Source organism: Neopelma chrysocephalum, unplaced genomic scaffold (genome assembly GCF_003984885.1).
Source record: "Neopelma chrysocephalum unplaced genomic scaffold, ASM398488v2 Primary Assembly neopelma1_24, whole genome shotgun sequence".
In the NCBI taxonomy this organism is placed as follows: Eukaryota; Metazoa; Chordata; class Aves; order Passeriformes; family Pipridae; genus Neopelma; species Neopelma chrysocephalum.
In genome coordinates this window covers 49,415,864-49,487,470 of record NW_020897693.1, presented here as the reverse complement: position 1 = coordinate 49,487,470, position 71,607 = coordinate 49,415,864, and the positions used below count along the sequence as shown (strand labels likewise).

General features: G+C 43.6%; 2 protein-coding genes and 1 pseudogene across 6 annotated transcripts; all 3 read left to right on the top strand.

The window, feature by feature from the left end:
- Positions 1-27,056: 27,056 nt before the first annotated feature.
- Positions 27,057-40,849, top strand: GPR132 (G protein-coupled receptor 132). The gene is made up of 2 exons (XM_027674261.1): positions 27,057-27,176; positions 38,477-40,849. Exon 2 carries the CDS (start codon positions 38,501-38,503, stop codon positions 39,599-39,601), a length of 1,101 nt encoding a protein of 366 aa, XP_027530062.1. The 5' UTR covers positions 27,057-27,176; positions 38,477-38,500; the 3' UTR covers positions 39,602-40,849.
- A 10,489-nt stretch (positions 40,850-51,338) lies between these two features.
- Positions 51,339-54,194, top strand: LOC113974961 (annotated as a pseudogene).
- A 2,616-nt stretch (positions 54,195-56,810) lies between these two features.
- CDCA4 (cell division cycle associated 4) lies at positions 56,811-66,444 on the top strand. 5 transcript variants are annotated; one of them, XM_027674133.1, is made up of 4 exons: positions 56,811-56,967; positions 57,631-57,802; positions 60,445-60,525; positions 62,801-66,444. In XM_027674133.1, exons 3-4 carry the CDS (start codon positions 60,487-60,489, stop codon positions 63,554-63,556), a joined length of 795 nt encoding a protein of 264 aa, XP_027529934.1. In that variant the 5' UTR covers positions 56,811-56,967; positions 57,631-57,802; positions 60,445-60,486; the 3' UTR covers positions 63,557-66,444. The 5 variants fall into 5 exon arrangements, with proteins under 5 accessions (XP_027529934.1, XP_027529935.1, XP_027529936.1 ...); XM_027674134.1 differs by lacking the exon at positions 57,631-57,802; XM_027674135.1 differs by lacking the exon at positions 57,631-57,802 and having other exon boundaries at positions 56,811-56,971.
- Positions 66,445-71,607: the final 5,163 nt, after the last annotated feature.

The following is a 71,607-nucleotide window of genomic DNA, read 5'->3' as shown; positions in this document are numbered from 1 at the left end:
AGTCCTGGAACAGAAATGGTCCTAAGCAACACATGTGTGATTCTTCTTTTAGGATCCTCAGCCCAAACACAAAAAAAGCTGTGTGAGAAAAACCTGTCCTGGGAGGAGACTGAGGCAGAAACAAACTACTCTGCTGCTAACACCACTTTTAAAGATTGAAATTCTCTGATCCAAATTAGGATTTCTTCAAAAACTGAACGATGCCTTCAAACTAAGCAAAAGAGATGTGATAAAACCTTTAAGAGTGTTCCCTGGTAATTCCCATCCCAGCAACATGCTCCATCTCTATTGCTATTAAAATAGTGTCTTGTTCTCTGCCAGTTACTTTAAGTATTAAATTAGACCTTACACACAGTACCTTTTTTTGTAGTTGTCTGTAGAAAATGATTCTCAATTTACTCTCATATGACAGAGATAATCACCATTTTAAGGAGAAGTCTGTTTGTCTGACAGCTGTGGCAAAATCACCGCCTTTCCCCCAGCCCTCCACGACAGACAGGCTCAGAGCAGCTCACATGGTCACCATTTAATCCAGCTTTTCCCTTCTCCCAGCCTGGCCTGGCCTGCCTGGCCCTGCTAGGAGGTAAAATACATCCAGAGAGCCTTTTGTTTGAAAAGCATCAACAAAATGTGGTGGGACTGTAGCTCTTGTATCACCTCAGACACACACAACATGCCTTCCCTGCTATGATGGGCCACCATGTAGGACCTTCAGAGACACCAAGCCCCTCCACCTGTTGCTCACCAAAAATCTTGTGCATAAGCCTCCCAGATCTTGTGACAACCAGGATAATTTCCTCACTGCCCACCTTGGCCCTTTGGTACCTGCCTCTTGCTTCACATCCCCCTCAGCCCAGCGACGAGTTCAGCAAGGGGCATCATCTCCCAGCCAGAGCTGCACAGCTTCCACCTGCCAACAGCAGATCCTGCTCCTTGCCCCCGCTACGTCAGGTGGGCTCTGTATCTTTGGTTTTTCTACACCTAAAACAAAAAAAGGGGGAAAAAATTGTCCATGCTCCAAATGCCAAGCCAGGATCTGGTACACCGTAACATGCTCCATCTCATTTATTTTATAGCACTTTAATGCCTCTCTTAGTTGTCTCACTACAGAGACTCCAGGCAGAGTGGAGCCGTGTTCCTTAGCAACTCACAGTACACATGACAAAATTAACCCAAACAGTTTTGTTTATTAACTCTTAATAAGGACCAAACAAAACAGCAACCTGAGAGTTTCACAACAAAGAATGTTTTCCATTTTGGGTGCATTACTAATATTGCAGATGACAATGTCATCTTGGGTGTTCTGTGGGATTTTTTTTTAGCCCTTTTGTGAAGACCTATTTGAAGCACAAAAGTCTTTCCCTCCCTCCCCAGTGCCTGATATTTCTGTAATGGAAAGACTGTATGTAATAACAGAAAAATTAAAAGACTACTGGAGCTAATGAGCTCTAGCTGATGCCTGCTTGGCACTGCAAAATCCAGGTTTGGAGGATGGAGATGTGAATATTATCCCCAGACTCTCTCTCAGAGTTTGGACAAATTGCAGGGCTGAGGTTTTCAATCTGCTGGGATTTACTCCAGGCTCTGCAGAAAATGTGACCTTATGCTGCTCTGTCTCTGTACCCCAAACCTTAAAATACAGTCCTGTTTCAGAGAGATTTTATGAGAATACATGTATTAATGCATGCAAGGCAGCACAGGCTTAACTTGAGAAGGAATTTAAACAGCTGACTAAATCACACTGATTTCAGCAGCAGTCAGGTGTCTAAAGATCTGGTGTTCAGGTGCTCTGGAGACGTGAGTCAGACCTGTCCCCTAAGAAGACTGTTGAGGATGTCACCTGTGGGATATGTCAGTTTATGTCCATCATAAAAAGGGACTAGATGTATTCCTTTTATGATTCCTGTCATATGGAGTTTTTAAAAAAAACACAATTGCTTTTCAAAAATACAAAATCTTGTTTGGCTTTACCAAAGGACAAGAGCCTGCTGCCTTGTTGTCTCAGGATATTCAGATGAAAGGCTGCTGCCAAGAATTTCAGGCCTAGGAGAGACTTCTACAAGATTATATCCAGATATGAAACCCTTTTCCTGCTGTACTGCTGAGCCCTCCCCGTCCAACACTTCGTGGCAACTGCTGATAATGAAAGTGCAGAGGCTCCCTCCCAAGAACTCACCACACCAGCTGATCCAGGCAGCCCTTTCCGGCTTTTATGGAGAAGAATAAGCGACTTGTGCATTCTTGTGAGAAACTACTGAGACACCAACTACAGCATCAATAGGTTTTCATGGAAGCAGAATGCAGATTCTTATCACACTCCATTTATTTAGCAAGTAGTGACAAATGAATTCCTTGGAAACTTACTCCTGGTAATCCCAGAGCTCCGAGTGCTCGGCATTGAAACAACATAGAGGCAGGGTGGTCAGAGGCACGTACTCCAAGAACCATGCTCTTACTGGTGGCAGCCAGTGGAAGGGGTGGTGGGGAGGTGGGAGAGGGAAGGGGACTGGAAGCGGAGCAGGAGGTGAGGGAAAAGGTCCACTTGCATTCTCAACTCTGCAGTTGGGCTCAGTCTCCTTTGTGGGTTTCTGCACAGCTGCAAGTGAGGAGGTACAGGCTGGAAGGATTCTGCCAATATACCCTCACTCGATGCACTGTGGTGTATGTAAGCAAACAGGCTCTGAGAGCCTGACAAGAGTGTTTATCTTATCCAGGCCATCCTCTGTCCTGCACAAAGATTTTTCCTTTTTGTACATTTTCCAGTATGCTAAACCTCAGTGGATGCAAGCATTTCCCTTAGGAAGTCTTTCACAAGTGGCCAGCTTTCCCTGCCAGGAGTTCTTTGCACAGACTGCATCCAGAGCCCCATGGCGAGGTGTTCTCTGCAGAAAGAGAAAAGGGAGTAGGTTCAACTACACAGGGGATTCCTGCTAAAACTAGTCTGCCGCCTGGCTCACCTCCCCACCCCAAATTTTAGCTAACATCTTCTAAGGCTCCCTGAGCAGAGAGTATTTGCTCTTTCATCAGCACTCAGTGCAAAGCAGGGACAGTCATTTTGGGAAGGCACAGAGGCAGAAAGTCAGGCTATTCCTGCATACTGAGTGTAGGGCAGACACCCTGCTCAGGTTCATTGGCTACATAGTCCATGGGCTCTTCACACTGTACCCAGCCCCTTCTGTTCACCCCCCTATAAACTTATTACTAGTAGCTGTGAGATCCTGGAGCATATCAGGAAAAATTGTTCTATCCAGCCACATGGAATAGGCAAGGGCCTCTCTGTTTTCCCCTGGAATTTGCCATCTTTGTACCACTATGGCCTTGGCACAATCTTGCTGTGATCTTTCCTCCATGGAAAGCCAGGCCAGCTTTACTCCTATATCTCAAGTAAGAACATGTCCCTCCTTCCCCTTGTCTTCTGTCTAAGCTCCACAGCCCCTGTGGTCCCTGACATTTGAGTGAAGATATCTTTGGGACACATTAGAGTCAGGTTTGATGCCTGTCACTAACAAAAAGTTGGCAAAATTGAATGAACCTCAGAATAAAAACTGAAGGGACTTTCAGCTTCTTCTCTCTAGGACTGACATGCCCATGTTGGTAGAACACAGCACTGGCCACAGTTGAAGAGTACACACTGACAGCACATCTACAACTGCATCAAGGGGCTGAGGTTTTGACTCTTTCCTGAGGACAGAAAGAAATATGACCATCTCTGCCTGACCCAGGCTGGGCTGCAGCTTTCTTAGCTCAACTGGATGTTTATCTCAATGGGTAGCTCCTTGTTGTTGAGTGTTGATGCAGTATGACATAGCAGGAGCATCAAATTCTACAGCTTATGAACAAAACTTGGTATTGCTTCTCAACCTCTCCTAGCCTCCACAACAAGAAATGAGACCATTTAGATGTGGAGCCATTCGTTCGTCCATCCGTCCATCCATCCATCCATCCTTAGAGCCTGCTGTTAAATGTGGCTCTGGCAACAGAGAAAGGGAAGGTGTGTGGCTCAGGACCTGAGCCGTGGAGTCTGCTTCTGCTGGCTCCAGTGTGGACAGGCTCTGAAAAAAAGAGAGTTGAACAGGAAATTTATACCGGGTCCCCCTTAAGATGTCCTGTCTATTTTCATGCTCAGCCTCCTCACCATCGCCAGCAGAGGGGAGGAGGAGTAAAGTATTCAGCCACTGTTCCACCCCCAAATTAGCATCTGAGGAAAGAAGAGATGAGCTTTCTCTGAAGAGTTGTTGAAGAAAAGAACAGGATAACCTGAGGAAAGGGGCTTTCCCCAGCATCCAAAATGCCTCACTCTCATCCACTCATCAAGGTTTCTTTTCCTTCTGTATTTAATTTTTTTTCCCCTTTTCTCTGTGCACTTTGTCCAAGAGGAAATCTGGAAGCTGACATTGCCTCAAAATCTCATATTAAGCCTTCCCCATTCCCAGTTTATGCTGCTTTTTCATCCACAGTTCCCTCAGTCACACCCATCTAACTCTGTGCCTTGCAGCAAGAACACTTGGACACACATGAAGGTAGATTTGAACTATTGCCTTTGATAGTTACAGGATCTGCTTGTGCAAACTAGGCTTAATACAAAGGTTCCTAATGAAAGTTTATACCATCCACGTCCCTCCTGGCTTAGGCAGCGGCTCCACATGTCCCAGCTCAGAGCGTCATTTGTAGGTTTGGTTCACACTTTCCTGTTAAACTCATCTTGTAGAGTTTGGGGAATACTCCGATGCTCAAGCCACCCCAAGCACCTTTATACTGTGTTCATCACAAAAGCTGTTCAGGTGAAAATGCCCTACACCAGTGAAAAATGTCCCCTGAGACTGGGTAGATTATTCTCCCCCACCCCTTTCCCTTCTTTTCCTTTCTTTGTCCCAGGGCACTGGTCAGCTCCGGCTCACCACCCTCAGACACGTGCGCACGCAGCCGGGCCAAGAGGGGAAATGAATCACACTGGGAGATCACGATTGCAGGATTCTTATCTTGAAAAAAAACATGCACATCTTCAGGAGCCTGGCAGAGAAAAAGAATCTTGGCCAACTCAAGAACTTCCAAACAAGATTTCCTAGGGGTCAGGAACAAGTCTACTTTCTTATTCATCATGATCTTCTTCATCAAAAAAAAACCCAACAACCCAAACAACCTTTTCAACTGTAAAATAGGCACACTGGGAATAGGGAGATGGGAAAATCCCTACAAGACCAGTAGCTCCAGGCAGGATATCCTCTGTGTTGTGAGCTTCAAGGGTCTTTCAGATTCCCAAAAGCTGGCAAGCTGCAGCCATTGTATCAAATTGGATTACATGGGTAAGAATTCCTGATCTGAATGTCGTGGCTGCTGTGTACAAGCAAATGCTATGTAGACAACACTCTAAAAATCCAACAAGTCCTCTGAGAACTTAGAGCTTCTCAAGGCAAAATTAATTAAGAAGTAATGAACTGAGCTTTTGATACCACAGTGGAAGTGTTGCTGCAGGCGCAAACACTAAGAAAAGGGTGCTTTTGACTGATTTTTAATTAGAGTTTAATAGTGCCCTGAAGTTACATCTCTCATTAAAAAAAAAAAAAGCTTACCTAGTTCTATGTGAGGAACAATTCAAATTAGACTTTAACATATGCAAATAACTGGTTTGAAAGATCTGCATGGGAGTAATAGAGATAGCACAGGTTAAATCCTTGACCCTTTACAGTAGATTTTTCTTTAACTGATCCATCAGTCAGTTTGTTTGCAGTTAAATGGTGGAATTAATAGTTTGAAGGAAGTACTGAAAAGCCATGTGAACTGCAGGCTTCAGCTGAGGTAAATTAGCACAGCCCATTGATTTTAACCGCATTAACTATCTCACTGGAGTGTGCAGATCTTAACTGTACATGATATTTCCAAGTCACGGCCAGTCCCAAGTCCCTTCCTAGACTGAATAGCCTCTCACTCTCCAAAATGTCCCATTAAATACAGCTCAGCACGTCTAAGCCTGAGGAAATCTGCCCATAAAGTCATTCAGATTGCTCAAAAAGCTCCAGCTGGAAAACAGAGTGTATGTCAGGGTAACTCCAGGGGCTCCTGGGTTGCCTTGGCCAAGGTCTGTACCTCTAAGACATTTGCAGGTATGTTGCTGTTACTGATAGCATCAAGAAACCCATCTGAGCAAGAGCCCACAGGGTCTGGCCCAAGATGAGTTGTCGTGAGAGGAGGCCAACAAAATGCTTTCACTCATCCTGAGCAAACAGCTCCTTTCGCTGCACTGTATGTAGGAGAATATTTGTATCATGGAAATCTAAGTTACCCTCTCGGTGTGGAATCCTGGGCTTTTGCTGCACTTCCCTCGATAAATGACCCCCTCAAGATGAACAACATATGCAATACTAAACAGTAAAATGAAATAATGAATGTGATTGCCCCTCAAACAATCCTACCTAGCAGAGATTACCAGTTAGCTGCTTTTCAAATGCCTCTCAAACTCGTCTTGCTCAGAGGTACAATACAGCTGCTTAGATACTTAAAAACAAAGACAAAACTCCATCCTCATCTCACAGCATCTGGTTGTGATGGAGCCTCTCACAATGTTAAAGGGAAGGGAGGGGAGCTGACAAGACACACAAAATCACACCTCCTGCTCAAGACAAAGGGCATTTGGGTACCTAATGTAAGTGCCACGGTTGTTTTTCTCCACTCACTGTACCAAAGCCTCACTGTCCTGGATAATAAGTGATCTGAATCACTTACAGATCTCCTGTAGCCACATAATGCAGCAGTTGACTGTGTGCAGCGCTAACAGCAGGCTGGATACAGCCCATAAACTCTGGTCTGCCATGCTCAGGTGTCTTGTCTGTACAGTTCTCTAATCTTTAGGACTTCATTAAGCATAGGGCGAGCAGTAAAAAGTGGTGCTTGTTGTGGTTTGGGGTTTTTTTCCTTGCTTCTTTTTAATTACACAAGAATTTAAAGGTAGTGTAGAAAGACCATGTCAAGAAACTGTATCTTTCCTCACCAGTCCCATGTTAGTTAAACACTTATTCTACAACTGCTGAAAACCAAGTTTGCACCTTCTCTTTGATGAGACCATGATCTATCAGGAAGGTTTCTGTTTACACACAGGAGGAAACATCCTACTGCCATCCCATCTGTCTTTAGGACACAGCACGGGGACAGGTGTTGATGTAGCTTAAATGTCTAGGCTGTAATCTCTTCGTGTGACCCATGGCAGGTTGCATTCCCAGAGACAGAGGTTATCAAGGGGTGAGGGAATGGGCAGGATGAGAGTTTCAGGTCACAGGCAGGTAATCCAAGGGCAGATAATCCACGCAGCACTGGGCAAGGAGCTGAAGGTTGCTCTTTTTGATGGGATGCTGTGCATTTGGTTTACTGTTGAAGTAGTAGTATGGCAGAGGATCATGGTTCATCTGGCTGTGCAGTTTGTAGAGTCTTTCCCCACTTTGATTCCTGTAATATTAGTAATAATCCCCATCTGTGGTGAACTCCCTACTAATACATTTCTAGAGACAGTTTTTGCTTTTACAGTCATGGGTCTTTTTCACTCTGCATTCAGATTTGGTGCTGAAATAGAGGCACTGACTTTCATTCAGACGAATTCTGTCACCTCAGTGCTTAAATAGACCCATACTAGTGCCAAACTTTGTTTGGTTGGCCATTTCTTTTAATCTTCAAGATCCCAGATCACTCCTCTGACACTTCTCCCGGCAATCCTTGGCTGTTTTTCTCCTTATTCATAGAATCATAGAATATCCTGAGTTGGAAGAAACCCTAAGGATCATCAGTGTAACTCCAACATCACCCAGTCTGACTATTCATGCCAGCCTGCTATTTACCAAGGAAATACAGGACATTGCAGCAAATAGGGTTGAGAGCAGCAGCATCTAAATGCCCCAGGTAAATAAACTATCAAGGTGAGTCCTCTGGTTATAGAGAAGGACGTGGGTATAAATTTGGGCTTGGGATGTTTTTGTGTGCCAAGAACAGCTGGGAAACCTCATAGGTAAATCAGTCTCTTTTGGTGTTTATTGGGACCTCTCATCACTGGTTTGTACTTTCTCCTGAGCTCAGGCACGAGCCTGGGAAGAATGTATGGGGGCTTGAGAGGTAGATAACGATAACAGCTCCTTGGCGATTATCCGCGTCACCCCCAGCGCGATGTGTTTAGAGAGTGCCTGAAGTGGGTGTTGTTTCAAAGGGGCAAAGCAGCTCCTCAAGCAGTTTTATGGCTTTGTAATTTATTTACCAAGGCAAGCTCAGGTCAGTCACACTGTCTATGTCTTTTTTTGATGAGGTGCTGTTTATTTTTCACTCTCATGTTCTGGATGGATTGAGACACAAGGAGGTCAAACGACTTCTCCCTGAAGTCTCCAGGGCTTCCAAAGCTAAGTCATTCCACCTTTTAATGTGTTAAACAAGGAGCTTTGACTTGAAGTCAGGGGAATTGCAAACGTTTAAAGGTGCTTTAAAACCCTCCTAACAAGGAGCCTACATGAGAGCCTTGGTCTTCTGTGTACTATTGAGTTTTAACACCTGTGCAGCTCCACTCACTTCAGCTGAGTGTCACAGCCAGCTGAGATGATCTAAGGATATCCTTTGGGAAAGGTCTGCAAAGAAATACTTTTCATTAGCTCAACTACTAATCTGGATAAATTCAGATACTCCCACAGTTTTTCAGGTCTGAAATAGAAGTTGCTAAACTTAGCCTGGAGTTTTTCTTCTTCAGACCAGGACCAGTCAAGACCTGGACACTTGCCTTTCTGTCTAAATGTATCAGAGGGAAGATACTGACTCTCTTTCCACACCTTGCTTCCACTTTAAAATTGGTGCAATAGACTGGGGAATTGGGAGGTCCTTCGATGGAGGCTTGTTTCAAAAAGAAATACTTTTTTCCTTTCCCCTTTCTTTTTGAAAAATGAGCAAAACCAGTCTGAGACTAAATAAAATCACTTCAGATGCTCTTGCACAACCAGGTCATTAAAGAAAAGCATCAGGTGAAAAACAGTACATCTAAGAGTAAGTAAGTAAGTAAGTAAGGGGCTTAAGTTCACAGGAAATAAGCTAACTGGGTAAGGCACAACAATAAATTATGGCAAACACAGGAGAGGTGACCAGGTGTTTTCATCCACTTGAGATAATCATCACTTCTGGTGGTCCAACATGTGTCCTAGGGAGGTATCATTGAAGATTTACCCTCTGTTTTTTCTCTTTCACCAGAAGCTGCCTTCAGCCAAGGCTGGAGGCAGACACGGGGCTGGATGTAACCTTCTGATCCAGCTCATCCCTCAGTCTCTATGTGAGGTAGTTCAGGTTCTTCCCACAGAGGCATCTCAGCTCTTATATCAGCAGTTTAGGTGCTTGCAGATTTTTCAGGTTGCTCTTGATTTTCTTTCTCCTCTGTTTCAGGGAAATGCCCAAATGAACAGGCCCTGGATGGCCTTGGGAATGGGGGGTCTCAGGCTCTCCTGTTGGAGCTGGTCCAGCTTGTGTTGCTAGTTAGCTGTTCACTGGAGCAGGAACCTGTAACTTGACTTTCCCACATTACATCCATGAGTGTCCTGACTCTGGGGCTGGATAGTCCATCTTTTGCTTCTTCTCTCTGGTCCAACGAATGTTTAATTATTTATAGCACGTGGAACAGCTTCAGCAGGAGACTTTGAGACCATTCTCTGGAGGATCTAACAGTTGGATGCTCACAGCACTTTTTCAGGACGTGAGAGGCTCTGCATAAACCATAGGAAATAGAAGTTCAGTCTGGGTTTCCAACAGCCTGAGAGAAGGCTTAGACCAGTGGCATCTGTTTCCAGTGCAGATTACTGGTACACTGAGAAAGCTTATGGGATATAGTCACTTATAGAGCTTCTTGCACCCTGTAAATTTAGAGGATGAACTTTTCGTCAAATCAGGAGAGAGGATGGATTTCCCATTTGTTTCTGTGGGCTGGGAAGTCATCAAGCAGGATTTAGGCATGATCATTTCAGCCAAGCCAAGATTTAGGCAGGTTTGAATTTATCATGGTGTCAGGAATACAAACACCACAGTTAGGTGGGGCAGATGCCTCATATTAGAGGGGGCAATTAGACACCTACCTATCCTTATGGAATTAATCTGCAATAACTCCACAACATAAAAATGCAGAAATGCTATTTAAGTGATTGGGAATATAAAACAGAGAGAAGGGAAAGATATAAAGCCATACACAATGCAACCTTCCCGCAGCATAGCCTGCGCTTGGGTTGTATATCACGGGGAGAGGTTTTATTAGAGCTCATTAAATTTTAAAGCCTTAATGGCACCTTCTGTGCTGTGCGATTGGTACAAAAAGCAGAGCTTGAGAAGGCATGGGTGCAGCAGGATGGACAGCATCCTCCACTGCAGTGCTTGTGGCTGGGAGATAAGCTCCCGGCTGCAGAGCATCCGCGGGATTAGCGTGACACCGTCTGGCGAGAGCCGGTACGAGCCCCTCAGCTCAAGGCTGAAGCATCCCCGGGGTGGTAGAGGCTCCTTGGAGAAGCAGAGAAGATTTGCGAGGTGAATGAACTGGTCCTGATGCCTTGCAGGAGAGCGTGGGAGTGCGACAGCCAGGAACACAGGCGGGGCTGTAGAAAATAAAGCAACACAGTAGAGCAAAATTAGTGTAACCAAGCTGTAAGCGAGTCAAAAATTCCTGTTCTCCCTTTGTAGTAATTGGTTCTGCTGTCATGAAACCGGCCTGCTGGGTCTACTGCTTTAGTTTTTCTTCTTTCTTTTCCCCCCATTTCCCCACACTTGGCTTTTTTTAAACTTCAAAACTGCAGCAAATAGCTGACACATTTTCTGTTTCCATTCCTCCAACCCCACTTTGCAGACCAGGTGAGATATGTTGCCTTGGGACAGTGCTGCTGGCTGTAGCAGTAGTGGCCAGGACCAGGAGGAGTGAGTGCCAGCAGATCAATAAAGTTACTCTCAGGTGGATGTTCTGTGCATGACTTGAACCTTTGCATTTAGAAACCAACAACTCACCTGCAGGGCTATTTTATTTTATTTTATTTTATTTTATTTTATTTTATTTTATTTTATTTTATTTTTATTTTAGGGACACCAAGGCTGAAATTCTCAAAACATCCCTAAGGGTGTTGCTCATCTGAAACTCAGACCCTTGGATGTCAAAGGCCTAAATGCACTTGGGTCTCTCCCTCTCTGAGCTGTACACCCACAGCAGTAATCTGAAACTGTGTATGTCTGTATCCAGGTCAGGGAGACAGTAAAAGAGCTCATTCGCCTGACTCACTAACTTCCTTGCCAAGACAGCATGAAATTTTCATGACACTGCAAATTAGCTGATCCACAGCCTCCTAAATGTCACTGCTCCAAAGATTTTATACCCAGGAAGAACCCTGAATAATTAATCTGCTTTAGGGATGCAGGATTATTTATTTATTTATTCATTCATTTATGGTGGTGGTGGTGCTGCTGGTGGTTTAGGAAAAATATATTGACTGAGTTGGGGAAAGCAAAGTCTCTACAAAATCTTGGGTGGGATGAGATCACCTACCAGCTCTAAAAGTCTAGGACAAACCATGGGAAGGCAATGCATGGTTGTATTGGCAATCTCAGACATTTTCCCTGTCAAGATGGAGCATTTCCCAAGACCAAGGTCATCCAGCCAGGTACAACCATGTGAGGAGTGGAGCAGATTGATGGCTCAGTGAGAACAGAGTCATGCCCCATGCCAGGCTGGATGGGACTCTGAGCAACCTGGTCTCGTAAGAGGTGTCCCTGCCTATGGAAGGGGGGTTAAACTAGATGATCTTTAAGGTCTCTTCCAACCCAAACTATTCTATGATTCTATGCCTTGAGGATGACATTCTGCAGAACCACAATTTGTAGAGTCAGCCTGGGCCATTCCTGAATTCCTATGGTTTGAGAGGTTCAGACAAAAAAAATCACCTATCAGTTAGAGGCTTCGAAGCCACATGTTACAAGCTGAGTCTTGCTTTAACACTCAGTGGGGCCCAGACTGGGTTGCTTTATTATTCAAACACACTGCATCTTAGTCATGTTCTTTTTTTCAACGTGGAAACAGCTACATTCCTTCTACGAGCAAAGAGGTTGGATGTGCAGCCTGCACAGTCAAGGCATGTCTGAATTTGCCTCTTTTAAACTCTTTGATAACTTTCTTTATCCCTGGGTAACTCGAATAGTTTTACATTGAGTGACTCAAGGAAAAGACAAAATCTTGACTGCATAAGATTTGAAAGGTTCTCTTCAAATCACTGCATTGTGACAGCTTTTCTGTGCCACCTCTGAGTCCTCTGTGTGGAAGTGTGTGAGATCCCTTCAGTCACACAAGGACAATATCTCGACGTGGGTATTTAAGGGTGTTTATTTGAGGATATTTAATAAATAGCCAAGAAAAAAATTAAAAGCAGCTTGATATCAGCAGGAGGGAGCTCTGTCGAGCTGCTCCCAGCCCAGTGTGAGGTTTCCTCCCAGGTGGCTTCCCAGGCACAGTTGTGCTCTTCTGTGTGTGGGAATCCAGGCTCTGTCTTTCAGACGCACGGAAGCAAATACATCTCCATGAGGAGAGAAGGTACCTACATCTGTGAGGGGCTGCAGTGGTTATCCATGAGCAGTAAAGAAATAAAGTAGCAAAGCAGTAAAGAGCTAAAACTTTCACTTTTAATAAGTAAAAAATAGAATTTTTACTTTTAAGTCTTAAAAGTTATCTTTCCTTCCAAAAGCAGGGCTGCATTCAGACCGTCTCTCATGTAGCCTTTTGGACCTGGAGTTGTGACGCTGGTGAGGTGGCCAGGTGGTGACAGCCCTGGCTGTAGCTGTTAGGATTTTGCACCTCTACCTAGCTTTCCAACAATCCAGGACATCCTGCCTGGGGACAGACAAGTAGGCAGACAGACAGGCAACCCAGTTCCCCTCTGACACGTGCTTTCCCAGTGACTTACTCCATTTCCCAGACAGACAGAGAGGACCTAAAAAATTTATTTTGCGTTTTTGATGCTCAAAAAAAACCAACCACAAACCAGTTTTGATCTGTGCAAGGGAGAGTTCTCAGCATGGTGTCAGGAAATTCTCTGAGTCAGTGGGAAGACATTATCGGGCCATCAGCCCCAGGGACAGAGGGAAACCCCACAAAGCTCCAGGCCATCACAAGATGCTCTCCTCTCTCCTGGGGAGAGCTCCTGTGTTCTCTTCCTTAAAGACCTGCAGTAGCTCTCCCAGCCCATTCTAGGATCTGCAGCCAGAAGCAAGGACATTTCCTCCACCTGGGTGAGTCCTGGGTGGACTTGGCCACCCTGCAATGGGGTGGGAGCTGGGAGACAGGAGCTGGGACTGTGCTGCTGGGCACTGCACTGCCCTGTCACGTCCTGCAGCAGCTCCCAAAGTGGGAGGCTGTCTGGCTCATGCTGTTTCTTACTTTCTTGAGTGTACACTCACTTGCAATTACTGTCTCTTACTCTATTCCTTTCCTCCTTCCAGAAAGACACTCCCACTACAACAGCTTGTCTCACAACCACCTTCCCTCAACCCAGATACTGTAGATGATGTTTCATTTTTCATTGCTGTAAGAGGGATGTGATCCACGAGCGGTTTCACTTGGTGATATTCACATGAATATCAACAGATCAGCAAAACTCATCTTGTAACATCTTAAAACTAAAGATTTTCTCATGAGCACTAAGGCCTTTCATGTTTTCATCCAGCTAGAGCTGACATGAAATAATAGACTGATCACAAAAAAAGATTTATATTTGACTGATATTCTGGTGAACCAAAGCAAAGCAGAACAACTATAAGCTGTACATGGCCAGCACAACAGGTATGAGGCAAACAGATTTGCTTTTGCTTGTCTCCTGTCCTTGAGGAAAAGAGGTAACATCAGAAACAGAAAAAAAGTAGTGTCACATGTAGGTTCCCCACACTTTTGGGGGGGGCATATAGGGCTGGTTAGACCAGCAACACTAAACACAGTGCCAAGAAAGAGTGTGTCACGCCACTCCACACGCAGACAGCAGCTTGGCAGAACTGAATGAGAAAAAATGAGAATTTGTGGTCAATTTATACGCATGCTAGAAGGGTTGGTAACAAATGAGAGGAACAGAAAGTTATGTTACTCGTGAAGGAATTTGACACAGCTGATGTCACGGAAGCCTGGTGACATGACTTTCCTGATCACTGAAGTAAAACTGTTGATTAGGAAGGGCAGACTGAGGGCAGTTCTGTATAGCACCACTACGGACTTGGGGGCTGAAAAGTCAGATTTACAAGATGCTCAGCAGAAGAGGAAGAATATCTGCAGAATGATCCATATATCAGAGCATCAAACAACATCAGAAAGTCAAAAATCAGGATGAGTTGTTCCCTAAACCCATTATTAATTAAACCCTCATCCAGTCTGTGGAAAGAAGAGTTCTACATGCACGGAGGATTTCAAGTGGGCAGCATGAGCTAGAGATGTAAGCAGCCAATAAAAAGTAGCATTTTGGTGATACAGGTGAATTCTCTAACCCATGAGGTATGTAGCCATGGTGAGATCATTCTTTACAACATACTATGGTGAACCAAGTGCTGGGTAGAGAGTTTGTTGATCTCTGAATACCAGACATTATGATTGTGACCTGATTATATGTCTGCCCTAAACACTCAGCATTAAAAAGGTAAGTTCTCTAACTCAAAGGAAAATTACTACCCAGATTCACTGGTAGAAAAAATGTGGGTAGAAAAATCTGAATGAAAGGTCAGGCCTTTGATGAGGGTTTATCAGATGGTCAAAAAGTCGGGATTTCCAAGTCAAGAGTGCAAACAGATCATGCAAAAAAAATCTCATCCTGGTTCAGTGACAAAATGAAGGACTCAATGTGAAACAGAAAAGTGATCTATCACAGCTGTGAAAGTGGGAAACAGTTGCCAGTTAATATAAAATAGAAATAACTAAGTGGGAGAAATTAGTAAGTGAAATTAGAACTCTCTGGAAACACCTCAGAACAGAAGAAAGAATCTACTAAGGACAAAAGTAGCTTAACAATAGTGCAGGAATATCAACAGAGAGAGGTAGTAAAATTAATGGTAATGTAAAAAAGGAGAGTACTTAATAGATATTTGTCTGCATTCGAAAAGAAGTCAGACTGTGCAGGTGTAACATGGGGTTGCTGATTGACATTTTTGCTCAGTAATATCAAGAGGCTCATAAACAAGGTCTAATAGGGAAAAATATTTAAAATGAGGACTATGGCTAATCAACATTCCTGAAAGAGATGACATGACCTCTCTCTCACTTCCATTTGAAGAAGGGCTCATAGTGTATCAATACTCCAAAAAGGTAAAGAGGATGAACTGGGTAAGGACAGCCAAATAGAAGAGACAGATGCAAACAGCTGTGAGCTAAGGGTGAGAGTGCAGTAAAGGATGATTGCCATCCTTCAAAGAACAACAAGAATTATTTTCCAAACTGAGTTCCAGCTTTGATGAGCCCAGCCCAGACATGACAGATTCAGGGTTTTCCAAGGCGTCAGATGCTGTACCAGGGAACAAGGCTGTGTCCTGTAAAACACTAAAAATGATCCCATAACCGATATGAGAGCTGGAGAAGTGAGAGTTTTCGAATACCAATGAATGACCACAGCACAGGTTCCCAGTACAGCCCTATAAGAAAAGGAAATAAGTCAACCATGAGTGTGTGTATCATGCAGGCAGAGATGTAGCAAAACTATTCTATCTTTTCATGTTCATGCATAGCACTAGAAAGATCCCTGCTGAAATAGTCCCTGACGTGCAGACTTGTGGAGTCATGGGGCAGCTTAGGGCAGAGGACACTGTGTGCTGCCCCCAGGACACTGCTTCTCCCCAGGGGCCACTTTTAGCCACTGCTGCAGATGGGACCTCGGGCAATGCAAACCTTTGGTTACCCAGTAAAGCCACTCTTACTGTCTTCTGTTGTCTGCATGGTTGTCTTTCCACATGTGCACTCTTCAAAGGAATCTGAAAAGAGGAAACCGTGAACCAACCACCTGGAACAGTGACCTGCAAAGATCAGAACAAACCCCATCCTCTGTGAGGTTCAGGACTCGCTCTGCTCTTTGGTCTTTTATTTGCTTTATCCATGACATTAAATCACTTCTCGATCTACTGTGACTGTGTGTAGGCTAATTGCACAAATATTTTCACAAAACACCACTTGTTCCTTGAGTTCCTAGCTATCAGCACAGTCTCCTAGCTGTGCCAGCACAGGTCTGGCCTCAAACATGACCTTTAGCAGGGTGCATGGGCGACAGGCGTGTTTCAGACCCAGCTGTCAGGAGTGTTTTTCCATTTGATCCACTACAGTTGTCTGTCAAAAGACAAAAATAGCCTCAGCACCAGGGACTGGGACTTCCTTCTGAGAGCTGAGTTCCCCAGTCTCTGGGTCAGTTCCCCAATCACTTTCCTTATGAAACGTAGATGTAATTTTCCATATACTTGGCCTGCTTTTGGTGGGAGAGGTGCAGGCCTCACCCTCTTCCACCCCTCTTCTCTTCATCGTGTCTTCTCTCCAGAGCAACCAAAGTCCTCAGAGGAACTCACAGGCACAGACTGGTACCCGCCACTGGCTGGGGAGTCATATGTATGTATTTATCCAGGTATTTGTTGGACATTTTGTCCAGAATGATCCCATGAGAGAAAGCATCAAAAGCTTTACTGAAATCCAAAAAGATTACATCAACTGGCTTTCCTTGATCAAGGATTATTATTATTATGGCTGATTTCCTTGTCATAAAAGGAAATTAAATTTGTCAAGCAGGACTTTCCCCTCATGAACCTGTGCTGGCTGTGACCAGTGACTGTCCTGTCTTCCAGGTGTTTTTCAGTAACTCCCAGATTATTCTCCATAATTTTACCAGGAATAAAAGTGAGACTGCCGAGGTGCTTTACTGCTCAGCACTGGCATGTAGGAAGACTCAGCTGTAGGTATCTAGGGACACCAATGATAAAAAATGTGATTTCTGAGGAGAGGAAACAGATTGTGGGTTAGATATGGGCTAGAAAGAGGGCATTCATGTTAAGTGTCTACTAAGAATGGCTCTCGGGAGTTATGCCTTTTTTTGTACCTTGAACTTGTATGGAAGAAAACACCAGGAACTAAAGGCTGCTTTACTTTAGGTGGGAAGGTTAAAACAGGTGTGTTCCTTATGTGTTAAACAGGTGTATTCCTTTTGTATAAACAAAGCCCTGCTGGGTCCAGCCTGGAAGAAAGGAGACAGTTCTCAGCAGTGCTCTTTGATAACTGGGGTGAAACACCATTGGAAGTGACCAAACATGCCAGGGGACTGGTGGGGTCTCCATTCCCTGCACCTCCAGAGCACAGCTGCCCATCTCTGCAGTGGGGGCTTTAACCCAGGGCGATTCAGACTCAACACAGAGCCCAGACCCAGCAGCCACACACACCAACACTGGCAGAGATCTCCCCGGTCACAGACCTGGCCCACTTCTGCACACACTGGAAATCTAAGGGAGGTTTTGTGAGAAGGGGATTGTTTGGGCTGGTTTTTCTTTTGAACCCTATAATAACACTACTCATGTCTCGTTGTGCACACTCTTTAAAGAGCTGGGATTCCCCCTTCTGATAGAAGTTACACAGCAGTCACACTTTCTTTAATCTCCACCAAACTATTATTTCAACATACCACCCACACAGCCAGATGAAAAAGCACTGGTAACACGGAATTGTTGCTGTTTTGTTTTTTCATTCCCAGAAGAAAACCAAAGCTTAGAAGAAAAGCTCAGAGTCCGGCTTTGTACGTACTAACTCCTCCTTTCAATCTGGAATTTCCCATTAGTTATACCATAAACAAACGCCATTCAAATATGCTAAAATAAATTGAACTGAAATTCAGTAGCAGACATAGAATTAGGGACTACTTGTAATCTGGTGTTTACAAAGAAAGACCAAGAGCTGATAGAATCTGATTTTTCATTTTAAACTATTTTAAATTTCTTATTCAATGAAGTAATAATTCATTTCATAAATTAAGTTACATTTGAACGCAGCTTTTAATTTGATTTTGTGATTGAGCTTGATAAGGTTTTGAACTGTCAGAGGTTGCTCCTCTTCATTCCCAAATAATGGATTAGACTTTGAAGAGCAAATACCAGCATGCTGTTACCATTTTTCAAAAGGATTTAGGCATTATAACTGATTATTTATTGTTTTGTTGTCCTACCACTGATGCTTCTACTAAGACACCCTCTAACAGGAAGATAGAAGATGGTGTCCTAACAGAAAATGTTACTGCTAGGAGTAGGTGCACAAATCGTAGATTACCATGACAGGCTCATAATTTTTTAACGAAAAAACACTATAGGGAAACCACAGAACAATAACAGAAAACACCAGAAGGTGACCTTTTTATATATAGTACAGCAGCTTACAGTCTCTCCTCCTGTTTTTCTGCCTCTGGATTGTCAAGAAGCTTTTTAGGGAAAGAAGCCTGGTATCCCCTGTGTCCATTTATCAATTATTTTTTAAAGTAAAATTTCAAGGCAACAAAATTAGCTGATATATGCCTGGCAGTCATTCCAACAGCCAGCAGACAGAAGGAGAATGTATTAAGAGAAGACCTACCAAAAAGGACTTGGGGGTGCTGAAAGCCAACCGTGTGCTGGGCTGCATCAAAAGCAGCATGGCCAGCAGGTCAAGGGAAAAGATTCTGCCCCTCTGCTCTGCTCTTGCAAGACTCCACCCGGACCATTGCTGGACATCCAACTGGACATCCAGCTCTGGGGGTCCCAACATCAGAAGGACATAGACCAGCTGGAGCAAGTCCAGAGGTGGCCATGAAGGTGTTCAGGATGCTGGAGCACCTCTGTTATGAAGACAGACTTGAGAGAGTTGGAGATGTTCAGCCTAAAGAGGAGAATGCTCCAGGGAGATGTTAGAGCACGTTCCAGTACCTAATGGGGATACAGGAGAACTGGAGAAGGACTTTTGACAAGGGCATGGAGTGATGGGACAAGGGATAATGGCTTTAGACTGACAGAGGGCAGTTTTAGATTAGCTATTGAGAAGAAATTCTTCCCTATGAGGGTGGTGAGGCACTGGCACAGGTTGCCCAGAGCAGTTGTGGACACCTCATGCCTGGAAGTGTTCAAGGCCAGGTTGGATGGGGCTTGGAGCAACTTGGTCTAGCGAGAGGTGTCCCTGCCCATGGCAGGGAGGTTGGAACCAGATGATCTTAAAGGTCCCTTTCAACCCAAATCATTCTATGATTCTACGGTATTATAAATTGTGCTGCCAAGTGCTAATAGGAACAGCCACTGGGAGCCTGTTGCTGAACTGACTCCATAGCTCCAGCCCAGTAATAAGACTCCAATTCATAAAGCATTTTAAGCACATGCTTCAGTTCTCAAGGCAGCTGAGCCAACATAACACTGCAGCCAACCACCTTTGTACCATTTCTGGCATTTATGGGAGCCTTGGTTGGGCCAGTTCTTCTGACTTAATGGCAGAAACTCATCCTATTGTTTAATTTTCAAAGGGAGCTGGACCTTCCCCTTTCAATAAAAGTGCATGGTGGTGCTCCAACAGTTATTTAGGTGCTGTGTAAAACTGGAACTTGCAGCATTCTAGTAGCAAGTTTTATGCTACTTTTGTGCAGTGCCTCTAAGAAAGGGGATCCGGTCCCCACAGCAGCATGTCCACTGCAGTGGCACAAATAAAAACTACTGCAAACTGGGCTCAGTAGGAATGGCAGGCCTGGGTAGCTCTTTTGAGGGGTCTGCTGGAGCTCTGACTGAGAGTACAGGCAGCTGTTTTCAACAAAGCAAAATGTATGAAACATGAATCACCTGAGGTGGATAACAGGAGGCTGATGACCAACACTTCTGCTATGGCAGCTGCTTTCCTGGTCTTTAAAGAAGTCCTAAGCAAACAGACTGCCTGCCTGTACAATGTCACGTTTCTCCAGGGCACCTAAAATCATGTGTAGGATACCAGTGGCTGCTCCTGCAGCTACCTGCAGATATTCCTGTTCACCTCTCTGGAAAAAAAATGAGCTTGTTTATCACTGCCCAGAGCCCTGACTGACACATAGGCATCTCAGGCATCTTGAAACGAAGCAGAGTAAAGACACTGCTTGTGTCTCTGGACCATCTTCTTTCTTCTTTTGTCCTTACAGCATTTTCCTCCTATTCCTGACAGTGCCAGGGTGTCATGATGGGACAAGAAAGGGCTATTGCAGACCAATGGAAGTCAGATTTTATGGGTGTTCTTGTATTAGTGGGGAGGGGGGGTTGTTACTTTGGAGCCTAACAAGACATACTTTATTTTCACTCATATATCTGCTGTATGTATTCCACAAGCTGGAGCTCCAGGATGCAGCTGGACTGCAACCTGCCTCTCTCCTGCCAGTGATCCTGTTTGCCTGAGACCTGAGTGTTGATATTGGCACAACATAGCACGACACTTTTGCTCGGTCAGGTCAGTCCTGATATTTAGTCCTGTAGAATTATGGAAGTATCATGCATGTTCATTACATGTAGATACCTAGGGTTTGGGGGTTTTAGTTTGTTTGGTTTTTTTTTAATTTGTAATAATACCAGGGTCTCATATAGTATCTTTTTGCCACTTCATCTCAAAATATCTTCAAAGGAAGTATATATCACAGCTGTCTTTTAAACAGAGAAAACTAGAACTCAGAAAGAGATTAGATTAATGAAAAGAGACCACAAGATCAGTCCAGAACTGAGTTATCTGTTTCCTTCCCATTTTTTGACAACATACTCCACCAAAGGTGGTGGAGAATTATCAAATATTTGCATTTCTTAAAATGTTGAAGGCTGCAGGTTTGCCTGTACTGAAGTTTCATGCAAAAACATCCCACATCTGGGTAACCTGGAGTACACAGAGCTTTGTGGTGTCAAGGTCCACCTGCTTCCACTCCCATACCACAGACTGCAGGGCAGACAGACTTCCCATCCTCAGTTTCACATGTTAAAGTGTGTCTGCACCAGGTGAAGCTGCACCATCTGTCTTCCCATGAGTAGCTCCATTCACCAAATGATTGAAGCTGCTAGTGTCAGGAGAAAAGGTGATGGAAGGGATGCCTTTTAATGTTGAAGAATCTTTCCAATTAATATGGTTGGTTCACAAATGCATCTTCAAAAATACATTCCCAGGCTGTAAATTAATCATTTAAGTGAATGGAAACTGCTAAACACCAACAAAAGTTCTGGATGTCTATACAAAGACCGACATATATAGGAAGGTATATTTATACTGAAAAAATTGTGCTAGAGATCAAAAGTCAGCATTTTCAAGGGTGATTTCCAGTAGATTTTTCTGTTGTCTGTTCCCTCTTTATGACAAAGTAAGAGGATCTGAAAAACTGGTGGGAAAGGAGGGGAAAAAGCTTGGATTTTTTTTCCTTGGGCTGTATACATACCTAGAAATCTTAAGGAAGGCCATACTTCCTTTTTCAGACTGTATCAGGGAATTTATCTGAGAAAAGGCAAAGCAAATACCTCAAGATATGTGGCCCACTAAATCTTTCACTTTAATTGAAGGCTGAACATCATACCTTCATCAGGCACTTTCCTTTCTCCGAAGCATTAAGTTGCTTATAACAATACATTTTTTGTTGAAACATTTTGCTGAAAGTGTTGAAAAAATATGTTAATTGTGGCACTTCGGACCGTAGTTTAGTGGTGGCCTTGGCAGTGCTGTAGTAATGGTTGGACTCGATGATGTTAGCAGTCTTTTCCAGGCCAAATGATTCTACTCAATGATTCCAGCAAAGACTGGAAGGGGTCTTTCACACCCACCAGCATCCCTCAAGATTCAAGAGAAGATGCCTCAAGAAAGACATCAGAGGTAACCATCTAACTGCAGGAGATGGTTCCACAGCCTGGTTGCTGCAGAACGGTGTCATCCATACAGATCATACCCACATATGAGCCTCAGTTTTTCCACTGGAGGTCAGTGACAAAAAGGAAGTGGACCAAATTAAGGAACAAGTAATTGTAAAGTAGAGCCTGCACAGCTCTGTCAGCTCCCCCACTGAGGTGGATCACAATAAGTCTGGCAAGGGCTCACAAAAATCAATTGTGCAGAGAAGTTCTGCCTGATGGTCTTATGGGGATGCCTGCTGCTGGCAGGAGGTGTGTATCCCACTGCTTGTTGAGGCTCATATTGTGGGAGGGTTCACCTCACATGAAATCACCAAGACCTCTGAAGTCTTCTCGCAAAAGAGGCTTCTGAGAAAATCTGAGAAATGGAGCACAGGGCTGACAACTTCTTCTGTGACTTCTCCATCTCACAGAGCTGTTGAAGTTCAGATCAGTGACTAAGGGACCAGTTTGATCTAGACAAGGGCTGTCCTGCCCAGGGTGATTCCAGCTGTATACAAGAGGGAATTCCCAGTGCAGAAGAATCCCATGATGCAAGTTGCCCATTTTGATATATAGGGACATTTTTTTGAACCAAAGTACTCATATTCTCAATGTCCATCTGTGATTGCAGACCTCCACAACACATCATGCTCTGGAGAAAAACCAGGACATTAAGTCCCGCCCCCAATGAAATCTGCCCGCCTGTTTTGTTGTCTTCTTGCCTTTTTCCTTCCACTCCTCCTCCGTCCCGTTTCCTTTTCCTGTGTGCTTACATGTCAGCCCCTGTACGTGCAAATCAGTAAATCAAACCATTTACATAACATTATTTTCTATGTTATCTCTGTTCTGCAAAGCGTTTCCTGCTTTCCTGCCTGCAGCATTTTCTAAGGTGCCCCTCGGCACTGAGCCCCAGTGCAGTCGTGCCAGGGATAACCCACGGGTACCTGCCAGCTCTGTGTCAGCTTCCCCTAGCAGGGCACCAGCTTCCTAAAGCTACCCACCCTCCCAGGGCTTGCTGCAGCTCTCCAAGATGGGCTGCTGGAATCTTTGCCATGGAGAGCTGGCATTGAGGATCCCTGACAGTAGCAGAAGGAGCAGATGCAATGTAAACACTAAACACCCTTTGAATCTCTGCTGCACCAGCTTGGTCAAGCCTAGCTACAGATAAAAATGATGGTGGCTAAGCGCAAAACAGCTGAAGTAAACAAAAAAACCTGGATTTATGGTGTTTGAATGGGATTTGGTGGATCCAAAACCCAGGTTTGTCCAAGGTACACACTTTGTGCATGTCAACTCCCAGTCCTTCACCCACTCCACATCCTAGAGATTTCAAATGGGAGGACAAATTTTATGACATCGTTGTATTGGATCTGGCTGAGCTGAAGTTCATTTCCCCATAGTGGCCCTCAACCTTACATGGTTGACACAATTTTTGCATTAACCTCAGATCTAATAAACAAAAACATAAGAGCTCTGCAGTCGCAAAGAGCTCTGGGTAGCCACATTAGCTCTTTGCACAGGGTGCAAAACCAGCTTGAACTTCGCTCCGAGTTTGTGAAGGTTAAACCAACTTCAACTGTTGGCCCAGAACTGCTGCTACTTTGAGTTAGTAAAAAAAATTATAAATGTGTATTCTTTGAACCGCACCCTTTTCCTCCCCCTGCTCTAACAACTGTAACCTCCTTACCCCTGTGGGTGTTAGAGTTTCCTAGTATAAGGTGGGGTTTTTACAAGAAAAAAAGGCAGACATATCTGTCAAAAGGCTGCAACCCAGGCTGCACGTGTGGTGTGAGTGGGATGTTTGGAGACACGCGTGTTTGGAGGTGGAGTTCAAAGCATGGAGACAAATCCACTGAGCCGCAGCACATTCGCTGTCACAGCTTTGGCCGTGCCACTGGCAGCATAATCTCCCAAAGAGGCTGCTAGAGCACACACCTAGCTGTGTGCTCCACCTCGTCTCGAGGGCCCCAATGCACAGACTGGCATCTCTTCACTCTCACCACACAGAGGACAAAACTGTTGTTGCCCCAGAGAAGTCAGTAGAGTCAAAGGTCTCTCGGTTGCCATGTGGCAACAAGCTGCACTCTGCCAGGGAGCTCCTGAGAGGGAATACATCAATCCCAGTGCATGAAGGGGTAGGACTGTCAAACATGATAGGGCTTTTCTTTTTGGAGTGAGAGATCTTTCCCTGGTAAGGGAATGATCAGTGACTTTGTGGATTTCCACCCCTAAGGCACACAGTTACACCACTGCATGAGTGAAAACTGAGGACGACCAAATTTCCACACACCATTCACAAAAACAGGCAAACTTAAAGCAAGAGGATTTTCCAGCGCAGATGTGAGATGCAGGCATTTATGTAACCTGAATAACCAGAAGGAATCTGACTGTGTCTACCCACCCATCACGTGTAGAAAAGCCAGTGCGTCAAAAATCTTAGCAGCTGAAACTCCCACGTTTTGCTTCCAGCAGCAGAACAAGAAGGTTTCTTCTTTCACTCCCTGCTGTGAACTAACTGGGTGTGCACGGGAAGCCAGAAAGCCGTGTGATCACTTCCCATGCTGCAAATTTAAAGCCATATTCTACCATTTTCCAAGAAAAATGAGCCTTGGAAAAAGATGAACAACTGTACAAAATTGTCTTCCTGGGTAATCTTTTGCAGAGCTTTCATATAATCATGACTCTGTGTCAGCTGCAGATGGAGGTAGGAGAGGCAGATAATCTGAAGTTTTCTCCATTTCTAGGTTCTTGTTGGTCACAACTAGGGGAAGAAAACATTAACATGGAGCATTTTCATATGCAGTGGAGAGAGAAATATCCTACCAGCTTTTCTCTTGATAGTTTCTAAATGAAAAAAAGAGTGAGTGAAAAACTCAAATCTGAAAGTCTTTCAAAGACATTGGGCCCCAGCAGTCTTCCACAGTTGTTTGTGTTTACTGGTCAATGGTGCACAAGCAATTTCTCTATCATAGTGCTATGACAATCCCCACCAATATTCTCTGTTATGCAGCACTGAGTTAAAACAAGGATGGACTCTTTTTTTCTTTTATTCTTTGGACAGTCGCTCTGCCTCAATAGCAAAATGATCAAGAGTGCAGAGAAGACACCTCTGCAGCTTAACTTGCTTAAACGCGCTACTATAAAGGCAACTGTCTGAATAGCATGCAGAAATTATATGGTAGAAAGAAATATTCTTAAACTGCTCAATCTAAACTCAATGAGGCTAAAAGAAACATTTCCATTTACTTCAATTGGATTTAGACAGAAGCCAGAGAGTTTCTGCCTTCTGCTATAAATGGTTCTTCATCTGATCTTTTTTCACTGCCTAGATATGACATCACTACACTATGAGTAGTAGGCCAGAATTTATATGACTGTACTGCTTGCATTATCTCTACCGAATACAGACTAAACTTACTTCATCTGTTTGGTTTAGTTTTGCCACCCACGGAAGCTCTAGGTCTGTGTTCGTCTCAGTCACAGAAGATCTTGTCAAAGGTTTTTTGATATCTTGACATCAGTCTTCAGCTTGCAGGGCAATGGTTGTGGGTGATGTCGATTGCGGCTATACTGAGAGAAGAATGAAGCAGCAGTGACTCTAAATAGTAACACCTTTCAGGTTCAACTGGAAGATTCAAAGGCACAGAGACATGTCATCTTCCATTTCCCTACGAGGACTATGCAATTTTCAATGTTTCATTATGAAATTTAGTTGGAAAATGCACGTGCCTCTGACTATCCTAAACCCTACATCAGTAAGAGAATAATCAGGCAGGTATTTGACTCCACAGTTGACTGCATCCAAATGGGAACTGTGACATCAAAAACACCACAGGGTAGCCCACTGGTCTCTATGAAAACTCCAGTTCTTCAGGTCTGAGAGCACTTTGCTCTTTTCTGACCCACATCTCTAAATGAAGAATGATTACCTACAGAGGAAATCAGCTCTAGTCATCTCAGAAACATCATTCCATCCTTCTTTGTGTTTTCCTTTGGGTTTGGTCTCTACACAGAGGAGGACCAAGGTGAAACCACGTGTTTGAGGAAGCGCACAGACTGGTTCCAGCCCTATGCCCAGTCAGGCTGAGCTGATACAGACAGAAATTTCATCTGTTCTCCTCTGTAGATGGAAACTGGCTTCAGCCTCTTCTTCCTCAGTTCCTTCTGGATCCAGAGAATAAATTGCTCTTCACTGTCTTCTCATCCCCAGAGACCCTCTCCAGCAAAATGGAACGAAAGCAACTTTTTCACACCAGAATGAAAGTGCATACTAAGCATTTCTTTAATTTTTCAGCAGAAATGTTTTGCTTACAATACAAGCAAATTCAGTACTCTGCCTGCCTTAGGTTACCACCCAGTTCTACCCTATCCTACCTTAGCCCCAGCAGCCTGCAAGCACTGGCAGACCCTCACAGGGTCCTGTAAGCATTGGGTCCACTGCAGGTGGAATTGGTAGAAGTTGATGGGTAAGTTGCCTGAAAACTTAATAAATCTGTTCATAACTGACTTTTGCAGAGTCACACACAACATCTTCAAAAACACTTGGAACAGATCCCACAAACAAGGTCTGGGCTGGCAACATAACATCGGGATCTTCTTCCTGCTTCACTTAAGGCCTGTGCTAGAGCACTTGGCAAAGATTATGTGCTCCTTTGTATCAATGCTCTTTGCTAATAAGGAACTCCTGCAAATGAACACTTCTTCTTGAAGCTGCTCAAACCACCATCTCATTTTCAGCCTTTTCTAGCACTGCTGGCACCAGAATAGTCTCTCCCCCGTGTCACCACTCCCTTCTATTGGGGTCTAATACTGGCTCTCACCTATTTCAGTACTTAGCCATTTCACACACAGCCAGGTGATTACCTCCACCCTACAAATAAGGAATAAGCACCTATCACAGGCATCCTGCTCCTGAGGAGTCAGGAGGGTTTGGGGCAGTTCATTGGTCTCTTGTCCCTCCAGGGCACATCAGCACAGTGATTAAGGTGCACACTTAGCACGGGAGCCCAAATAGAGTCTGGCAGTCACAAAAGCATCTTCCCACCCCTGTACAAGTGACAGAATTCGATAGCAAACACTTTCCTTTTTAAGGCTTCTTCTCCTAACTCCTCTCCTGACAGCACTGGTCAGCCTCTTTCTGTGCACACCCAACTAAAAGTGACACAGTTGGAGAGTCTGGTGAAGTTATATGCTTTCTTTTTTGATCGTCACTTATGACTGCACGTGGGGGAAGTTAGACACTTCCTGCAGTTTTTTCAGAGCAGCCTGTGAGTACGGCAGGAGCTGGAGCACCCCATCGTCTCCTCTGCAAACCAAGAAAAAAAAAGTAAGTGTTCTGTCTGCAAGGCAAGGCGTTGCTTCTATTTAGCATCATTTTGCTTTGTTCTAGTTTGGTCACTGCTTCTCCATGCTGTGGGTTTATGCTTAAGAAATGCAGACCCTGTTGATGTTTCACCATAGTCTAAATCTCCTTGTGATTGACATAACAGCAAAAAAGTGTTGTTGGGTCTGTATTAATTAGAGTTCTCTGCAGATTGCGAAGTCTTTCCTACCTGTCTTCCTTACGAACTCTCTTTCCTATAAAAAACACATTTCTCTTACAAATCAACTTTAGTTCCAGTCAGGGACAGATTAGGATTGAAGGATTTTGGCAGGATACAAGTTGCTGTGAGTTTAGATTTAGCTATTACTGCAGTGCATGAGGCATGAATACAGAATTATAATAGAAATATGAATGCTGGGTTTCTTTTGAGGAGAATTCACAGCCAGCCTTTCCTCTCATCCTTACTCTGCTGGAAAAGCAAGGCAGGCATTTAACTGTGAAGTTTACCTGCTGGTCTATAGTGCCTAATTTGATATACTACATTCCTTCTTTTTCTCCATCTTTTATTCACACAGTACTGCTGATCTCTGGCACTCAGCATGAATTCTGAGTTAATATTTGGGATTTGACTACTTTGCCAAAGACCAAAGTGCATCTGGTGTTATTTTAAACCTGCCCTTCCCATAATCCCACTTAGGTCTGCTGCTGCCTCTAAACCAGCAGCTCCTTAACTTCCAGTAACCTCATCGTGATGGGGCGCGGGGCGTTTAGGGTGGCCAGGAGGAGGCAGGGGGAGAAAGAAAGAAACCTACTCATTCTGCTTGTTAGCACTTAATAGGCAAGAGTGGTTTTCTTCTGAGAACTTTTCCACAGTTCTGTACACAGGACTCTACATTTACAGAAATCTCACAATTTGAATTGATCACTCCCTTCTGTACAGATTTCTGCCTGAAATGCAGATGGCTCTTTCAGGTTCAGCATTTCCTATGCCTCTCTGGGAGCCATTGATCTTAGAGCCTCATCACGATCACACAAACAGCGCTGCTGTCAAGTGTCAGGACACTTTGGGAAATATCCAGCAGCTGGGATTTTTACATCAACAACTTCCAGGGTAGACCCTGAGTGTCCCAACAAAGAATGAGGTGCTCATTGTGGTAGATGTACAAAGAGTCAGGAGAGATCAGAGCTGAGGATTCAGACAAGACACTACAGATTTAGCAGATGTGAGTTGGCTTACAGGGACATCAGAGTCGTGTGTAGGTGCAAAGGGGAATCTTTGAGCGTCACAGTTTTTGTTGGTATGACTAAGGTCTTAAGGGGAAAACCTTGATGCCAGTATGGGAGTTGGTAGCTATAGGAGGAGACCCAAACATCAGAGAAGGAAAATGGAGGTTCCCCAATTAGTTGAATCATAGGACAAAAGGGAACAAAGAAATTGAGTTTCATGGTAAATGGACAAGGGGGAAATATATGTGTCTGAGTTCAGAGCACTGTTAAATACCATCTTTAAGCACCCTGTTAAAAATAGGATTGTTTAGAGCATAGAAGGCACAGTGGTCATCACAAGGCTTTGCAGACCCTACCTGCTGAGACACATTCACTTTAGGCAAAAGTAAAAAAATTTTGAGGAGAACTTAGCTAGACTTCTGTGACAACCAATATGTCAGTGAACTTAAGTCTGGCAGATCATAACATTATTTTGGGCATCTTTTTGCTTTGTTTTTCCCCCGTAACCTCTTCAGTACTGGTGATACTACCACAGTAGTGCAGCTCCCATGTCAAAGCAGCTCCCACACATTGGGAGTGCCAAGACCCCCAGGGGGAGAATTAATCTACTATCACAAGGTCAAAACTCAACACTGTCTTTGCACTTTTCTGCTCCTGGCATCCTGTCCATGCTCACTCTTTGCAGTCCAGTTAAGCCATGTTCTGACTGGGGGATTTCAGAGGGATGGAAGAGACAAACATATTTTGGGAATGTAGGAAAATCCTGAGATCCCTGTGACTGTCACGGTTGCAGTGAAAGTGTCAGTGCAGGATGAAGGGAAGCTTGTGAACCTGGGAATTTGATCAGATGTGTTTGGTTATGAATAAATATTCTCTACAAGTGTCACTGCCTGGTGCCACTGGACATTTACCGCTGAGCCAGCATCCTCTGGCTTCCGTGGGAACTTGACAGAAGAGATATGAGCTACCATTTGTGAATCTCCTGGTTTGAAAACCACTGATTGACTTGGGACAGAGGAGGAAAAGCAGCAGTGGGATGGTGAAAGGTGGGAATGAACCGTGGCAGTACAGAGACCACATACAGGGAAAGACAGACCCAGGTGACGACAGGTTGCCAGGATGAGAACAGGTCAGGGATGGAGGACAGAGCCTGGGCCCGACAGTGACAGGCCAACAGCATGCAGGACCATGCCTGGGTAGACACAACCCTTAATAAAAACAAACCAATGCATGAGAAACAAACAGAGCCATTAGCCAGGCACCATCCACAGCCAAATTAAAACAAGCAAAGCTGCATACTGCAAGGTGGGATAACTGAATGATCACTAAAACTCACATTCTCTACCCAACCCTGCTACAGCATTGCTCTGTTCTTGTGTGGCAGCAAGAGTTCCCACAGCCTCTGTGGAGCCAGGAGCACAGAGTTGCTGAGTGCCAGACAAGGGATGCCACAAGCCACAGGCATGGCCATGCCTCATGTGCTGATCTCGTTGCCTGCCTACGAGGTGATGAGATCCAATCTTCACACCTCTGGAGGTGATGTCCTCCTTGCAGAACAAGTCTCTCTCTTTACCACAGGGTGGCTGTGGTTGTCCTCTGCTTCCTTAGGATTTGATGACCTTTATTGATGCCTGGCATTGGTCCAGGTGTCACACATGGCCGTGTGCTGGCATTCCCTGAAGGGTGAGGTGTATGGCCTCAGTACAGAAATCTCCAGCAACTCCAGGTGTACAGTTCTGCACCAGAGATGACTTTGAGTCACAGTAGTTTGGAGGGTGCAAATGGCTCTAGTGTGGGCTTTCTGTGGCTCCTAGTGTGTTTCTAATTTCAGGTGCCAGAGTTTTGGCAGGAGTGTCCTGTTTGAAGGCCAAAGGCCAAGAATAAGGAGGAAGATGTCCTAAGTAGCTGCTGGGGAAATCCTAAAGGATAACAGAGCACTCTTTTTTAAGGGGTAGACCTGTGGGTTTTGACATGAGCCTTGGTGCTTCTTTGTTCTTCTGCTTGAAGTCAGATTTTCCTTAAATCTGGCAATTAGACACACTCAGCTCTAGCTCCTTGTGTTGTTAAAACAGCCTGCTCCCCAACACCCCAGCCTGCTCTTTTGGGAGTCCAGAGCAGTATTTATCCATGTGTAAGCCCTCACTGCCAAATCTGCAGATATTTGGGTGTGCTTTGGCATCCACGAGTGCTCTGGTGCAGGAGAAAGCAGATGTGCATGGGAGTCACACTTCTCACCTTTTTCCAAGACTTTGCAGTTCCAGCATGAGCCAGTAAGAAAGTTTGGCCAGTTAGGTTTCCAAATGAGCCACTTGATTAACAGAAGCCATATACAAATAGATCCCATAAACGAGGCTACCAGTTAAGCTGTGACAGCTTTAGGAAGTCATTGAACAGGAGTGCCTGATGGCTTTGTATGTGAAAGTGTGAGGAAGAGGGTGTGAAGCAGAGCTGCTCTCAGCTACTCACTTTCACTGACTCTGCTCCAAAACCTATGCTTTCCTCAGCCTTTTGACTTGACAAGCTTTATAGTTTAGCCTCACATGTATGAGAGCTTTTCTGGAGTTCCTGGTGGCCCTTCTGGCCATGAAACTGTTCCTCTGGCTCCAAGACCCTTTCCAGACAAGCTAGTAGATACCATGGAGTAAACCTCCCCTGCAACAGCTGCTCCCTGATGGTCCCAGGGAGGACTGAGAAACTTTGCTAGGTCCAAAAGTCCCAAAATTATGAGTCACAGCCTTTGAATCATGAGACTGGAGAAAAAAGTCCACTGGTACGGGTGGATTTTGGAGTCATATTTTTCATCTGTGAACTTCCCCTGTGTGCAACGTATGACATTTGAGTAGTTTTACCAGCTTTTAGATATGTTTAATGAGACAGTTTTAAACCCTGTATCAGGATGTTCTGTTAACACATCTTTCTCCAAACCACCTGGCATGCTCTCTCCTGTGCAATCCCTCTCTGGGTAGTGTAACATGGCACTAGGACACACAATTTAGGGAAGGATCACTATCTTAAACTGGGTCCCTTGTCAACCTTGAATTATGACAGTTCCGCTTATTGATACCACAGCTGCTTATTTTAGCAAATTAGCACATTTACTACTATTGTGGGATTTGCAGATTGTGGAAAGGGGGAAGTGGATCTATGTAAAAACACCTCCACAGAGGCATTTAAAAATCTATAGTTTCAAAAAGTTCACATCTATGAACAGAGTATCATGAGACAAATCAAACATCTTCCTCTCATCAGAAATGATTGCTGAGCTCCCCTCCTGAAAGGCAATTGGTTAATAGCCTCTCTCGTTTAACAAATATCTTCTCTATTTTTGTAAGACTGCTTGTATCTGCAGTATAGAGTTAAGTATTAAGGCTGTATAACTAATCCCAAAGTCTGGCTGCTTCCTGACAGTAGTTATTTTCAGCCTACAAATGCCCCATGAATCGTTTTAACCAGCACTAGTCAAGAGAGGGGTTACCTGCTTCACCACAGTGGAGGAAAGATATCTTAAGATGGCGTTGTGCTCAGGCTGAATTCCCAGTATAGACTTGTAATTTAAAAACACCCTTTTTTCTCTACAGAGTTTTGAAACCATATAGTTTGAAAATTATATACTCATATATTACATTCAAATTTGAAACAATGTTTTTGAAAATACTCACTTTTATGTTCAGATTTCAAATTATATAACTTCAAGTCCTACTGTCTTGCGTGTGTCAGTAAAGCAGGGTAATTAAGTGGAGCCATTGCTGGTTTTCCTTTTTCATGCTGAGATTTTCTTATAGGAGTGACTTCATCTATCAATTTGTCTATTAATAATGGAAAAAAAAATAAAGCTGTTCACTGACTTGCTGGGCTCATGGGTTATGATCTATTTTTATCCACAAAGATACCATAAACATTTTTCCTACTTTCAAGAACAGCAGAGCAAATAATCCTCGGCAATTTCTTATTTTGTATTCAAGTTAAGAGACACAAAAGCTAGGGGCTGGAAAGTGTAATACTTCATAAAGCTTACAGGCAGGTAATGTAAGTTCTGCACAAAAAGGAGAAGCCCAGGTTGAGACAAGGAGTGATTTTGCTGGTGACGGGTGTTGTAGGTGGCATATCTGCCACGTCTGGGAACTGACGTCTTTCAATGCTGGATTTGAGTGGCCAGACTGACATCCTGGAGATACTCCCATGTCAGATAGTTCCAGTACCACATGCTACCAAGGAAAGCGCACAAAACCCTTCAGGAGAAGCTCAGGTTCTGTTCCTCTGGAGGCTGATTTACGCTTTAGGTTGTTTTCATCTACAAATATTGGGGACAGGAAAGAAGGTGTGAAGAGAAGGTTTACTTTAATCCTAACCATCACTGCACTTATTTTAAATTGTTCTTAATATCACATAAATACCTCAAAACTTTCAGTTCTAAGAATAATCTTTGGCATAGAAGGATAATCAGAAAACTAATAGAAAAAGAAAATTTTACAAAATAAAATTGTACTCATGTTATGGATTTCACTGTTTTTTTTCTCTGCTGTCCCTCTGTATTTCATGTGAGTTAATCCATAGACTTTCAACCAGTCTCTGTTTGACTATTTTTTTTTTACTTCTCCCTTCTTTGTAATGGTATCTGTAATTTTCCTTTTTATTTTTTCTAAAAGGGGTTATTTTTATCACTCCAACTTCTCTGTTGGAAATTTAAACAGTTTTACATGAGCAGCTCATAGACAAATAAAGAAAAAAATAGGCAAAATAAAGCCTTTTGCTTTCCCGCTTGTTTTCACTTCCCTTTTTACACTTCAGTGTTACTAAAAAGACTTTTCTTGGGAGAGGATTAATGTAACTGGCCCAAATGAGCAGCAGGAGCCACCAGTCAAGTCACTGCAGGGTCAGGTGAGCTACTGGTCATGAAAAAGGAAGGGAGAAAAAAAGATGACAGACGGGTTGTAAGTCTGGTGTGGCTGTGATGTGAAACCACATCCTCATACCATCCCAGGCTCCTGATTTCATTGCCCATGAGGTGTGTAAGGCACTGCTGTAGGATAGTTCAATGCTCCCTGATGCTGGGTAGAGGAGAGGACAGATGACCATCGCACAGGCTCTCCTGCACATTGATGCCATGTCTTGGTCCCTGTCCAGAGACAGGGACAGAAGATTTGTTCTAAAACAGACATCAGTTTGGCATTTGAAATCTGCCACTTCCTAGGAAAGCCAGAGAAAGAACATCTCTCCATTCCTCCTGGTAAATCCGGGCCACCTGCCATGAGGAATGCAAGGTGACTGGATCAAAGAGGAGATGAGGAAAGGGCAGTCAATCACACTCTGGTTTCATAGCCCTGCTTGGTGGGTTTGCAGCAAGACACTTCTGCTCCTTTCTCACCACACCCCAAGAAAATGGGTTTTCATCTTTGTCATGCCTCTTCCATCCATTCCCTTCATGTTTGGGTATCTCCCGGCCTTTCCCAGGGTTTTCTCTCTGTAAGGTCTCAATACATTAGAGGATGTAGGCACTCCATTTTAGGAGTAAGAAACATAATTATCTATTCAACTACAAATGTGAACATAACACAGTTACATCCGAAATGCAAGGTTGTAAATAAAGAGCACACACGCAGCACGTCTTCCTTAGCAGATTACCCCATCTCCCAGTGATTTGTGCTCAGGTGCTTCCTGAGCCAGAGTGGATTGTCTGGGAAGATGAGATGTTTTGCACATCCTGAAGGTGACAAACGTGCCCATGCTGACTGCGGTTTGTCACGTGCAGTGAGTCTCACGGAGCAAGAAGCCTCAGAGTGATGATAAATATATGTTGAGCTGCTGATGTGAAACATGGCCAGGACCAGATGTAACAGATTGGTGAGACCTAGCAGATAAGGATAAGTCACAGAAAGGTGAAAACAGCTATGTTGGAGAGGCTTAGCTCAACTGAGAGCTACTGAGCAGTGAAGAAACCTAATGCATTGGAGCAGCTTGTATCTCACAAAGGTGTTCTTGGAGATTATTCATCCTTGGCATCACAGCTACACTTGAACCTTTATAAATACCTGAAAATTGCTGGATGTGATAAATCTTTTAAGTTCTGCTGTTCTAATCAAAATTGTTCATCACAAATATTAGCAGAAAATGGTGTGTGGATTTTTCAGCTCTATAATTATTACTATTTTTCATTTGAGTTAAGATCTGAGATGGAGGTTAGACTAGACACCACTGAGGAAGCCAAGAACTCAGAATCTTATGGGCTGAGCCAAGTATCAATCCAGTAAACTCTAAAGGTCTGAGAAAAAGATAACAATGTGCATTCAGTTGAAGGGGGGGTGTAGAGGCCCAGAGAAGTTGACTTTAGTCAAGAAGTGGATTGTAGTGGTGTTTTCTTCTTGTGGGTCATCACAAGGGGCAATGTCACTGGGAGAAATTTCGTAAATTATCTGCTGAGTGCTGCTTTGTGATCTTCAGTTTGAGAAGGAAACCCCTCTGCAGGCTTGGAGAGCTTAGCAAAGACAAGTAAAGCTCAGAACTGGGGCTGCATGCAGTGTCCAGTGGCAGAGAGCCAAGAGTAGGTGAGGGAGTGGACCAAATGGATGGTCTGCTCTCCTTGTTCCTGATGTGGGGCTGGGACATAGAGCATTCCTGCTGGGAAGGGTACATGCTCCCAAGCTGACAGGCCAGAGCTCCAGGAGAGTCATTCAGCACATGCTTATTTACTACGAGTGTAAATCCACACCTACAGCTGCACTGTGTCAGCCAAGGCGTTGCTCCTGGCAGCTGACAGTCTTATAAGGATGAAGGTCTCTTCAGCTCAGCCCCAGCCCTGTGGATTAGTCCATATGCCAAACACCAAGGGAAAAAAGCATGCTCCATGCAAGCAGCTAAGAAAGTCACAGGCATCTCTTTCCTGAGGCTCTCTCCCGGGTGCTGAGCACAGGAAGGAGAGTTGGAGCAGAGTGGGAGGGAAGGAGGTGAAGGAAAGAAGCAAGAGAAACAAACATTGGGAGCATGTGTCTACAGCAGAACTCTTCTACCACTTCCTTCCTGCCCTGCACCATCAGCTGCCCTGGTAGAAGCCGTGCAGAAAGGAAAATATTCAGATGAACACAGGGTCAAAAGAAGTGTGCAAAGCCCAGAGTGAGGGGAGGAGAGAGAAACTCAATCAGTCCTGAAGGTGTTTTTGTTAAGGTGCTCTGAGTAGACAAGCTGATGAGTAACTGAGATGGTGTGTGACTTCTGCCATATCCCTGCCCTGGCTGCCCCCATCTTCCTGCCCCATGAGCTGTATTAACCTGCTGTGCTTTACCATAGAAGGGGAGGTCTCCAAGACCCTCTGTGGTGCACAGGTGTAGAGCAGCTCTGTGGTGTGCAGCTGAACAGCAGCTCTCACATTGGTCAGGCACATTTGAGTCGAGGACAAGCTCTTGTATGTCAGTTCATAGGTGAAGTCTGGGCAGAGAACCACTGATGACCCTGAAATCAAACACCCTTTTTATCCCCTCTACACAGCAGTTTGGGAGGTGGCCCAGAGAAAACCCCTCCTCCTACACCATGGGTGGCAGATGCTCAGAGGCAGCAAAAAACTCAAGTCACCACCAGCCTTGATCTCAACCACTGCTTTTGTAAGTTAACACCAGCTCTCAGAACACTTTCACTGCTAGGAAAGGAGGGAAGTAACTGCACCCTCTGACACACAACCTGGCAGCAGCCCTGCTGACTACTGGGATGTCTTCCCCACACAGCAGTGAGGATTCCCTTCTACACTGATTCTTAAGATGGGACAATACTTTTTTTGACCCAACTTTTCTGAAGGCATGAATATGTCTAAATTACTCTACAACTTCATATTCATCTATCTTACTTTTATAGGCTGAGCTCCATGTGAGATTTTGGATGCAGTGACATGTGGCATGAGAAATGCTGGGGTTTTCAACTACAATATGATTTTAGAATGAGGAACTAGCAGATAGGAGAGGGATGGTTTTGTGTCCAGGGACTAAACTTCAGATCCCCCTTGAGAGAGCTTCAACATACCCACCAGACTCCAGTCCAGTTCTCAGAGGTGGAGGGATGCAACCCTCTGGAAAGATACTTTGGCCCAATCAATGCAGCAACCACCAGCCTGTCAGCACAAGAGTGGAACAAGATTTACTGTGGGGAAGTGGAAGGGAGTCCCAGAGGGGGGGTCACACCCTCCACTGTACTTCTATGCTCACAGCACTTTCTCAGTTCCTCTGTCTGAGGAGGTGCCTTTCAGACATCCCCAGCTCAGGGAACAGCTTATTCTGCTGCTGGTGTTGGGGATGGCAGGTACCACTGGCTTCTGCCCTCTTGCTTGCCAGGACATCTTCATTCAAAACTGACTGCATCGGGGTACTTGATGGAAGTGAACATCTCTGAACATGGGACAGGAGATCCTCTCTTGGTGTCTATGGCTGTGGCCAGCACTGTGCAGCTGTCAGGGTCTTGCAGCCCAAGGCAACCTGTGTCCGTTTTCTCACACTGTTCTCATAATCTGGCAACCAAACTAAGTCAGGGGACCTGATTGCCCTTCAAGCTCTAGGGATCTTGTAAGGCAGGTGCCCTGTTAAGCATTCAGGGTTGACCTGCTTGTGCCACCCCAGGGACTGCTCTTGCCCACATGGAGGGGAAGAGATGCAGGAGACAATCCCACTGCACTGGGAGCAAACTGCTTCCCCTTGGTCTGCTTGAGATGGGCCCAAACAAGCAATAAATAAATGTTCAGAGGCTGCTAAAAGCTTCTCCCCTGCATGAACTCAGGGTTAAAAAAATTGCACACACACAGTGTGGACTGTGAAAGTTCATGTGCCTCCTCTGTCTGAAGGGACTGTTTCTGCCAACACATGTCCTTGTGGAGTTGGCAGGATTTAGTTACCCTGGAGTAGGTGTCCACCCATAAGAGAATCCTCAAAATGTTAAGCCAGACAAGACATCTTTTTATCAGGAATGTTATACAGTGGACACCTTCAACTCATAAATAGAGCAAAATACAATTTTTAAGGACACACACCACCATTACAGTGCACCCACCTCCATATTTCTCTATTCCCTTGGAGAATACTTCTGCATGGAAATCATCCTGTGACTTTGCAATAAATGCTGCCCCTAGCACTGCTTAACACAACCCAAATGCCACACCTGCTTTTGTGTATGGTCATCTTGAAAAGGTAGAGATTTTTGTAATCACTCCTGTTCAAAGAGCATTAAATTTCTTTGCCTCCATCTCTTAAACATGTATATTCTTCTCTTTGGTCTTGTCTACATCCTCTAACTGCCCTTATTTCCTGTTGTTCCCCAGAGGTATCAAACAGATGTGGTTGGTAGTTTCACTGATTTTCTATTATGGGTGTAGTATCATACTACGAATTTGTCTTCTTCAGCTGTTATTTATTCTTTAAGAGGAGGGAGGAGAGAAGTGTGAATTAGACAGACCTGACCCACAATGTTGCAAGTGTGGAGGTACACACCAGTGGCCAGATTCTGGTTCCTGTATACAAGGTAGTCTCTGACACAACAGCACAATTGGACTCGATGATCTTAGAGCTCTTTTACAACCTTAACGATTCTATGATCCTGTGAACTACCACCACCCACTTTAGATGATTCCCCAACCTGAGTGACCATGAATGTTACCTTCATTTGGAAGTCTGCCTCTGAAAGCTCTGCAGTTTGCATTTTTTTTAATCGGTTAGAAAAAAAACCAACTGAAGACTAATGCCCTCAATTTACTCTGGGAATTGTCTTTAGTAACTGACCAGCAGCTCAGTCTTATTTATGAGGCATGGTTTAGGAACAGTCCATGAAACCCTATTTTAATAGACAGACACCCTTTTTAATAAAATGAAATTTCTTGTAGTCAAGACATTCCTTGCGGAAAACAGCACTTTTTCCTGGAAGTGAATCAGACCTGACTCCCAGGGGGTCCCCACAGAAGACCAGCAGGACTTGGAAAACTTGCCTTAGATGCTTCCTCAAGCATCCCACTTGCTCCCCTGACATGTCAAGTGGGCACCTACGGGGCCATAACCTTTACTGACACATTTTTAAGTGATGCAATGCTAACTTTCCACCTTGTCTTCTGATTCTCAGGAAACACCAGCTGGAATAAGAATAATGGAAGACTCCCTAGACACAAAAAATAACTCCACTTGCCCAGGAATTCCCTATGAAGAGAGCCAGCCTCTTCTGGTTGCTGTTTACAGCATCGTTTTTGCCATAGGCCTTCCAGCAAATTGCTTAACTTCCCTGCTTACACTGGTACAAATCCAAAGGAATAAAATAATTGCCATCTACATTTTCAGTTTATCGTTGTGTGAGCTGATGTATATAAGTACCTTGCCTCTCTGGATTATCTATGTGCAAAACAGGCACAGATGGACCATGGGTGACACTGCCTGCAAAATAACAGGATTCATCTTTTTCTGCAATATATACATCAGCATTCTGCTTTTGTGCTGCATTTCTCTGGATCGTTACGTGGCACTGGTGTATCCTCTGGAATCAAGGGGGAAAAGAGGACAGAAAAAAGCCATCATAATAGTCTGTTTTCTTTTTGCTGTGGTTGCAGTAATCCACACTCCAGTATTCTTCATGGAAGATGAGCAAAACAACACAAATAGAACCTGCTTTGAGACTGTGCCCCTTGGCATAAAATTGGCTTCTTTCAGCTTTGCAAGATTCCTATTTGGATTTGCCATACCCTTCACAATCCTCATTTTCACGAACTACAAAATTTTTCAAATTACAAAAAGTAGCAGCAGCTTGACTTGTCACCAAAAAACCAAAGTGAAGTATCTGGCTATTGCCATTATCGTAATTTTCCTGATCTGCTTTGCTCCCTACCATGTGGTACTCATAATAAGAGCCATACACTTCATGTTTAATCAGAATTGCCCATGTCCATTTGAAAGGAAGATATATTCAATTTTTACAGTGTTTCTGTGTTTAGGCACTGCAAATGGTGTTGCTGATCCAATCATCTACGTGCTGGTTAGTGAAAACATCAGAAGAGATTGTTACAGGAGCCTGAGGAGATGGAGATTGAACTCATCCAAGCTAAATTCATCCATTAATCAAAAGACTGAGAGCAGAAAATCAAAAATACAAGAAGAATCAGGGGAAGAAGGGCAAAGAGAAGAAAACAAAGAACTAACAGATTCGTCCAACATTCAAAAGACCTGTACTAGTGGCAGAGACCAAGAAGGTGGCAGCTAGCAGGTAGATGTTGAAACAAATAAGAAATTCCCAATGCCAGCTGCAGACTGCAGCACACAGGTATTTAAATGCTGACATCATCTTGCATGTCCTGCGTGGGTCAGCAACTCCTTGAGGACATTACAGGAGCAATAATTCTTATTTCTTCTGTTTGTCTCCTGCAATAAACTTTGCCCACCAGTATCATCGGTGAAAATATTGCTTTGCTAAGGATACGTGGAATAAACCAAGTAATTTACTTTGAATCAAACTGAAATCTTAAAAGCTTAATTTTTGGACTGATTCCTTTCCTCACATGCAGTAAAATGAGTTTTATCATCCGAGCAAAAAAAAAAAAAACCAACCCACTGCTGAGGAGAACAATGTGTCTTTCCTATGGTTGACATTTTTGCTTCTTGAGGAGGTACATGTTCAGAGTCTCATAAATGCACTCTGCCGTTACTGTTTGTGGTTAACCAGTGGAAAATATTAAGAATGAGTAAGTCTTTCAACGAGAGCCTTGAAAATGTTTCCCATAGTTCTGTATGCATTGTACATTCTGGGGGAATTGGAGAGTAAAACAGTGGCCTGGTAACACAGAATGACAGTACTGCTGCTGCATTAGTCAATGCACTGTCCTGAAATTCTTAAAATGTACAATTCTAATGCTTGACAGTTTACAATTTGTAAATTTTACTTGTTTTGCAGCCAAATCTAGAGTGCACTGACACATATAGAAAACTTAGAGATTTCCAAGTGGAGTCAGGGACTCTTTTATGCCATCTTTGAACATTTGTTGAGCTTGTGTTTCATTTCTGTGTAAGCTAACACTGTCTGTAAAAGAGCCAAGTGCCTTACTGATGTGGAAGGGCTGGCAGCCTGGAAAGCACAGCCCTTTCTCCCCATAGCTGGGAACTCCCTTGGATATGCTGGAGGTGCACACAGGAGACCACCCTGCAGCAAATTTCTTACTGATGCTACCACTTTTACTATTAATAACTTATTGATAGTAGTTCCCTGTGCCTTCAAACCAGAATTTAAAAATTAAGAATTGTACAAATATGGCAAGATTTATCTAAACGCTTCTTCATATTTTTGTGTGATCCAACAGACAAAGATCATGAGTCAATCTGAGTACGAGTTTGTAAAGTGTTTCACAGCATCATTTTGTTTCATCTGTAATTTTGTATTTCTGTGATATTTTAAAACTGTTATTTGTTCATATTTTTAATTGAACTAGTATTAGCCAATGTTAATATTAATGTAAATACATTGGGTTTTAATATATTAAAATTGCCATTGATATTTCTATATATTATGTTTTATTCTCATACTTGATTGGAAAGAAATATTGTGCCAAAATGATATTTCTTCAATTCATTATATTTATTACATATTTCTTTTTTTATTACCATTATTTAATTGCTCCTCTGGTATCTACATATGAAATGTTTTTTCCTCAAAAGTAGCTCACATAATACTAAATCAGAAAAATGTGAAGTTCTGTTGAGATGTTAATCAACAAATTCTGTGTTTCTATTTTCATACACATCCCAGAAATCAAATTCTCTGAGGTATCAAGAAGAGATCACATTATCAGAATATCTGTAACTTTGCTGAAAATCAAACTTTCAGCAGCAGCTGAATACAGCCCCAACACTGGTGACACATTTCTGAAGATGCAAATGCAAACTGCCCCAGCCTCAGGATTTTCATAGTCTAAATGTAAACTCTGATGAATAATATCAGTGAATTTAGAAGAAACCAGAGGAACAGGCTTCTGAACTGATTGAAAAGGATGCAAACTAGATATTGACCTCAATGAATTTAAAAATCTCTCTGATGTTTTTCCTCTGATAAATAGTGTCTAGAAAGGTGATTGTCCCACTCTACCCTGCACTTGTGCGGCCTCAGCTCAAGCCCTTTGTAGCAGTTTTCAGAGCCACGACACAAAAAGGATATAAAGCTATCAGAGAGTGTCCAAAAGAGGGCTACAGAGACAGTGAAGGGTCTAGAGGGGAAGTTGTAGGAGGAGTGACTGAGGTCACTTGATCTTTCAGCCCACAGGAGAACGAGGGGAGATCACACAATGGGAAGCAGAGGGGCAAGTACCGATCTCTTGTCTCTGGTGACCAGTGATAAGACCCAAGATGAAAGCATGAAGTTGTGTCAGGGGAGGTTTAGGCTGGATATTAGAAAAAGGTTCTTCACCCAGAGGGTGGTTGTGCACTGGAACAGGCTCCCCAGGGCAGTGGTCATGGCCTCAAGCCTGACAGAACTCAAGGAGCATTTGGGCAATGCTCTCAGGCGTGTGGTGTGACTATTGGGGATGGTCCTGCACAGGGCCAGGAGTCAGACTTAATGATCCTTGTGGGTCCTTTCCCACACGGGATATTCTGTAATTGTATGAAAAAACATTAGAGCTCAGTGCCATAGATGCAAGGGACAGGGATTATCAGGATCTGATGCAACAGCTGTAATTCTTTTGCCTCACTGAAGTTACAGGCTGTTCTAAATTACTATATCGTTATGCATCTTCTCTTAAAGAAAATCATTGGAGTTTCTTTGTTCAGACACACTCTGAATCAAAAGCCTCAGAAGTGGCAAAGACTTGGAAATTTACCCAGATAATCTCCAGAGGTGCTTTCCAAATAATTCTGTGACAGCTTACTGAAAGTATTAGGGGCCAGGTATCACGCAATGTATCCATATGGAAGAACTACCAATCCTGACTTCTTTGGATAAACAGAAAAGCAGCTTTACAGCTGAGAGAGGACATACAGAAATGCTATTTTGTGTTGTTAAAATATCCCATCAGACAAACTTGATGTTTCTTATGTGATAAATTAAAGCATGTGATCTGGTTTGTCAGAGAGTATCTGACTGTGCCACACAGGCAAAGAAAAGGTCTCAGCATTGGGACACATAAGAGACTCAGCAAGGGGCACTACTCATGTCAGAGCAGATCTAAGGGGTGGACTGACTGTGTGGGTCTTTCCACCCTTTCCTCTTGCAGAGACATCACCCTGCAGTGGGCCTGCAGGGACTGCTTCGTGCTGTGAAGAAAGGTTCACTTGCTACATCGGATCTGAATCTCAACCTACTCACTCAACTCAAGCTATAGGATGACTTGTAGAGTGTACAGAACCAAGCCTAGGCTCTGCCTCCCAGTTTGGTCTTTAGATGGTCAGATCTCCACACGTAAGGCTCAGAGCAGGTGAGCTGCTCATCAGCGTACGGGGTTGAGATTAGAAAATTCCACTCTCTTTTGTATTCAGCATTTACTCAAGTGTAACTTCCATCATTTAAAGAAAAGTGGGCTACTGAATAAATAAAACATTATTTTATTTTTACATGTGTCTCAGACATTCATAATGTGCCTGAGAGATAAGTGGATTTCTGATTATTTTAAGTATGACTGTAAAGCATGAAGTGAATAATTTCTGGCTATAAACTAGAGCTGGCCAAACTAGTTTTTGCAGACCATATATCTGATCTGTTTGCTTATTCATCAATTTCTGCTGTTTCTAAAGACTGCAATTTTTTATGTAAATGTTTGGGGTAAGTCACTAACAAAACTCTATTTCTGACGAAGAAATATTTTATGTATTACATTTTCTGTAAATAATGTTCTGTCTTAAATTTTGCTTCAAGAGGATAGTTACACAAAACAGGCAAGACCCAATATAAATTAACTCAGACTCTATGTGTGATATAGTTTCATCTGCAGTTGGTGACCTTGTAGTGGTCTCATTTAGTTCCTGCTCTCATGTACAACCCCATATCGAATTTTTGTTGGGTACTGAGTGATGAAACCTAACTCATAGCCAGCCTTTCAAAAATATCCAAAATCTAATGGCTTTTCTTTGTGAGCATATTGTCATTCTACAGCTCACACTGTGGGACACATCTTTTAGGAAACTTCCTCTATGTAGTGAAATGATGACAAAGTTCCCTGACAGGTTGGAATGCCTGTCTTATTTTCAAACCAGCACAAACCAAAGGCAGCAAATAAGGGTGGAGGGATTGCATCAGAGAGATGAAATCCTTTTTTTAACCTCCTTGGTGTGCAGGGAAGCATACAGCTGTCAGCATCCCCAAAGTTGGATCTCCCAGTATGTCTTCTGCAACTGATGTATAGAGGATGTGATACATACCAGTCCTCTCCATCTCTTCACATGCCTTCTGAGGTGGTTTGCACTCCTCTGCACTCCCTCTTTCCCTGCAAAATGAACCTTTGCACAGGAGAGGGCGCTTATATTTGCAGCAGGGGGATGTAGCATGGTCTCATGATTCAATCTTCAAGTGACAAGAATATGAAGCATAAAAAGAGAAATCTGTTATCCCAAATGGGACTAATACTTATATCGTGGTAATAGATGTTAGTAGCTGCCATCATGAGCTATTGGTAAGAAAGGGTAGGACGCTCGACTCATTATGCATGATCTGTAATTCTCATCATGGATAACTGCTAGGATTTTACTCTCTTACTCCATCCTGTAAGAAATGCTCTGAGGTAAGGAAGCAAAAAGCAGCCTTGCAGACAGACAGAAAGTCTGCTGAGGAGAGATGATAAGGTATGTGGTAAGAATTGTATGAAATATCACATGAATATTTTCTACAAGAGCAAGCTCTCAGTACACCACGAAATGATCCATCCTGTTTGGTAGCCTCAGTCTGTGACAGGGCCTGTGCATTTCAGCCCTTGATCACAGAGCATCCCCTCTATGTTCAAAGGTCTGTCTCGAGATATTTTGTGGAGGGCGATGAAGAATCAAAGAGAAGAGAGATACTGTGGGAAAAAAGTGCTGTGTGATAAACAAAGTCCTGAAAAGCCTTGTAAACCTGAAGTCGCAGATGTTCTGTTCAAATATGCAAATATCCATGTTCAGAAAGCTACTTAGAAATGCAGCAGCCTGTATCACAGTTCCCCATCTGTAAAATGTGACACTTCTTCCCTTGAGCATTGTCTGGCTTCTCGGTTTAAAATACCAGCCCTTGCAGGAGATACTAGAAAGAGTGAGCAGGTGTGTGGTATGCATATTCAGAGCTTATTGCAATGGAGCAGTGAACAGCATGGAGGCAAATATAAGGTATTAAAGCACAAATTCTAACGAGTCAGCACTTTCAGGGTCAGATTCAAAGTACTTTATTTGCTTCTATTTATGCTGGGACACCAGAAAAAAAATATGCAGACTTTCATTTTAACTTTGTGTCTCCTTCTGGTAACATGGACAATAGGCCCTCGGGGGCTTTGCTGGGATTTTCTTCACTGGGATATTTTGGTGTTTGGAGGTGTTTTGTTGTTTCCAAAATATAAGAGTGATACTGATCTACAGAGCTGACTTCCAAACTGGAAACTATCAGGGCCAAGAGAACTCTTAAGGCTCATAGTACCTGGCTGGGTACAGGTACTGAAGACATCAGTAACACTAATGGCGTTTGCTATTGCACTGCTGTACACAATAGGCCCCCAGCAAAAATCTTCAACATCCCTAGTTCTTGGAGACCTATTCAAGTGGACTCTGCCTCTCTAGCTCTTCCTGGCACTATTTTCATAGATTGGGAAGCACTTTCTTAGCACCAGATTTCTGGGATGAGTCTCTGACAATGTGAGTCTGATACACTTGAGACAACAGAACTAGTCTTATTTATTTGAGCTTATCTATTTGATTAATTTGGGGGAAGGGGTTGCCTTACTTACATATGGTTGAGAAGACTAGGCTCACGCTACCCACTACAGTTAGTTTTTATTATTGTATGCTTGACATTTATAGGTGACTAGACAATATGTTTGATAAAGGATATTTGACGAGGTATTACTAAAAAATCCTGCAATTCTCCATTTAGTTGCATGTACAGTTTCTGTCCACCTCTAATTCTTTTGTTCAACTCTTCCCTAAAATAAGGCTTAGGAAAACAGACAGTCCTCAGCTCTCAATGGGATGGTGCAGTTCACTGCACCACTGGCAGTAACTGCTCTGTCCTAAGGGAACAAACACACAAGCCTCAAACTAAACTCAGGACTGGACACAGCAATATGCAAAAGGGAAGAAAAATGTACATTAAACAACAAGAGAACTCAGGAGTATCACTGACTTCTTGTTGTCTTGACCTGTGGGAATGGCCCATCGACAAAAGTCAGGAGATTCCAGGCAGGTCATGAACAAATCTCAAGTTTCTATCAGAAAAAAAGGGGCGAATGGGGAACTTCCTCTGTACACAGGGGTGTGAAGCAGATTCAGGCAGACTGTAATGTCATAAAGATTTGATGGGAAACTAAAGGTCAGAAGGCCACTTCCGTATCCACAAAAGCAGAATTAAAAGTGATTTTTTAACTCAGCACGGGGCTTTCCCTAATGAGAAGCTGAGTGGACCCTGCTTGCTTTTTTAAAGGATGAGTCATTCCCTCTTCTGACCAGAAATATTCCCCTCTCATGAGAAGGGAGAAGCTGGAAATTATAATAAATATTTTTCTTTTTGTTTTCTTAGCATTCAGTTTCAGATACTAGAACCAGTAAAATTCCAAAATGATAAATAATAATGTACAAGGGAAAATCCCAGAAAATAATCTTTTTTTTTTTTTTAAACTCTGGAGATACTTAAACTCATTACAAACAAATCAACATGAAGTTAAACCAAAGCTGTGAAAACAGACCTCGTCCTCCTCCTCCCTGAAGGCTGTGAAAAATTACTGGACCATAGTTTCAGATCATAACAACTTCAAACCCCCAGAATTTGGAGAATTTTGGGGTTTCTTAAGGTAGAAATGTAGTTTGAGTATATTACACAAAGTAAAGCAATATTAATATATAATCCTGACCTGTCCATCCTTTAGTATCATATCTAATTGACTAGCATGAAGAAAAGCTTTTTGAAAGCAACATATCATTGAAATATTCAACATAACAGTCATGTATGGGTTGCAAGTCTACTGCCTCTATTGTGAACCACGCAGAAGTTTCATCTCAGAAATTACACTGAGAGGTTAATTTCCCCTTTCTATATTCCAGCTTTTGTTTAGGATAAATTTCTTTTTGTTTTCCAGTGTAATTCAAGCCCTAATCTCTTTCAAGTCACGGGATGATGTTTTTCCAGGGATTTAATGTAGTCACAAGAGGGCACCAGACTCTACCCTATTTCTCCTGCTGGGCATGGTGGACTTCACAGTAGAAGAAAAAACATTAATAACGCTCATATCTCTTAAGTTCACATCCTGTAATCATAAGTTTGTAAGACTTCGTGCTGCTCAGTGGAACAGTCTGTACAGATGTGCGTGTGTGTGCTGTTGATTGCTGTTGAGCCAGACACAAGACCGGGTTATAATATTTATCCAAATAAGGCAGAAACACTCAACCTTTTCCAAATGATGGCTACAAACAGGCTGAAAAACAAGAAGCAAAAAACCCCCCAAAAAACAGAATTGAAAACAAGCAGGAAAGTCATGGGGAGAAAAAGAGAGAGACAATTCCCTTGCACTAAAATAAAAAATGGAGGAAGATGGAAGTTGCCAGGGTCTGTCCATGACTCCCTGGAGAGGATGTAAGTGGCAGAAGGCAGAGAGATCATCTAAGGCATTCAGCTGAGGAGCCCCATGCAGTACCTAACACCCAGCAAATTCTGAACAACTCTTTGATGAGCCCCACTTTGCCTCCCTGCCTTAGTAAACCACTTTCCACATCATCCTGCACCACTGCTCATTGCAGCTTTGATGACTTTATCCCAAGTCTACTGGCATTTGGTGCTATCTGTAAGTAATGCCAATCAAAGTATTCCATTAACATTAGAGATGTTGAAATGATTGCTGGGAAGCCATTGGCTACTGACAGACCACCAGAAGACATAAGTTAACATTCCTTTATTGCTACAAAAGTCAAAGCTGTCATTCCCATCAAGGTGCAGGACCAGAGCAGAGAACAAGACCAGCTCATAGACTGCTATCTGTGTTCATACTCATGTTCTAATTGGGTTAACCCTTTAACCAGACAAGGTACACACAGGCTTTAGCAATCATTCTCTTAGGAAAAAATAGTGTTAAAAAAAAAATCACATTTTTAATATGCCTTTTCAAGCCTTTGTTTACCTAATTCTTATGAACATTTTCTGATACCTTCAATAAATTATAATTGCTATGTTGCTACTATATTTTAGGATGTATTTTTTCTTATAGACTACGCAATTCTACTAAGTCAACATCAAATCAACATCAGTAATAATTTGTGGATACAGTACATTTTCCATTTAACCTATGGATTCACCAAACTCTCCAATAAAATTTGGACACAATCCAAACACTCCAACAAGTCATCACAGCCTTCATCTACTCTTCAAGGAGCACAGAGGGTCATTTTAACTTGCAGATAAAGCATTAACTTCTATAACCAGCATAATTTTCTTACTGATGCTTAATTTTATTCTCCTTACTATTTATGATGGATCTAAAGAAAATCACATTTCTGGTTTGGAAAATGTAAAACAACTAATGCTGTCAACAGCTTGTTACTGAAGTTTCAACTACCAGAACTGCTACTGCATATTAACCTCAGTGTTCTTCTTCTTCTGTTTTTTTCCCCCTAGATTTCATGGTCCAAATGCTTACCAACTTTAAGGCAAGCTTAAAAATAAACAACTGACCTACATATTCCTAAAAGTTTTGTTAGCTTTAACCGTGCTTTTGAATTATAACTCCGGTTTGCCATGACTGCAGAAATTAGTTTCCCACTGGTATTGTAATTTTCAAGGATACGGCTTCTAGGAACAGCATGGTGCCTTCCAAAAAGCTGGTTTCAAGAGCAAAACACTGTAATATCAAAAGATGCAGAACAGCAAAGGTGCAAACTGCAAATCTGGCCTAAAAGATCTGAAAGCCACACTCTAATGTATGTTCAAGGATATATGAAAAAGGAATTATTCATTAACTTCTTCAGCTTGCAACTGCTTCAGGCTATTTTGTTCTTACAGTATCTGCAGTTTCAAAGGAAGGTAGAGCTGGTGGGGGAGAAAAGATCTTCACATGCCCAGCACAAACACATTCATCAGAAACAGACTAACTCCCGAGGTGAAAATATGGTACTTAGCTGGCTGCAAAGAAAGGAATACCTTGTGTAGTGACAGGCTGCACATGGGTTTTGAGCCTGTGGGTGCTATTTAATAGTAGATGCTTAGTTGCTATAGCAACTGTCATAGCCTATGGTATTTATGCTTAGATATGGAACACATATTTTAAGCAGCACCAGATAACATGGCACTCAAGTGTCCAAAATGTATGTTTAAAAGAAAAGCCCTATTAAGAAGTAGGTGTGTTCCTCTAGTTATTAAAAATCCTTTTAAGGCAGCACTTTTGCAACAACAAAACAATCTGGTCCCTCACAAACACAAACCAGAACTACCATGATGATCCAGGAGAGGGCTTAGAAGCTTTAAAATAAAACCCCAAACATCGTTCAGCACTTTAAAATCCATCTTTGCTGATTGCTGGTACATAATCTGGAGATTTTTGCTGTTTGGTTCAGTGCATAGGGCTCTGTCACTGGAGGTTCCCATTGCCCTTAACTTGGTATCATCCAGGCTTTCTTCCTCCCGCCCTCTACAACACCAGCTCTTGGCCCCTGCCTGCCAGGCCACGTACACAGTATTTGTGGTGTCACAGATGGAATTTCCCAAGTGTACTTTGTAGCCCCTTTGGTTTTGTAGCTTTGCATCTCACCCACCACGTAGAATCCCTTCTCTGAACTGTCTGGCAACTCTAAATCTTGCTGAAAACACTTTTTTAATTTTTATTTTGTCACATCCTGCTGGTTGAGAAGCATAAACAAATAGAGTAACAGGAGGGCACTCTTCCTTTCAGGTTCTTTCCACCATAAGAGGAAACTGATAGTCAGTGATTTCAACACCTACCTGCACATGAGGGGTCTTTAACTCCAACATAATACTTCAGCCAGGCAGGCTAAGAGAGTTTGTGGACTAGTACAAGCTTAACAGCTTCCCTGTATCCTGTTTCCACTCTATTTCCTGCAGTCAAAACATACTAATACCACTTCTTAGCAATTTATTATGGGTTCCATAAAGTTACTTGCTGGCTTGGGTAACCACAACAGTGCTGCTTTTAGCTCATAGAGTATCTTAGTCTGTACAAGTTCTTACAAAGAACTCGTTTCTTGGCTCATGTCACCCCTAATCCCCCTGGCCTCCTAGTAGATAGATCAGATACCCACAGCCATAAAACCTAAGGCCCGAGGCTGGTGGCCTGAGGCAGACAGATTTCTGCCTAAGAAGGGATTTGCTTTGCCATTGTTGTGCTGACAGCCACACACCCCCTCCCATCACCTGCCTGCTACTGCTCTTCAGCTTCTCGCCAGCACAAACACCCAGCTGAGCCAATACTGCCATATTCAGACATGTATTAGCTGATGTGTGGATTAGCTGGTGTGATGAGTGCTCTGACTATGCTATTCTCATTTTGTAAGCCACTAACATTTGATGCCAGCATCATTATCATCCAACATCAGGCTACAGTTAGCCTGCAAATGTTCACTCGATTGCTATGAGCTTTGGTTTGTTTTACAGGCACCAGATGCCTGCTGTTCTTTGTCCAACCTCTCCTGGAAGAGCAAGAGCCCTTCCAGGCTCAGAGCAGCGAAGGAGAAGTTTACCCTCACTGAAGGCTGAACAGAACTTCCAGCCACTCCTGTCGATTCACACATTAACACACTGTAACAAGACAAACATGCTTTCTCTTAAATTCAGTGCACTGTGATTGCGGTGAAGTTGTATCCTGTACCTGGCTTATGGGGCCCAGCTGAGCTGCTACTATAGGCTTATTTCTTAGGAAACAGCCACATTTAATTACCCTCCTTAGCCTTTCTTCCATCTGCCTCTGGATTTTTTAGGCTAGCTCTGCTGCAGGAATGTGCTTGCCTGCAGAAACACTCAGGACTGTTTCATAATGCTACCTATCTCAGAGGTAATCAGAATTTGCCAGGTTGGGCTTAAAAGAAATGGCACATTTAGGAGTGGGCCTCCTGCACTACACTGGAGCCAAATTAAAAAGACAAACATATCTTAAATGCTTTAATCAAACAATAATTATGAGAGAAACAATACAGACTCAGAGCAAGTCTACATTGTCTTTAGCAGGCAGAGACAAGCAAGCTCCGTCCCCGTTCTGAACCAGTGGGATCACAGCCAAAAACTCTTCCAAACCACATGCAGTTGTGCCGGTAAAGCACAGAGCTTGAGCTAACACACCTTGTCTCCCAGTTAGAGCCGCCAGCCAGAGCACAGCACTGCGCTGACGACAGCTCACAGCTTCCAGCTCAGGGCTGAGTCATGTCTGGTTCTTTTTTTTTTTTTTTTGTCTTTCAAAAGCGCAGTTTCAGCCCCGCTCCTGGACTCTGAGTTTGTGTTACTTTCTGAGGTTTTATAAACACTATCCAACTCAAAACCAGCCTTCTCGTCACAGCCGATGTGCGAAAGTCTGGCCAGCACAGCAGGGGCTGAGCAACTCTGAGAAAGGAGCAGCAAAGCTCCCGGCGCATCAAGCAGAGCCCAGCACAGACTCGCTCCAGAAGGGAAGGAAGGGGGCTGGGACGGAGGGAGGGAGCAGTGGCTGCTTTCCAACGAGCATGGCACGCAGGTCACACCACCCTGTACCAGCCACCGCCGGAGGAAGGGGCTGGCCAGGGCTCCCGGCAGCGCAGGCGGGCTGTGGGATGGGGAGAGCCAGAGCTGGCTGCCAGCACAGCTCCCGCAGCCGCTGATGCTCCGCTCCGAGGAGGCGGCGCGGCTGGAGCCTGTGCGCACAAGCAGCGCTCACAGACTGGAGTCGGGCCCGTACTTCATCCCTGCGGAGCACCAGCCAACAGCTGCCCAGCCAAGGGAAGGGGCCGAGGGCAGCAGCTCCACACGACACAGCTCAAGTAAGCCCCACCACGTGCTAAGGACTGATCTGCACCTTGGACCTGCTTGGAGAGGTCAAGGCTATGCCTGTTCCTGTTAAACCAGCCCTGTACCCCTGTTTCAGACAAAGAAGAGCATCCCATTCATATTTTATACAGGCTGCCACTGCTTTTAAATCCCTTTAGAACTGTCACTTGCTCTGAAGGTTTTACTGGGTGTCAGTGGTGACCCGACTTCCTAGGACAGACCTACTGAGCTGGTTTGCATCATTTTCCCTGTCCCCCATGTTATTCATTTTATCAGCAGGCAGGCTGCTCTGCAGTGTCTCACTAGGTGCAATGCTTCTCAGTTGTCTAGAAGTTTTGGTAGATACTCTGAATTACCTTCCCATTTAAAAGTTGCTGGACACTTCTAACCAGTAATTCCCTCCTTTCTTTGCTTTTCTTTGGATGCAGTTATTTTCTTCATTTTTCATTTCCCCCGTCAGGTTGTTTTGCAGACATCTCTATCCAGCACAGCCCCACGCTTTGTGTCTCCAACTTCGGCATCAGTTTTGCTTTTGCTTGCAGATTATTTTAGCTGTAAAAGTTTCCCCAGATGAGATAGCTTTCTCAATATATAAATATCTCTTTAGGAAATTACCGGATTTTCATCTGTTCTTTTTAACTGTGGTGTTAAAATTTCATTTACTGAAACCAGTAGGAGAGTGAAAACTTTTAGTGTGTAGCTAAAATTTGATTATTCTCTTTATTATACTGTGGTTATAATTCAATTAAATTCTTTTTAACTCTAGTTCTATCAGAGATTGTTTGCTCTCTAGTAAATACTTCAGGTTATTTTGTTTTGCATAGATCTGTCCAGATTTTTCCATTTTGACTTTTTGAGTTTTGTTTCTCACATATGTGAGATGTGAGAGTGGTTTTCTCCTGAGAATAATCAAATCTCATCATATCTTGATGAGACATCAATAGTTTCTCAGCTTTTCAAAGAAAACGGAGAGCCTTTCACCATTTTTCTTTCACTGGTTTCATCAGAAACATAGATCATGTAGTTCTTAAGCCATAAGACATCCTCTTGTTTCATGAGGTTATTGGAGGGGGGAACCCACAAACAAAACAGTCAAGATCCTGTCATTGTAGCTAATCAGGAAAAAAAAAAAAGGGGGATAAGGAGAGGGGACTTAAGTACCTTACTATATAGATGATGCTAACATTACAAAGAGCCATGCAAATGAACTCTTCTAGCAGTGATCCTCCAGGGAACAGCCCTCACACTGCCTCGAGAGGGGCCTCCACGGAGGCTCAAAGGTTCTTGTAGGATTTGCTGTGGGAACACCTATTTGAATTCCTGCCGAGCTAGGGCTGCCAGGGGGCTGTGGGAGGATGGTCAGGCCCTGCTGCCGGCTGTGAGAGGCGGTGGCTTGCGGGAGTGCGCTGAGAGGGAGCCCTAGGTCTGCTCCAGGAAGATGCTGAGAGTGTCTGGAGCGATGACTCCTGGAGTGACTGCGGCAGTCCTGACAAACCAGGGACTGTTTTTAGGAAGGACCGTGCCAGATGGGAATGTGCTTTTTCCAGATGTTTTTCACACCAATCATCTTTTGCTTCACAAGCGATTTAGAGCTTGCCAGGATTACACCTTGGCTGACTGCATGTTGGGGATTAAATTAAGTTTACTTATAGAATATTAGACATTAGTAGTCTAGGGTTAAGTTTAATTGTAACTTGCCTACAGTTTAGCCTGAGTGGGCCCTGCTCAAAGCCTGGGAACTTTAAATGCACTGTTTGTTAGCATGGAGAGCTAAGCAGGGGAGTAAACAGAGAAAGACTGACTATCTTCAGATAAGGTTGAGGCCCTGGAGGGCCCCAAGCTGGAAGAAAAGAACAATTAATGGCCTGCCCACATGGACATGGAGAAAGAATCCAGTGAGGTGTTGGAAAACTCCAGACCATTAGGCAAGTAAGGAGCCCGGGAAGAATCAGGTGCAGAGACTCTGAGGGATAAAGGCCCAGGGATTTCTTTGTTCTGGGTCCCTCTCCAGAGGCACCAGCTCAAGCTGAAACAAACTCTGCCTCTGCCAACCCAGGGTCCAAACTCTTCCTTAACACTGTAAAGCTTCTGAGATGAAACAATTCACAGTTGAGTAGCTGGAAAAAGTCCTTGAGCTGTGTGGATGGCAGGAAATCTGGCGTACTAATGTGTTTGAGGTTCTTATTGGGGTGGTTAGTGTAGACTACTCAGCTCTTAAAGCAGTTGTGCGACTCAGAGAGCCTGTCCTGTGCAAGTCATGGGACAGCAGCTTTACCTTGGAGCGCACGCAGGAACCCTTGAAGCTGAAGGGATGTCAGGTACCACTGCAGGAGCTGTGGGTTGTGTATGATGGGTCAGGAGAGCTTGACCAGACAGCACAAGCTATAGAGCACATCAGGTTCTTCTACCAGTGCATCTGGAGGACTGGGACGAGGAGGAGGAGGATGACTTTGATTACTTTGTGTGATGTGTTGAGCCTTGACTGAGGTTGCATTGTGACATCCTTGAACACCATGTGCCTTCTGGGCTTGTAGCTGATTGTGGTGAAAACCTAGAAATACAGTTTCACCATGACCCATTGTCAGCTGTAAATGCCTGTTATGAAGGAGACACAGTCATCATCTGTTCGGGTCACTGTGTTGTAGATAGGCTGTTCTGCAGTGCTGGTTTAGTTGAACTCGAAGGCTAAGGCCTGCCAGAAAATATTGTGATAGAAAAACAAGGGAAAGGAGATCACTATTTTGACTGTCCAGGAGCCAATATAAGGATCTCTAGTTTGAAGTTAATGCAACTCGATGCCATGGAGGGGATTTTCAATTTCCAACATGGGAAAACCACCCTGGAGAGCTGTGTGTTACAATGTGAAACCACAGTGTAAACATCAGCCTAGCTATTGATGAAAAACTCAGATCTGTGTGGTGTCAAGGATGCTGGTATGGAAATATATCCAGGTAGTGCATGCACTCTGTTTAACAACAGCATGCACTGCTGCAAGGAGGGAATACTTACAAAGAGCTTCTTAGATGAACATTATGATATTCCCAAGGAAACCATGGTCAATAATGTGATCCATAATAATGAGGGATATGGTGTGGTCCTGTTACTATAAAGTGACAAATATGTGTTAAGAGTATATATATTGCATGTGGAAACTTCACTTCCTTGCTGCAAGTCTGGGTACCATGGTAGAAAACACCTAAATTTTGTCACTTAGAGACTTTTAAAGAAATACCTGAGTCGAGTGAAAGCCTAATGCTAAGACTGGTTGTAGTTGAGAATCTTAATCGATTCATCAGATCCAAAGCCATGTTTCATGCTTTGATGTTATGCCTTTATTTCCCAAGTGAAATCCTTATTAAAGGACAGGGGCTTAAAGAAAAAAAAAGTATAAAAAAAATCCCAAAACAAACCACACCACCAACATTAAAAATCAACAGCACCAAACCTACCAGGGTTCAAAAAACATGTGGAACAACTCTCAGACACATGGTGTGATTCTTCGGGTTGTCCTGTGCAGGGCCAGGAGCTGTCACTTCAAAAATCCTTGTGGATCCCTTCCAACTCAGGACATTCAATGACAAGCTGGGCAGAGCACGAGAATCTCTTTGTGGTATTGTTCTTGCACAGTTTTGATCATGTTTTTGCACCAGGATGCCATAAGTACGGTGCCAGGAACCATAAATAAACAAGGGGAAATACTGTGCTTTGAAACCTGTCTCGTCCCAAAGGCAGATCTTGCTTTGCCATGGAAATGCTGTTTCCTCCCGCTTTATCATACCAAGCTACAGCTCTGCCGTTTCACAGCCTTTTCTACAAGACCTCAGCTCCAAAGCCTCGCTGATGTCCCCGCTCCCGCTGTCTATCCCACCCTTTCTCCATTTCCCTCCCCTCCCCGCCGCGCCCCGGGGGCGGGAGGCGGCAGCTGCCGCCTCTGCGGCAGCCGCAGGCTGGGCCAGCCCCCCCTCCTTCCCTCTGGCAGCTCTGGAGCAGCCGGCACGTAGCTGCTCTGCCGGGAGAGCGACCGGGAGACGCTGGGGCGGCCTAAGTGGTTGCAGATGTGCAGCTGCACCGGGCTGGGGTCACAGCGGCGCGCAGGGCTCGGGGAGGGGGGGTTTGCTCAGCGGGGCAGCGGCAGCTCTGGGGACAGAATCACAGAAGCGATTGGGTTGGAAAAGAACTCACAGATCATCGAGACCAACCTATGACCGAACACCACCGTGTCAAACAGACCTGGCACTAAGTGCCATGTCCAGTCTTTCCTTAAACACTTTCAGAGACATGACTCCACCACCTCCCTGGGCAGGCTGTTCCAGAGTCTAATCACTCTTGCTGTGAAGAGATTATTCCTAATGTCCAAACAAAACCTCCTCTAGCACAGTTTAAGGCTATGTCCTCTCATGCTGTCACTGCTTACCCGGGAGAAGAGACTGACCCCCATCCAGGTACAATCTCCTGTCAGGGAGTTGTAGAGTGATAAGGTCACCCCAGAGCCTCCTTTTCTGCAGGCTAAACACCCCCAGCTGCTCCTCATAAGACTTGTGCTCCAGACCCTTCCACAGCTCCATTGCCCTTCCCTGGGCCTGCTCCAGTGCCTCAATGTCCTTCCTGGACTAAGGGGGCCAGAAGTGGACAGGGGGATGAGCATTGCCCTTGTCCTGCAGGCCACACTATTTTTGATACAAGCCAGGATGCCACCGGCCTTCTTGGCCACCTGGGCTGGTGTTCGGACAGCGGCTCCCCGCGGGGTGCGAGGCGTCACCCCCTCCCCAAGGACGGGGGTTCCCGGCTGTGACTGCGAGACCCGAGGCCGAGCGGCCGGACCCGAGCAGGAAATGCCGCAGGCCTTGCTAATGGAGTCCTGAGGTCCCCTGACATCCCCGCGGGGAGCAGCGCCGGTGGCTCCCCAGCCCTGAGGGAAGCGGCGCCTGACGGCGGGGAGCGCCGGGGCAGCCAACGCCCCCCTCCCGCGGCTCCCCGCGGGCTGCAGCACGGCCAGGTCTGAACCTGTTCCCGCCGGAGCCCGTGGCCGAGAGCCCAGACACGCCGCGGGGCCCTGGCCGCCGTTTGAAATCGGGGCGGCCCCGCCTCGCCCCCGCCCCCGCCTCCCTCAGCCTCTCAGGACCGAGGGGCAGGGCCCGGCCGCCATGGCAACCCCACCGCCTTCGGGGGCGGAGACCGGGGGCGGGACAGGCGGGCTCTACGGCCAATCGCAGCGCTGAGCGACGGCTGCGCGGCTTGACAGCAGCCAATAGAAGCGGTCGCCGCGCACCCGGTGGGCGTGGCCGCCGGGGAACGCCCGCCCCCGAGGCCGCGGGTCCCTTTGTGGGGTTTGACAATAAGATGGCGGGCGGGGGGAGGCGGGGCCGAGTGGCTCCGCCCGTCCCTCAGGCGCGGAGCGAGCGGTGAGGCGGGAGCGGAGTGGGGGCTCCTGCGCGGGCGGCGGCGACAGCAGCGGCGAGGCGGTGAGTGAGTGAGTACGGCGGGCTGGGCTGGGTCGGGTCGGGCCCGTGGGGGGCTGGTGCCGGCGGAGCCCGCGGAGGGGTCAGAGCCGATTCAAAATGGCGGCGGGAGCGCGGGGCGATGAGTAACCGCCGGGCGCGCTGAGGGGCCGGGGCAGGCGGGACAAGGGCCCTGCTCCCCCGTTCCCCTCTCCTCCTCCGCTGGGTCCCGTCCCCAGCCGCGCTCCCGCGTCGCCCCCGCCTCCACCCCCGGGAGCCCCGCTGCCCTCCCACCGCCGGGCAGCTCCCCCTCGCTCCCCGCCCCGGTCCCGCCTCTCCCCCCGGCTCTGCCGAGCTCCCCCCCCTCGGCGCACCCCGGCCCCGTCTGCGTTTCCACGAGCTCCTGCCCCAGCTGCCCAGCCTCCCCTTCCTCGGGAGTTGGAGCCCCTTCCCGAATCCCTCGTGCCCCGGAGAGGTGCCTGCCAGCCCCCTACGCCCCGGGCGTGGACCAGACCCCAGAGCTTTATAGAGTCCTTTGTCCCAGTCCGAATAGGGATGTTTCTGGCCCTGCCAGCCCTCTGCTATGTCTGCATCCCACCTTATAACTCGACACCACCATATGCGCCCACGTGCGTGTCTAAAGAGGAGTAGTAGCTCTCTTTCCGTCTTTTTTTCACCGTTACACAGAGCTTTGGTTTCTTCCCACGGTTCTTAAAAAAGCCAGTGTTGGAGTGGAGAGGATTAGAGTGGCAGAGGGGAGATACAGCCCCTTCTTGTCTTCCCTTGCAACCATCATCACTGTACTTAAAGCTGTACAGAAGGTAGACTGTGCTTCACTGAACCTCCAGCACTGGCCTAGGTAGGTCTTGTCCGCTTTCTCCTAAAAATGAGCATTGCTAAAATTCCCTATCTTCTCTGTTACCCCAACTAATGGGAAGCAGCTTTTTCCCTTCAGTACTTAACTGTATTTTTGGCAGCATATCACTATATGAGTCTGAATTGAGTGTGAATCTGGAATGCCTTAAGTTGATGCTCTAGTAAGAGTTGGATCAGATTTCGAGCACCTTATTTGAAAAGCAGACTGGGAATTTGTCAATCCTAAAACCAAAACTTGTAATGAATTACATAATACTGTGCTCCCTGTGCTACTATTAAAAACAAAGCAAACACCAAAACTGCTTTTTCCTGGTATGTTATTCTGCAGCTGGCTGTTGTCTCCTTGACAGCTTTTTTTTTTTTTTTGTATAGCTGTTTCAAACAGAAGTTTAGTTTAGCACACCAAGTTTGGGCTTATGATACTGGGATAGCAGTGGAAGATGGGAGATGATGTAACTAGGCCAGACATTGCCTCTTTGGCAGAGGCAGATGCTTGAAATTATTGGGGGATTTTGAACACCTTGACTCTGAAGCAGGAGCAGTCTTGCTCCTGTGTACCGAAGGGCTTTACACAATGAATAATGCCTTTTTGAGTACCTTAATACATAAATCAATAGGAAAACGTAGTGAGATTTTAATTAATTAAGTTTTAAATTCAGCATTCTCTTGAGATGAGTGCTTGTTGGAGATAGTGCAGAGAAGTCTGCAGGAGGTCATTTATGCGCAAGGTTTTAATTGCATCTGATAATAGCTATGAAGTTAATGTGCTTTTGCAGAGAACTTGGATTCTGATGCACATATGTATGCCAGTTAACAGAACCTAAAGAAATTATTGCTGTGATGGGCATATTCTCATAAGTTTATACTAACAGAGGTCCACGTGGTTTGGCAGTTGCTCTAGGGAAGAACCTGGAATCACATGCCCATTATTATATTGCATGGGAAAACTTTCCTTCCTTAGTATGTAAATAGGTTACAGACTGGACTGGTCTGCCAGCATCCCCTGTCATTGAGTTTGTCGACGTGGTAATGGCTCTTTTACCAAGAGCTCCTTCAACGGTCCCCTCCTGTATTGGTCCGCTATTTTGGGACGCAAACGGCCGATGCCTGTTCCCCCAAAACTGTCAGATAAACCAAATAGCACCAGAAAATATTTCAGTTTGTTTTTCTTGTGACTGCACTGTTTTTACCTGTAGTTATTGTGGGATGGTTTTTTGTTTGGGTGGGTTTTTTTAAACAAAGTTCATGCCCATGTCACCTACCCTACAGGAAAGTAGAAATTTTGGGATTCAAATAGTTACCATATACAGGCTCTCAAAGAGATAATTTTTCATTTATAGAATGTTTTGAAAGTATACCTGGGGAGCAAAAACTTCTGACATTTTATAGTGTCATAAAGTGTTTGCCAGAAATAAAAAATGGTTTATTGTCTTGATACAGTGGTGTCTGACTGAAGTTGTAGTTCAGATGCCTTCAGACACTATTTTGAATGTTGCTGTGGGCTTAGTCCATAAAAGAGAATGAGACTATGAGTTGGTTGAAATACAGTGTCCATGACATAACAGCATTTAGTCTGAATATTCGGGGTCAAGTCAAAGGATTTTGGCTTGAGAATGTTAAAGGTGGGGGTTTTTTCCATTGTGGTATTTTAATGACTATGCAGCTTCTTGAGGATAAACATGTTTTCTACACCCCCACCCGCAAGTCCTTTGTCGGCCACCTTCTTTCCTCCCAATATTGAGAGCAAACACCCTTGAAAAATTGTTTGTTACTACCCACAGTAGAAAACAAGAGGGGATATCCATGTGCATCCTCTTTACTTGTTGCTTTTCTAGGTATGCATTTCAGTTGCAGATGCGGAACTGTCTTGTATTGTACAGACATGTCTAGAAAAGTATCTGAATTGTTTTCATAGTTTATCATAAAAGTTTTTGTAGCCTGTTGAAACAGCATTCTTTTCAGATTCAGTAATTAGGGGAATTGTTGCATATGATTGGAAGCTGTATTTGATATATAAAATCTTATTTTGCCTTAAATGTGTTTTAAAAACTCAGCCTTTATAGTTAAAAAAATTTCATTGCTGTCGTTACTTTCATTATTGTCATCTTGCAAAGTAAATCTTAGTCATAAAGTTTCTGTGCTGGTAAAGGAAAATTCTCTCTGGTTTAGCTGTGTTTCAGTTTTGGGTTTGTGCCTGCCTGCTCTTTTTCTCTAGATGCTACAGAGATATGCTCGGCTTTGTACAGCAAGGTGAAAACTGTATCATTTTGTAACAAAAGTGAGGAAGACTTGCTTTCAGTAGCTTTTGTGCTCACTTCAATTTTTCAGATGAGCGCTGAAGATTTTGTTTGCTCTTTAAATGGCAAAAGGCGTAGGGATAAGGGAGAGGCTGGTCCAAAGGTCAGGGTAATAGCCTAGGACTTGGAATTAAACTGGCAGTTTCCTTCTGCTGCAGATTTTGGGTGTATTGTTGGCCAAATCACCTTTGTGCTCTAGCTGTGAATTGAGTTTAGTAGTACTATTTAAGTTTGTAGGAATGACATGAGGATAGAGCTATCAAAGCAAAACTATTTTGTTCTTCATCTCCTGTCCTTGCCTGACATCCTGTTTCCCCATACTTGGTAGGTGGTGCTCTCACTTTTGCTGTATGGACTCTTGCTCAGTAGCATGGGAGAAGAGGAAGGACTGCATCAAACACAGTTACTGGTATGTCATTTTTTGTTTCTTAAATTAAACCATAACACAGTATTTTGTGCAGTTGCAAGAACAGGGTGACAAGGAACTGGCTTTATGATATAAGACACTAATTGGAAGCAAGTGTTATAAAAAAACCCCAGTGAATGCTGTGAAAGGTTTACCTTTAAGAATCCATAAACATTTTTCCTCTGCTCCTATGTGCCCAAATGTGTGAGTGATGTATTGAGGTTTTCAAGTTTTCTGCTGTGTTCTGTTTTCTGTTGGTGTGCCTTCGAAGGCATTTAAATGCCAAACATTAGGTGTATGTAAACCAGGTTAACATTCAATTGAAGTTTTAATTACTCTTCACAAGAATATAAGTTGAAATAAAAGAAACTTCAAACTCTGCACAGTGTTTAATGTTTGATGACGTGGTTTGTTAATAGTCCCAGAAGATATTTCTAGAGGTTGTTTCACATGGAGGGGAGGGTGAGTGGCTGTACATAAATAGGATATCCTCTGATAGGAAGTTTGCAGGAATGTCTAAAAATCTGGAAAAGGCACTGTCAGGCAGAAACACGGGTTATATTTAAGGGGAATTATGCAAATATGTTAGGTTACAGGATAAAATTTTTAAAGAAACTTCCAAGGTATTTAATATATTGTTATTCCATGGATAACTTTTTAAGAAATTATGAAAAATAACCATAAGACCAAGTTCATGTATTCTATATTGTAGTCTCTGCACATTAAGATTTCTAAAGAGTTTTGTACCTTCAGTGGAAAGGAATCTTTTAAGAGTCAGCAAATCCCAAAAAAGGTTATTTCATGGATATGTACAGCAATGTAAGAAGTGTTGTACAGAGTCAGACCAAGTGTTTATCTCGCTACTGTGCTATCCCCAGGTTTTCACAGTAGATAAGCATGTAATGTATTTTGAAAAGAACAGTGTTGTTGCCCTTTGGTGGATTTTTAGTGACTCTGAAAAAGCTGAGAGAGAGCTCTCCGAAAATACATGGAATATACTGCAGCAATCAGAAAAGCAAGGCAGAGTTTAGGGCTTACCAAGGGAAATGGGAAATTATATAGAAAGACACTGCAATAGTATTTTGGTTTTATCAGCTTTTAGTTGAAAAACTATGTTTTGTTTGGGTTACTGCATTAAAAAAAATCCCCAAATATTGGACAAACAGGAATTTTAAGGACAGAAGACTTAGAAGGGAAGTAACGAAGAAGCATAAATGGAAAGATCACATACCAGCTTTCATTTGCAGCCTGATTTTTATAAGACTAAAAGAAATTATACCTACTGCATTAAAAAAAAAGCTACTTTGTATTCCAAGGATCAGCTGCAATATTTGCATGAGGCACTGTTGTTAAAAATAGTGTAATTCAGAAGAAGACCTGAGGCTGGTACTTGAGAGGCACACCTTGGAAAGTTCAGCAAGTGACTTTTAGATGTGAATAATGAGAAGCCTGCATGTTGCCTGTGTATTTTTAGCTGGTGAACCTAAACTAGGAATACAGGAATTTTGCTGTCTTAAGTCAACTGGGAAAGGAGTATAGTAGCCCATATGGAGGATGACTGTTACTATCCTTATTGGACTTGCACAATTCTTATTGGAATTATGCAGTTCACCTACTCACCTGAGTAAGGGAACCGGAAGGACTGCTTTGGGCACCTCAGCTGAATGTCTCAAGTCACATGGAACAAATCTAAATACTACTCTCTGTGTAGCCAAAATAAGCTAATCTTTTCACAAATGCTGCCTGTAGTATTTTTTTCATGTTACTTTGTTAGGCGTGTTAATGTTCTGGAGGGGTCAAATCTTTTAAAGATGGTGTGCCAGGTTGTATTTTTATTTCCAAAATTAGAGGTTAAGCATGCCAGTAGAAACTCGGGAGGAGCGAGGAGACACTGCCTCTCCAGTAGGTGAAATACAGCCATTGAGATGTTTGCTTCTGTGCGAAGCAGCGGCTCCTGACTTCCATCAAGTGTGGAGCTTCATGGGAGCCAGGAGCTGGGAGCTCCTGCCTCTCTCCAATGCCATGCCTTGTGGACCTGCTCACCCCCTGGTTCCTGAATGCCGTCTTTGGGACCCAGTCCATATGTTCCTGAGCCCTGTTGTACCACACTGGCTTTCTGTAACCTGGTATGACAATTCTGATGTTTCTATCTTTAAAGAATTTGCTTTTTAAATTTAAGATTAAAATTTGCTGTTCTGTTTTTTAGTCTTTTTTTGTTTCTCCCCTCCCTCCTGAGCTGTTGATGTTGTACAAGATTTGTTTGTTTGTTTTTTAACAGGACACAATGTTTGTTCGAGGATTAAAGAGAAAATGTTTTGATGGTGAAGAAGATATTGAAGGGACTCTGGCTGGTATTAAGGCTATTCCTTCCTATAATCTTCAGAGGCAGTCGCTTTTAGATATGTCCTTGGTTAAACTTCAGCTGTGTCACATGCTGGTTGAACCCAACCTCTGTCGTTCGGTACTTATAGCCAACACGGTACGTCAGATCCAAGAGGAAATGACTCAGGATGGGACTTGGCAGATGATAAATACACAGAGTACAGGGCAGACATCCCTGGATCGTCTTGTTTCAACAGATATCCTCTGTCGTTCATCTAGGGAACAAGCTGAGGGAAAGCATGTTCCAGGCTATGGTACATTCAGTAAAGACTTTGAGGGTGACGAGGGACAAGATAGTTCAGAAACTATGTCGACAGCCTCTTCAGTGCAAGCTCCGAGAAACCTGCAGAGCAACGTGTGGGAAATGGAGAATCCACAAGAAAATAAAGGAAACTTTCAGAAATCTTTAGATCAAATATTTGAGACACTGGAGAATAAAAGTCCTAATTCGGTTGAAGATCTGTTTTCAGAAGTTGACAATTCTTACTATGATCTTGATACTATGTTAACAGGCATGATGAGCAACACAAAAATGGGACATTGTGATGGGCTTGAAACATTTTCTTCTCCAACAAATACAGCTTCTAACTCTAATTGTAAATCTGATCTTAATGAGCTTGATCATATTGTGGAAATCCTTGTTGAATCCTGAAACTCCTTGTGTAGGAGGTAAAGATCTGTTAATGCGAAGAAAAGACTTGAGAGTTTAATGTTAACGGGAAGAAAAGACTCCGTAGTTTGTTCTGTCAAATCTGCACGAGTATTTTACAAATATCTATATGTTATATAGATATATATATTAAGAAGCACTTCATATTGCAAAATAGTGTTAACTCTTAAAGTTAACCTGCAACTTGTAGTGTAATAATCTGATTTATCGTCCACTGAACTGTAAGTACATACGGTAAATGTTTCTAAGTTCGGGGTCCAAGGCTCTTGAAATTGGGTTCCTTTTACCAATTTGTTTTAGCCTTTGATGGAGGATAAGCTCAGTGAGAGGAACTCTGTCATCTTCTTATACTTCTCCCCATAAAAATGATAATAAACCGAGAGAGAAGTTGGATAACTGGTTTCCTATTTTCCTCCAGTTTCCACTTTGTGGTGTGTTACACCACAAAACTCCTACCATATCTGCTGCTTCTGTTCTAAGTCGCTACATGGCTCTTAAAGAGCGGTATGCAATAGTTCCTGTTACCCTTGCTAGCTTCTTCTGGGTTTTGCTACAATTTTTACTTCACAAATAGTTTTAAAGTGTTTACTGGTGTTTAGGTCTTTCCAGGTATTTTCCTAAAATATATTTTTACTACAGATGTTATGTCAGCTGCTAACTTAGTAACTTTTGATCATATCTGCAGTTGATGTATTTTTTGCAAGATTTTCAAAAAGGGATGTTTTTTACCACGAGCTACCAAATGTAGTTCAGTAAAGTGTATGTAAATGTAAATATACAATTTTATACTTTACATTAAAATGTAAGAGCTGTTTTCATTATTCTGTTTTATAGAGTAGTACTTTACTAAATTGAGAATTGTACATTTATGCTTTTCATACCCCACATACTTGAGTATCATTATAGGAAGAGCTTTGATCCAGCTAGATACAATTACATTTAATTCATTTCAGACCATACTTTTTGTTAACTACAAACCTAAATTATGTAGGTTTTTATTTATGTGTATTTATATGTAAATGTCATCAAGTGAATTGTTTATCACTGAAGTCTACCATCAAATATTTGTTTATATGGGATAACTATCTTGCACTAATTACTACAAAAAGTGTTATTAGCGGCCTTTAAATCTCACTGATATGTCATGATGTCTTGTCATAATTAATATGCTCCACTCTTACCAAGGGTTTCCTCTTGGCTTTTTTTTTTAATAACAAAGGATAATACAACATGGGATGGTGGTCTTTCTTCACATTCGGTTTAGAATGTATATAATGAGACTTCTTCCTGTGAGGCTTTTTTGGGGTAAAGGGATAATTCAAGTACAGCCTATGGTTTTGTTACAGAATAACAAATGTTTGCCATCACAAGCTGCTGCTGGGGAAAAAGCCCCAAGCTAGCAGGGGGTAGAGAAGGGGAAAAGATGGACTGGTTTCTGGAATGTGTTAGCGCTGGCTCTGCCAGGGGAGACATCTGCCAGTGACTTGGTTGTTTTCTGTAGATCTGAACCAAGCAAGTTGCTGAACATGAAGAGAAAACCTTGCTGTGTCTGACAAGCTCTGCCTTCCCACGAGTGACCTTCCCTACTATGTCCTTGGCAGATCCTCAAACCCCTGAAAAGGGGGCTGGGGGGGGGAGGTACCAAGGGGGTGTTAAGGACCTTTGAGTATCACATCAAGAAAAGGAGACCACTGAGCTTATGGTTTAAACAAGTGCTTTAGAATCATGTGCTTTGAGGAAAAATTAGAGCATTTAGCTAAATTTTTCAAACTCAATAGTTGCATGAATATTGGTTCCATTGCATGAAACAACGCACTTGGTGTGAGTCTTCAGTGAATCTGAAAGTGTTTCTTGTATTAAGCTTGGCATAACATAATCTGTAGTGACTGTAGTAGTTAAGCATTGCTTCCTCAATTAAAGCTTGATTAATAACTTCATATTAAAGGATGAAATACCACATAGGCACTTGCCAGTTCGGTCTATATGATATTGCTGGACCAAAGAAAAGCCAATGCTACGTGTCTTAATCAATTGAGATGGGTGTTGCAGTAGTTCATCTTGCTTCAGGAGTCTACAAATGTTGATGCAAACTGTCATACCTCCCAATGAAATAAGTCTGCTTTATTTGGTAGTGTTTGTTGTAGTATCAGAGATTGCTCCAAAATTATAAACCTGCAGGTAATTTTTGCTTGATGCTTTTCTGTGTGTGAACCACTGAATTGGACAGCAGATGCCTTAGGGTAAAGCAGAAAGCCAGGCAGTTTTATAAAGGGAACATCATCGTTAAATTGAATAACTAAATATCTTCTGTTTCTCTGGGAAAGTTCCCCAAAACTGCTCTAAACTATCTTTGTATGTTGCAGGTAGGAATTAGTATCCTTTGTTCATAACTGTTACATATGTCAGATGCATGTGTGTGTATTTCTAACTCTATACCTTTAAACTGTACAGTGGATCTAGCTGGGTGCATTCCTTTACTGGGGAAGCTGTGCCTAATTAAAACAATTTGTAGAGACTGTGTGGCTTAACGGGAAAGGTATTGGGTAAATATGCTTTTATGGAGTTAAGCATTTAAACAGAAATATATATCCTGTTTTATTACATTCTTAAAACTTACGCCAAATATGCGCTTTTACAAGCCTGACATCTTGGCTTGGCAGGTATAAGAATTGGTGTTGCTGAAACTTGCACAGTCACTGTACTGATGTGTGCTTACAACTGATCTGACTTTGCAGAGACCAGTTAGTGTAAAATCACCTTGTCTCCCCACTGCTTTAATAACGTGTCTCAGTCTAATTCAGCTGCTCGTGTTTTGCCTCTCCTGGTAGAAAATGAGGAAAAAAAGGAATTAAAAAAAAGAGCTTTATTTTTTAACTGCCATTGTAATTTGTTTGCTAGTCTAAAGAGGTATTGGTTAAATATGCATCACTTAAAGGTTAATACAATGTTTCCTCCCTATTTGTTCCTCTGAGGTACTGAGAGACATCAGAAATGATACAGTGCCTGTAAGATGGTAAATTCTCAATTACTTAGTGAGCTGTTAATACAAGGTAAGAGGTTATACTTGCTGCTGGGGTTTTTCTTAATTTCTACATATAAATGGGAAATAATTTAGCCTCTGTTAAATTAGGAAAGGCTTCTGACAGATTTTGCTGCCATTTTTGTGCTCCTAGGGAAAAGCGTCATGGAGTTTGCATGGCAGTGCCACGTGTGAAACAAGGCTGTTGGTTTGCGTGATGAAACTGGGCTGCACACTTGCACAAAACAAACTTTCAAGCACATAGCTAATATCAAATCTGCTTCCTCCTCAGGTAACCTTGAGTATCTGTCCCCTTCTGCCTCGGTGCCTGTGGTTTTATTTCTCCTTCTCCCTTGCCAGAAAATACCAGGTTCTGTAGCTCTGGCGTTCAGCAAGTGCAAGAAGTGTGAGGATCCAGGCTGCAGTAACAAGGGCTTGTCTGCCTATTGCTTCCCTGTTTGCTTAGTGTTTGTTATTTTCTTTTAATCTGTGAGCCTGTCTAGCAAAAGATGTCACTGTCTCTATGTACAGAGCCATATTTGCCTCAAGGACAAATTTGGTCAACGAAGAGGGAATTTCTTTGGATGAAAAGTACCTTTCCTGACCAGGGTGCGTCGGGAGAGCAGCAGTGAGGGGTTCCAGCCTTGAACAAAGTAGGGATTCACGTGTGAGCTGAGCCTTCAGACTAACCAGGAATTACCTGTTTTGAAAGCTGTCCTTAGACTTTTTTTGAAGTCTCGGGTATGTCTGGGCTGCTTCAGTAGGCATCTTAAAAGACATTATTGTAAATTGTCTGAGAGCGTAGTTTCATATTGTAATTACCAGACCATTATGGATTTTTTGTGCCTCAGAATATTGATTTGAGTGTATGGCTGCTTTACAGTCCTGCAAACTATTCCATATTCCCATACAACTAAAGAGCTGTCAAAAGGTAGAATGTAAAAAAAAATCAATTTATTTGCTGACATCTAGGATAAGACAAATAAAAGTGCTTTCAATAGTGACTTCTGTTCAAAGTGTAAGTATCCTTATGTCTCAGGTCTATGATGTATAGTCCCGTATGCAAAAAAAACATGACATGATGACAAATTTTGTTTGCTCATCAACTCTTAAATGAGTGTGATTTCACACTCTGTGACTAATACTAAAAGTACAAAGCCACCAAGTTTCAAAGAAATGAAATAAACATCTTGGGAACATACGTATTTTTGTCAATCTGACTTGTTCAGGGTTTTGCAAGGATTGTCTGAACTCCTTTTGGTGTCTCTTGCAAAGTTGACAGTTAAGATAAATTTTCCTATTTTTTTCAAGGAAGTTCTGTGAAGAGATGAAAATCCCATTGAATAATTTAAGTTGTCAGCAAAGAGACTTACTTTAGATGTTTGTAGTGCCTCTTTTTAAAAAAAGCCAGTGAAAAATACTAAAATTTCCTTATCTGACATGATTTTCATAAGTTTGTATGGCAGCTCTTGTTTAAAAAAACAATTACTCCTTTGCTTAACCAAGATTCCCCCAAAATGAGTGGTTTATGACCTGAAGAATTATTGTGGTGTGTTCATGCATGACCAACATGTCAACAGGAAAACCTAAAGCTAGAGGCAGCTTTGCATTGCAGGGAAAACATTTGAGTAATTTCAACTGTCATCTTCTTAGGAAAGAGTAATTGAAGATACAGGTGAATACGTGATTTCTTTCAAAAACAGAATTAAAAAGAAATTGTATCCACATGTCTGCTGCATTTGAAAATCCCCTAGGAGCATGTGGAAAGTGCAGGTATGTACTGCAATAGTAAAATGCTGCAACAAAGGAACAGTGTATAATATTTTTCATGTGCCAATTACAGACAAGTTTTGAAGAGGAGATCAAGAAAATGTAATGCAACTTCAAATTGGGATTGTGCAAGCTTCCAAAACAGGACTTCTAAAGGGAAGAACAGGTATGGTTCTAAAAAAAAGTCAAACCTTCAAACAAAACCCAGAAGAGTTTAATACTTAGAGGGAAAAAAACAGTACTTGTAACAAACTCACTTTTCTATATGTGAGATCATTACTGAAGGAAAGGGTAGATATGGAAAGAACTGGGTGTTGGGATTGTTTTGTGTCCAGTGAGCTGTCAAGTTTAAGATAAAATTGTTGAATGGGTTTTTGTTTTAATTGAAGCTCAGTAATGTGGTTTGCTTTTGTGTCTCTGAAAGGTATAGGGAGAAAGTGCTTTTTCTTGTAAATTGTGATTCCTTTGACAGAATAATGGCTGATTTACTACTCTTGAGAAATATTCAGTGAGGTGGTGGTGGTGGTGTTCTAATAACCATCTTGAGTCATGGCTCTTTTTTTAAAAAGCATGAGTAAGTGCAGGCTTAGTTTGTTCACAGAGGCTTTACCACCAAAAAGAGGTGGTGAAGCTAACCAGGCTTTAGTGCAGTGTGCTCTGCCTTTCTCACTTCCCTATGGAAACATGGCATACGGGATCATTCTGCCGTTCAGCTTTAGAATACCTAATTAATTTCAACCAAATCTGGCAGATCTCACAGTCAAAACATTTTTAGAATTTTTCTAAGTGTGGAGATGAGTGATCAGAAGAAAACCGCATTCTGTACTGATATCCAGTAATCCAGATAAGGGAGAGACATAAGTTTCCAGGCATGAGACCAGCTTCAATTAGAGCTTGTACCTTAGACTCGCAGGTAATTAATCACAGGCATAAATCCATAGGAAAGCAGTCTTCATTTGTTCCTGTGTTCCTGGAACCATGTTTTTGAATAGATGCCTGGTACAAGGGTAAGGAGAAGTAGCAGACCTCCAGTGATCCTTTCAGATGAGTTATACAGAGACCTTGATTGGTTTGGGGGTTGGGTTTTTTTCTGGTTTGTGTGAAATCTGCTTCAAAAGCAAAAGTGCTGCTCATGAGAGTGGTATCCTGGCCTGCTGCAGTGAATATAGTCATACTGAAAGGCCATGTTTAAATCATTAAAAAATCATATTAGGCCTCTGTTTGCCTCGAGCTTAGCTTAAGTCAAAATGGGAGAGCACCAGACTCCTAAAACATGACCTCATTTGAGAAAGTAAGGGCCTTTTAATGAAAGTTTTTTGTCAAGAAAGACCTTATACAGGAGCTCAGCCCTCTGAATTCTTCACCCTGTGAGACAAGCATGGTTCCTCTAGTGTAAGGTGCAAGTTGCATGGAACATGTCACCAAGATGAACTAGTTTCCAGTTCCCTTACATGAATCCCACTGTTGACACAAGCAAAAAAAAAAAAAAAAAAAAAAAAAGACAAAACACTTTGCGAATAATCACCGTATTTTATGTAATTTCTATCAACTTCTCCAAACGTTAAACCATAAATCCAAAGTTCTAATGTGTGTATTCAAACAACTCCAGGTTCAGTTTTTTCATAGCTCTTGTCAGAGCACGTTTGAAACACAACTGCCCTTTCTAGAAGCACCCGCTGTAGAAGGCACGCGCACCCTTTTCTGTTGCACCGAACAAAAATTGGTGACAGAACAGCTGACCACATTAGGGCAATCACTTAAGAAAGAGTGGGGAGAGCAGGGTGTTGGTGTCTTTCTGGGAGGTCTGCTGGACAGGAGGAGAATGGCTGCACCAGAGGCTCAGGCATTGCGTTGCTCCCTGGAGTTGTAGAGAGGGAGGAATTGTCCAGGGCTGTGCCAGTGCTGTGAAGCTGCCCCAATGGGGGTCAAGTCTACAAAACCTAATCATTGCTCAAGTTATGAAGACACTTTGGTGGTGCTGGTGGTTCAGCTACCCCTGTATATCCTGTGTTAGACGTAAGGATTCCAGATCTGTCCCTTCTGCATCAGCTACCTTTGCCTATCCGTTGTCTATTCCTTGGAGATAATCCCTAGCATATGGCAGGGGTCGGTCCTGGTGCAATACTCCTGCTTGTCCCTGGCTGACTTGAGCAGACAGAAGAATCCTGAACATCTCCGAGTTACTCTTCCACTTAAGCCACAGTGTGTGTTGGGAAGGGAAAGGATACGGGCAGGGATTTTTGGTCCATTCCTCCCTCTCAGTGCTGACACTGATCTTCGTGCAGCAGATGGACCGTGGGGGTAGGGGTGTCACCCCTCAGCCATTCGGGGAGGCATCCTCCCCTCCAACACAGCCCCGGCAGCGTGTCAAAAAGGATTCATTAATGCCTCTTGCGGCAGCACTCGCTCCCCTTCTGTGCTCCATGACCCCCGGCAGCAAGGTCAGAGCACAGCTGTGGCCCGGGAATCGGTGGCACTGCACTGCAGGAGAGAGGTGGCCTGGAGACAGGGTCTCCTCACCCCCAGTGAGGGACTACGGGGTCAGCTCTGGCTTTCTGTGCCTCGCTGCCCTTCAGGTTGGGCCCTGCACCCTCCTACCCTGTCACAAGTGCCTGTCAGGAGACACAAGGACTAAAATATGTTGGACCTGAGGGTTTAAAAAAAAAAATCGGTTCTCTTTAGCTGAATAATCACAAAAAGCAGCTGATCTTTCATCAAAGTTGTAGTGTATCTCCACCAGCCAACTGCAAGTGTTTCTGTAGTATTTGTTAGACCGACCTAGAACCTTTGTGTGCTTTTGGTCTGTGCTCCCCTTCAGTGTAGGAAGGTGTCTGTGTAAACGTTTGAGTTTAGTTTGTTTTTATTGTCCTATAGATTGATCTAAACCCTTCTCTCAGAGAGCTGAGTAGCTTTTTGGGGATGCATCAGGCAACCAACCCGTGGCAGGGTTTGACAAAAGTCTCAAAATCTGTCTTTACAAATACTTCGTCAGATTTTGAAATCTGGTTTGTACAAACACTTGTGCCAGTGTAACTTGATTACGCAAATGCCCGGGGAAAGCAAATACGAGGTTTGAGCATGGCCAAACCCACCCCATCTTTGAAGGGGAAAAAAAAAAAAAAGAGTGAATATTCATGGAAGAATTGTGCAATGTTTGACGTAGCACTAGGGCTGGTGCGTGCCTCGTTTCCCAACAGCCCTGGCACCGGGAGTTGTAGGAACGCTGCTTTACGGAGGCCCTGGG

Bases quoted from the DNA above. Each gene is read 5' to 3' on its own strand.
- GPR132 (XM_027674261.1), top strand. From the start codon at position 38,501: ATGGAAGACTCCCTAGACACAAAAAATAACTCCACTTGCCCAGGAATT.
- CDCA4 (XM_027674132.1), top strand. From the start codon at position 62,580: ATGCCGTCTTTGGGACCCAGTCCATATGTTCCTGAGCCCTGTTGTACC. The intron at 62,649-62,800 runs GTATGACAATTC...GTTTTTTAACAG, and splicing joins CACTGGCTTTCTGTAACCTG to GACACAATGTTTGTTCGAGG.